Raw genomic sequence first — 65592 nt, 5'->3', positions numbered from 1 at the left:
TCGGGTAATGATGGAAAGATTTAAAGTGTGTTTTGTGGGAGGGTGACCATACAAATTGATTGATACGAGGCTTTGATATTGGGGTGTCATTATCTAGCACATATGCCTTCATAGATACATGTTTGAGCTTAGGACTAAGCCCCCAGAATGGCAAGTCTGAGATCTGGGTAAAAGGAGCAGGCTCTTATTCTCACTGTGTTCCCGGCATCCCCCGCTTTATACAACCTGTTCTCCTCACCACTCATCTAAAACAAGTTTCCTCCACTGTGGCAATATATATTGTCAACACGTTTTTTTTTTTTTTTAATGTCCTCATGGGTAGTTTCTGTGCACAGAAAGGTATTTTCATTTAAAAAATTAGTATCTCATTTATTTAAAACCTGATTATTTCCTAAGCTTTTAAGAAGTCACAGTTTGTTTTTGAATTTTATTTATTTATTTATACAGCAGGTTCTTATTAGTTATCCATTTTATACATATTAGCGTATATATGTCAATCCCAATCTCCCGATTCACCACACAAGAAGTCACAGTTTTTTTAAAACATATAATTCTCTTTATATTTCTAGACAATTTTAACACTCACCTTAAAGATGGATTTTTAAAGGGAGTAGATTCCCTTAAATATTTCCAACTATATTTATACTTTTAACATATTGGATTTACCTTTCACGTACTGTTTAAACAAACAAAACCTTCCTATGTTCTTAGGTGAGTTAAAATCTAATAAATTAAATTTATATAACACCTCAACTTAAAATCAGGAGCTAAATCAGTTGCTCAGTTATATATTTAACTGGGAGTTACAAAGCTAAAATACTAAGAAAAGAGGCCAAATTCCCTTAAACACTTAAATATCAAATATGTACAATTTCTTTAACCCAAAGATATTCATGTATAGGTGTGATTTTCCTAAACTCCTATACTTAATGCTTTCTGAGCTTGAGAGGTGCTTACCCACCAAGGAAAAGAAGATGTCATTCCACACTCTTAGGGAATTATCTTCTCAGATGCTTGAGAGGTTGCAGAACAACCAGAAGTTGCAACCTGACCAGCTTTTCTTACAATCCCAGCCTAGGCTGAGTTCCCATCTGTAATCACTGTGGTGTTTTATGCCATAATTTAAGGAAGGGGCGATGAACAACAGGGCTGAATTATCCATTAAGCTGAGTGGCACAGTGTCTAGGACCTACAATACTTTTAGGTGCCCACAAATATATTCTAATTTTAATATCTTTTAAAATCAGAAGAAAAATATTAGTATAACAGTAATGAATATATATCAAATCAAGCGTGGATTATATTCATCTTTATTCCAATGCAGTAGTAAAATACAAATTTTAATATCTTTTTTCCATAAAGGCAAAAGTGCCCAGAGTCTATGAAGTCATAATGGCACTCTAGTCACTTAGCACACTTCCCTGTGTGTGAGTTCTATCAGGACCTAATTTTTAAATCAATCTGCAGAACTCTGACATCCCACCTAGATGGGCCCCTCATGCCAAATGCATTTTGCATTTCCTTGGCTCTTCAGATATATGTGTCTGAATTCTCAGAATTCTGTGTTCTTTTTAAAATTTTACTACCTTGAAGGGCATACAACCCTTACATATATTAAAACGCTATACAGTTAACAAACTTTTGGGCAATCATTTCATAAAGGAAGCTATTCAAATGGCAAATAAGCACATAAATAACATAATTAGTCATCAGAGAAATGAAAATTGAAACCACAGTGAGATAGGATTATACGCCCTGTATGGGCATATAATGGGTACAATTTTTTAAATTGACAACACTAAATGTTGGTAAGGGCATGGAACAACCAGGACTCCCAAACATTGTTTAAGGGAGTGTGAAATGGTACAGTCTCTTGGGAAAAAAGTTTTGGCAGTTTCATAATGACCCTATGACCCAACAATTTCACTCCTGGCTATGTACCCTAGAGAAATGCAAATATATGTCCACAAAAAGACTAAGATAATGTCCTAAGCAGCTTTACTCATAATAGCCCCAAATAGGCAACAACCTAAAATGCCCATCAATAGAAAAATGGATAAACAAGCTGTGGTATATTCACACAGTAGAAACTGCTTAGGGCTTCCCTGGTGGCGCAGTAATTGAGAGTCCGCCTGCCGATGCAGGGGACGTGGGTTCGTGCCCCGGTCCGGGAGGATCCCACATGCCGCGGAGCGGCTAGGCCCATGAGCCATGGCCGCTGAGCCTGCGCGTCCGGAGCCTGTGCTCCGCAATGGGAGAGGCCACAACACTGAGATGCCCGCATACAGAAAAGAAGAAAAAAAAAGAAACTGCTTAGGAAAAAAAATGAATAAATTCTGATACATGCAACAACCTGAATTAATTTAAAAAACATTATGCTGAGTGAAAGGAGTATTACACAAGAGTATATAATGTATGATTCTAGTGATTCTTTTTTTAGTTCTAGAGCAGGCTAAACTAATATTTGATGAATATAGTCAGAGCAGTGATTGCCTTTGGGGATGGGAGAAGGGATTTACGGGGGAAGAGTTTGAAGGAACTTTCTGGAGTGATGGAGATTTGGGTTCATGCATTGTCAAAACTCATCAAATGTTACACTTAGAATTAGTGCATTTCACCTGTTAAAAAACAAAATTCAACTGAGTAAATTTTAAAGATCTTATTGGCTTTATTCAATGATTCATGAATCAGGCAGCATCCAATCTAGCAGACAGAAAGGAGCTCCGAGGAGCTGTACAAAATGAAAGACTTTTATAGGCAGAAGGGAGTGGGAACAAGGAAGTTATACTAGGCAAAAAAGCAGGTTGGTTACTGCAAGATCACTTTTCTTTAGGGGATGGCAGGGGTCTAGCAGGCTGATTACCTAACTAGTGCTGATCAAGTGATTCCTGATTGACTGGTTGAAGATTCCGTTTCTGGGAGATGCTGAAACTATATCTATCTCGGTTTAGTGACATGGGTTTTAGCCTAAATGACTCCATTTGAGGACTGTTGTTTTTAACATATTGTATGTAAATTTTTCCTAAAAATGAAAAAGCCATAAACAAATATTGAACTATAGGTAATAATATGCATATTGAAGTCTTTAAAGTATACTACCTGCAGCTTACATTGCAATATCAAAAAAATAAGATGACGGACAAAGAATTTAAGTAGACTTTTCTTCAAAGAAAATATACAAGTGCCTAATAAGAACATGAAAAGATGTTCAGCATCATTTTTCAATAGGGAAATGCAAATGAAAACCACGATAAAATATCACTTCACACCTCCTAGGATAAGTATAATGAAAAAAAAAAGACAGACAATAACAAGTATTTGCAAGTATGTGGAAAAATTAGAACCCTCATGTATTGCTGTTGGAAATGTAATGTGGTACAGTCACCATGGAAAAACATTCTTCAAAATATTAAACACAGAGTTATCATACGACTCAGCAATTCCACTCCTAAGGTATATACTTAAGAAAATTGAAAACATATGTCCATACAAAAACTTGTACATGAATGTTCACAGGAGCACTATACATAATAGCTAAAAAATGGAAAAAACATAAATGTCTGTCAACCAATAAATGGATAAATACAGGTGGTATATATCCATACAATGGAATATCATTCAGCCATAAAAAGAACAACATACTGAGTCATGCAACAACAATGAAGAACCTTGGAAACACCGTGCTAAGTGAAAGGAGCCAGTCTCAAAAGGCCACAGATTGTGATTCCTTTTGTATGAAATGTCCAGAATAGGCAAATCCATAGAGACAGGAAGTAGATAGCAACATAGAGTGACTGCTTCATGGGTATAAGATTTCTTTTAGGGGTGATGAAAATGTTTTGGAATTAGATAGTGATGATGGTTGCACAACATTGTGAATATATTAAAAACCACTGAATTGTACACTTTAAAAGGGTGAATTTATAATATGAGAATTATACCTCAGTGAGAAAAATAAAATGGATTAATGGATGGGATAGAGGGATGGTTAGATGGATAGACACGCGATAGAACAAACATAGCAAAATGTTAATAGTAGAATTTAGGTGGTGGCTATGAGTGTTCACTGTATGATTCTTTCAACTTTTCTTTATATTTGCAGCTTTTATAACAAAATGATGAAAAAAACCCCGAATGATCAATTTATTCAACTTTTAAGATGATTTTACCAACATATATCAAGGACATTTTAAAAAATAAAAAAACAGAGTATAAATAGATGATAGGTGATAGATAGATACCACAAACCTTAGACCCAGCAAGTCTGTTCAGCAACTTAATCTAAGGAAATAATCATATCTTAACTGAAAAAAATGTATGTGGAAAGAAGTTTCCCAAAGTGTTGTTTATCATAGCAAAACACTTGGAAATATCCTAAACAAATACTGTGACAGAAATGAATCTCAGAGCACAAACTGAGGTGTGCCTTAAGTATAAAACTTTAAACATAGTACTGACATACATACACTACCAAATGTAAAATGGATGGCTAGTGGGAAGCTGCTGCATAGCACAGGGAGATCAGGTCGATGCTTTGTGATGACCTAGAGGGGTGGGATAGGGAGGGTGGGAGGGAGGCTCAAGAGGGAGGGATATGGGGATATATGCATACATATAGTTGATTCACTTTGTTATACATCAGAAAATAACACAACATTGTAAAGCAATTATACCCCAATAAAGATTTAAAAAAAAGAACATGGGAGAATAGAGTTCCACCTTAAAAAAAACACAAAAAACTTTAAACACATTTTCTATGACAACTTAATTTTTGTTTTGAGCCCATTCCATAGGAAGGGTAGACACAATCTCAGTCAATTAAGAACTTTCCCTCTTCAGGTGTGGAGAAAAGAGAATCCTCCTACACTGTTGGTGGGAATGTAAATTGGTGCAGCAGCTATGGAGAACAGTATGGAGATTCCTCGAAAAACTAAAAATAGAGTTACCATATGATCCAGCAATCCCACTCCTGCGCATATATCCAAACAAAACTATAATTCAAAAAATACATGCGCCCCTATGTTCATAGCAGCACTATTTACAACAGCCAAGATGTGGAAGCAACCTAAATGTCCACTGACAGATGAATGGATAAAGATGTGGTGGGACATCCCAAGTGGTCCAGTGGTTAAGACTCGTGCTTCCAATGCAGGGAGTGCAGGTTTGATCCCTGGTAGGGAACTAATATCCCACATGCCACGAGGCCAAAAAACAAACAAAAAAAAATAATACTCATAGAATAAATGGCATTTTTTAAAAAAGATGTGGTACAGTGGAATATTACTCAGCCATAAAAAGAATGAAATAATGCCATTTGCAGCTACATGGATGGACCTAGAGATCATCATACTAAGCAAAGCAAGTCAGAAAGAGGAAGACAAATACGATATGATATCACTTATCCATGGAATCTAAAATATGACATGAATGAACATATCTATGAAACAGAAACAGACTCACAGACACAGGAAACAGACTTGAGGTTGGTAGGGTGGGGTGGGGTGAGGGGGAGGGAGTTTGGGGTGAGCAGATGCAGACTATTATATAGAGAATGGATAAACAGCAAGGTCCTATTGTATAGCAGAGGGAACTATATTCAAAATCTTGTAATAAACCATAATGGAAAAGAAAAATAAAAAAAGAATTTTCCCTCTTCTGTAGGATTATTCTGAGTTTGGGGATGCTTGCACAGTGCCAAGGTGTGGTATTTGGAGGGAGCAGGCAAGTGATGGATGGGACTGAGGTTCTGGGCATCCGTCCACTCTGGTGTCAGCTGGGACGTCTACTGGCCCATCTGCCTCTTGGTCATCAGCAAGCCCTTTCTGACAATTACAGGTTCATCAGTATTTTGAAATACTTACTATGAAAAGTTAAATTATATCTAAAAATCTATTCACTTTATCACAGGAAATTTCAACATTATCTTTGTCATGAAAGAAAAGGAATTGCTGTAAGATTCTCGTAATAGAATTACAACTAGTAAAAAAAATTTTTTTTTTATTATATACTGTGTGAGTAAAGTTTTTCTCAAGAATTTGAAGAGATCATCATTTAAAGCTTTTGACCAAGATGGTGGTCAGCCATTTCAAGCACAACATTGGATGTTAAAAATTTCTGTTCATGGAATCAAGCTCAAGTCTTTTGTTAAGAAAATGGAAGAGACAGTATTTGGAAGTTGTGTACAAATCAAATATTTAAGAAGCATATGCTCTGTATTTTACTTTTCTTATCATAATTATATAATATACAAAATGGAATGATTTTTCACCAAGTATATATAGACTCCCTCCAAAGCACTAGCTTTCCCTAGAGTGCCCTACAAATGCTGTAGTTTCCTGTGTATGTCAAAACAAGTACGAGGTTGGGCAGCTGCACTACGGTGACATGTTACCTCTGATGCACATCATATAAGCTCCTTAGAGGATTTAGGCATATGCTTTTAGAAATGAAAGCTTTTTTTCTTTCTTCTTTTTTTTTTTTTGCCTTGTCACATCCCTACCATGGGGCAAAGAGCCTGCCTGGTTACTTGTTCTAAAGGAAAGACTAGAAAGAAAAAACAAAACAAAACATATAGAGGGTGGTAAAAGGGTACAAACTTTCAACTATAAGATGAATAAAGTCTGAGGATCTATAGTGGTGATTATAGTTGATAACACTGTAGGGTATACTTGAAATTTGCTTAGAGAGTGGAAATTAAATGTTTTCTCTCTCACACACACAAAATAAATACCTGAGGTGATAGAGGTATTAATTAACTAGAGTGGGAAATCCTTTCACAGTGCAAACATGTATCAAATCACTATGATGTACACTTTACTTCTGGCCACGCTGCGCAGCTTGCGGGATCTTAGTTCCCCAACCAGGGATTGAACCCACACCCTCGGCAGTGAAAGCGCGGAATCCTAACCACTGGACAACCAAGGAATTCCCATGACATACACTTTATTTTTTTAATATTATTTATTTATTTATTGTTTTGGCTGTGTTGGGTCTTTGTTGTTGTGCATGGGCTTTCTCTAGTTGCGGTGAGCCGGAGGTTACTCTTCATTGCGGTGCGCGGGCTTCTCATAGTGGAGGCTTGTTTTTGTTGCAGAGCACAGGCTCTAGGCACGCAGGCCTCAATAGCTGTGGCACTCAGGGACTCAGTAGTTGTGGCTCGCGAGCTCTAGAGCACAGGATCAGTAGTTGTGGCACACGGGCTTAGTTGCTCCGCGGCATGTGGGATCTTCCCAGACCAGGGCTTGAACCCGTGTCCCCTGCATTGGCAGGTGGATTCTTTACCACTGTGCCACCAGGGAAGTCCCCATGTACACGTTAAATGTCTTAAAATTTTGGCAATAGTACTTCAATAAAACTGAAATTTTCAAAAAATTTTTGAACTGGACATATGGTAATATCTATTGTATAAAAAGACTGTTCTTGAAATGTAGTCCACAGTCCATAAAGGGTCTCAGGCACCCATGCAGAGGGTCTGTGAGATCAAAGCACTTTTCATAACAATACTAAAATGTTATTTGCTCTTTTCATTTTCATTCTCTCATGAGAGAACAGTGCAGTTTTCCAGAAGCTACATATGTGATATGCTAACAGATTGACTGCAGAAGTTGATATGAGAATCCAGCATCTTCTATTAAGCCAGACATGAAAGGGATTTGCAGAAATGTAAAACAATGCCACCTTTTTCACTAATTGTTGTTTTAGAAAATATAGTTATTTTTCACAATAATGTTATTTATATTAATTTAAAATGTGTTTATTATAGTTATTTTTAAATGAATAGATATTTTAACTTCTTCAATTTTAATATCTAGTACATCATATATCACAGACATAACTACAAAAAAATTATTTGGGATCCTAATAATTTTTTTTGACATCTTTATTGGAGTATAATTGCGTTACACTGTTGCATTAGTTTCTGCTGCATAACAAAGTGAATCACCTATATGTATACATATATCCCCATATCCCCTCCCTCTTGTGTCTTCCTCCCACCCTCCCTATCCCACCCCTCTATGTGGACACAAAGCACCGAGCTGATCTCTCTGTGCTATGTGGCTGCTTCCCACTAGCTATCTATTTTACATTTGGTAGTGTATATATGTCCATGCCACTCTCTCACTTCGTCCCAGCTTACCCTTCCCCCTCCCCATATCCTCAAGCCCATTCTCTACGTCTGCGTCTTTATTCCTGTCCTAGCCCTAGGTTCTTCAGAAACATTTTTTTCTTTTTCTGTTAGATTCCATATATATGTGTTACCATACGGTATTTGTTTTTCTCCTTCTGACTTATTTCACTCTGTATGACGGACTCCATGCCCATCCACCTCACTACAAATAACTCAATTTTGTTTCTTTTTATGGCTGAGTAATAGTCCATTGTATATATGTGCCACATCTTCTTTATCCATTCATCTGTCAATGGAAACTTAGGTTGCTTCCATGTCCTGGCTGTTGTAAATAGTGCTGCAATGAACATTGTGGTACATGACTCTTTTTGAATTATGGTTTTCTCAGGGTATGAGCCCAGTAGTGGGATTGCTGGGTCATATGGTAGTTCTATTTTTAGTTTTTTAAGGAAACTCCATACTGTTCTCCATAGTGGCTGTATCAATTTACATTCCCACCAACAGTGCAAGACGGTTCCCTTTTCTCCACACCCTCTCCAGCATTTATTGTCTATAGATTTTTTGATGATGGCCATTCTGACCAGTGTGAGGTGATACCTCATTGTAGTTTTGATTTGCATTTCTCTAATGATTAGTGATGTTGAGCATCTTTTCATGTGTTTGCTGGCAATCTGTATATCTTCTTTGGAGAAATGTCTATTTAGGTCTTCTGCCCATTTTTGGATTGGGTTGTTTGTTTTTTGATATTGAGCTGCATGAGCTGCTTGTATATTTTGGAGATTAATCCTTTGTCAGTTGCTTCATTTGCAAATATTTTTTCCCATTCTGATGGTTGTCTTTTGGTCTTGTTTATGGTTTCCTTTGTTGTGCAAAAGCTTTGAAGTTTAATTAGGTCCCATTTGTTTATTTTTGTTTTTATTTCCATTTCTCTAGGAGGTGGGTCAAAAAGGATCTTGCTGTGATTTATGTCATAGAATGTTCTGTCTTTTTTTTTCTCTAAGAGTTTTATAATGTCTGGCCTTATATTTAGGTCTTTTATCTATTTTGAGTTTATTTTTGTGTACAGTGTTAAGGAGTGTTCTAAATTCATTCTTTTACATGTAGCTGTTCAGTTTTCCCAGCACCACTTACTGAAGAGGCTGTCTTTTCTCCATTATATATTCTTGCCTCCTTTGTCATAGATTAGTTGACCATAGGTGCGTGGGTTTATCCCTGGGCTTTCTATTCTGTTCTATTGATCTCTATTTCTGTTTTTGTGCCCATACCATACTGTTTTGATTACTGTAGACTTGTAGTATAGTCTGAAGTCAGGGAGCCTGATTCCTCCAGCTCTGTTTTTTGTTCTCAAGATTGCTTTGGCTATTCGGGATCTTTTGTGTTTCCATACAAATTATGAAATATTTTGTTCTAGTTCTGTGAAAAATGCCATTGGTAGTTTGATAGAGATTGCACCAAATCTGTAGATTGCTTTGGGTAATATAGTCCTTTTCACAATGTTTATTCTTCCAATCCAAGAACATAGTATATCTCTCCATCTGTTTTTATCATCTTTAATTTCTTTCATCAGTGTCTTACAGTTTTCTGCATGCAGGACTTTTGTCTCCTAAGGTAGGTTTATTTCTAGGTATTTTATTCTTTTTGTTGCAGTGGTAAATGGGAGTGTTTCCTTAATTTCTCTTTCAGATTTTTCATCATTAGTGTAGAAGAATGCAAGAGATTTCTGTGCATTAAGTTTGTATCCCGCTACTTTACCAAATTCATTGATCAGCTCTAGTAGTTTTCTGGTAGAATCTTTAGGATTATCTTTGTATAGTATCATGTCATCTGCAAACAGTGACAGTTTTACTTCTTTTCTTACTTGGAATTGCTCTATGTGTAAGGTTAGGTTGTTTATTTGAGATGTTTCTTGTTTCTTTTTTTCTTTCTTTTTTTTTTTTTTTGCGGTACATGGGCCTCTCACTGTTGTGGCCTCTCCCGTTGCAGAGCACAGGCTCCTGATACGCAGGTTCAGCGGCCATGGCTCACGGGCCCAGCCGCTCCGCGGTGTGTGGGAACCTCCTGGACCAGGGCACGAACCCGTGTCCCCTGCATTGGCAGGTGGACTCTCAACCACTGCACCACCAGGGAAGCCCTGTTTCTTGTTTCTTGAGGTAGGATTGTATTGCTATAAACTTTCTTCTTAGAACTGCTTTTGCTGCATCCCATAGGTTTTGGGTGGTCGTGTTTTCATTGTCATTTGTTTCTAGGTATTTTTTGGTTTTCTCTTTGATTTCTTCAGTGATCTCTTGGTTGTTTAGTAGCGTATTGTTTAGCCTCCATGTGTTTGTATTTATTACAGTTTTTTTCCTGTAATTGATATCTAGTCTCATAGCGTTGTGGTCAGAAAAGATACTTGATACAATTTCAGTTTTCTTATATTTACCAAGGCTTGATTTGTGACCCAAGATATGATCTATCCTGGAAAATGTTCCATGAGTACTTAAGAAGAAAGTGTATTCTGTTGTTTTTGGGTGGAATGTCCTATAAATATCAATTAAGTCCATCTTGTTTAATGTATCATTTAAAGCTTGTGTTTCCTTATTTATTTTCATTTTAGATGATCTGTCCATTGGTGAAAGTGGGGTGTTAAAAGTCCCCTACTATGATTGTGTTACTGTTGATTTCCCCTTTTATGGCTGTTAGCATTTGCCTTATGTATTGAGGTGCTCCTAATTTGGGTGCATATATATTTATAATTGTTATATCTTCTTCTTGGATTGATCCCTTGATCATTATGTAGTGTCCTTCTTTGTCTCTTGTAATAGTCTTTATTTTAAAGTCTATTTTATCTGATATGAGTATAGCTACTCCAGCTTTCTTTAGATTTCCATTTGCATGGAATATCTTTTTTCATCCCCCCACTTTCAATCTGTATGTGTCCCTAGGTCTGAAGTGGATCTCTTTAGACAGCATATATATGGGTCTTGTTTTTGTATCTATTCAGCCAGTCTATGTCTTTTGGTTGGAGCATTTAATCCATTTACATTTAAGGTAATTATCAATATGTATGTTCCTATTACCATTTTCTTAATCATTAGGGTTTGTTATTATAGGTCTTTTCCTTTTCTTGTGTTTTCTGTCTAGAGAATTTCCTTTAGCATTTGTTGTAAAACTGGTTTGGTGGTGCTGAATTCTCTTAGCTTTTGCTTGTCTGTAAAAGTTTTAATTTCTCTGTTGAATCTGAATGAGATCCTTGCTGGGTAGAGTAATCTTGATTTTAGGTTTTTCCCTTTCATCACTTTAAATATATCCTGCCACTCCCTTCTGGCTTGCAGAGTTTCTGCTGAAAGGTCAGCTGTTTACCTTATGTGGATTCCGTTGTATATTATTTGTTGCTTTTCCCTTGCTGCTTTTAATATTTTTTCTTTGAATTTAATTTTTGATAGTTTGATTAATATATGTCTTGGTGTGTTTCTCCTTGGATTTATCCTGTATGAGACTCTCTGCACTTCCTGGACTTGACTGACTATTTCTTTTTCCACGTTAGGGAATTTTTCAACTATAATCTCTTCAAATATTTTCTCAGTTCCTTTCTTTTTCTCTTCTTCTGGGACCCCTATAATTTGAATGTTGGCGCATTTAATGTTGTCCCAGAGGTCTCTGAGACTGTCCTCAATTCTTTTCATTCTGTTTTCTTTATTCTGCTCTGCAGTAGTTATTTCCACCATTTTGTCTTCCAGGTCACTTATCCGTTCTTCTGCCTCAGTTATTCTACTATTGATTCCCTCTAGAGAATTTTTTTTTTTTTTTGGTGGTTTGCGGGCCTCTCACTGTTGTGGCCTCTCCCATTGCAGAGCACAGGCTCCGGATGTGCAGGCTCAGCAGCCATGGCTCACGGGTCTAGCTGCTCCGCGGCATGTGGGATCCTCCCAGACTGGGGCACGAACCCATGTTCCCTGCATCGGCAGGCAGACTCTCAACCACTGCGCCACAAGGGAAGCCCCCCTCCAGAGAATTTTTAATTTCATTTATTTCGTTCTTCATCATTGTTTGCTCTTTAATTCTTCTAGGTCCTTGTTAAACATTTCTTGCATTTTCTCCATTCTATTTCCAAGATTTTGGATCATGTTTACTATCATTACTCTGGATGCTTTTTCAGGTAGACTGCGTATTTCCTCTTCATTTGTTTGGTCTGGTGGGTTTTTACCTTGCTCCTTCATCTGCTGTGTATTTCTCTGTCTTCTTACTTTTCTTAACTTACTGTGTTTGGGGTCTCCTTTTCACAGGCTGCAGGTTCATAGTTTCCTTTTTTTTTTTTGGTGTCTGCCCCCAGTGCACAAGTTTGGTTCATGTGTTGTGTAGGCTTCCTGGTGGAGGGGACTGGTGCCTGTGTTCTGGTGGATGAGGCTGGATCTTGTCTTTCTGGTGGGCAGGAACGCATCTGGTGGTGTGTTTTGGGGTGTCTGTGAACTTATTATGATTTTAGACAGCCTCTGCTAGTGGGTGGGTTTGTGTTCCTGTCTTGGTAGTTGTTCGGCATGGGGAGTCCACCACTGGTGCTTGCTGGTCGTTGAGTGAGCTGGGTGTTAGCATTGAGATGGAGGTCTCTGGGAGAGCTCTTACTGATTGATATTATGAGGGGCTGGGAGATCTCTGGTGGACCAATGTGCTGAACTTGGCTCTCCCACCTCAGAGGCTCAGGCCTGCCACTGGGCCAGAGCACAAAGACCAGTCTCCCAGCTTGGAAGTGGTGTTACTAGGGTTTGAACTGCTGCCTCTTCTAAGTCCAGCTCTTAGGCTCTGACAATACCCAGAAGAGCATGAGTCAGGAAATACAAACACTTATGTTCACTCTATCACCTTAAGAGCTGGGACAATTACTCCATATCTCCAGCCTCTGGTTTCCTTAGATCTTTTTTTTGTTTGTTTGTTTGTTTTCCTTTGTGCTTCATCTAGTTTCACTTGCTCATAGGGTGCTGCATGCAGAGGCCTCCACCTGGTACTTCAGACCAGAGTTCCGAGTGTGAAACTTTGCTCCCAGATGCTGCATTTTGGGCACTAGATACTGAATAGCCTCAGTCAGATTTTCAATTTTGCCCAAAGAGAATTTGTTGAGACCAACATTTGTGGCTAGTTTCCTAAGTCTCAACAGATAGACACACACAAAAACACTCCTGATTAGCTGCCTTCTGAGGATAAAGTGCTGAGCCATGGTCACCCTGAGTAATCTTCAGACAAAGCAATCCATGAAGGGAAGGGCTTTTAAAAAAACAGCTTCTTGTAAAAGTCAGTGGCAAAACATTTTGAAGACTATCACAGAAGTCCAAAGAATGTGCCTGGGAGTCTTAGCAAACTTGGTAGCCCTTCATTGTTCTACGGGAGATACAGCAATGCCCACGTAGGAGGGAGAGGGAGGCAGACGTGGCAGGGAGGCCCCAATAATTTATAATTGTGTAAAGGGTTCCTACGAGCAAAAACTTTGAGTACCACTTCCAAAGTTTCATTCTGCCACACATCTAGTATGGCAGAAAACTCTGCAACCACTGAAATGGAGCATGGAAACATATCTATTGAATGAAAAGATATCTTCTTTATTGTTAAATGGGTATGGTGTGATCCCATATTTAATTAAAATAAATGTGTGTGTGTGTGTGTGTGTGTGTGTGTGTGTATACCCATAGGGAAAAATGTATGGAAGGATACATGTCTATTAATGCTAATTATTTCTAGGTTATAAGATTATGAAGATATTTATTTTCTTTATTCCTTTTCTTTATATACTAATTTGAAACATTTTACTGTGGTAAAAAACACATAACATACAATTCACCATTTCAACCTCTTCAAGTGTACAGTCCAGTAGTGCTAAGTATATTCACATTGCTGTGAACCAGACCTCTAGATATTTTACACCTTGCAAATCTGAAACTCTATACTCAATAAACAAAAACTCCCTGTTCCCCCCAGCCCCCAGACACTGGCAACCACCATTCTACTTCCTGTTCCTATGAATCTGACTAATTTAGGAACCTCATAAAAGTGGAATTATAGAATATTTGGTTTTTGTGTGCGTGATTGGCTTATTTTACATAGCATAATATCACTTAGGTTCATCTATGTTATAGCATGTGACAGGATTTCCTTCCTTTTTAAGACAATAACATTTTATTGTATGTATATACCACATTTGTTTACATATTTATTCACTAATAGACATTTGAGTTGCTTCTAAACATACTAATTTTTTAAAGAACATGAATTCACTTTATAAATAGAAATAAAATAAGGCTATATCCATTTTGGAAAAAGACAACACATTCTCCCTCAAAAAGCACAGGTAACAAAGAGAAGGAAAGGGAGGTATAAAGGTCTTTAACTTAGCTGATCAGCCTATTGTGCAAGACTCCTGGGAATTTAGTCAACTATGAAGGAAAAGAAAAGATTGTCCATAATCTTGTCAATGAAAAATTAAGCAGTCGATCTAAGCAAGAAATGGAATATTTTATTTGAGCCAAATTTGAGGATTATAACTCAGGAAAAACATCTCAGAAAGCTCTGAGAACTTTAGAAGTCAAGGCAGAGTTACATTAATTTTTTGAGACCAAGGGCTGTACATCAAATGACATATTATTGACAGTTCACACAGTCCAGATCTAAGTGTCATCGTGACCCCTTACATGATCAAGAAGGAATGTTGTCTTTTAAGGTGTTGTCTTATTGGTGCTGGGAGGATGTTGCTCTTTTATGGTTGAGCAGGTATTTCTGCCTACGGGAGAGGTTTGCTCACTGCATAATGCAGATACACAGTGCACAGTGCGGGGAGAGAAGAGGGCAAAGGGCAGAGAACATTTTTTATATTTAAATTTTTCTTGTCTTGCCAAAAAATATGAACTTTACTTCACAATCTCAATATTCATGAAGAAGAAATAAGGGCTTAGACAGCTTCTTGACACATAAAATATAGAAATCTACCTAGAAGCTTAGGATTTCCCAGGCGGTCCAGTGGTTAAGACTTCGCCTTCCAGTGCAGGGGGTGTGGGTTTGATCCCTGGTCGAGGAACTAAGATCCCACATGCCTCGCTGCCAAAAAGCCAAAACATAAAAACAATATTGTAACAAATTCAATAAAGACTTTAAAAATAGTCCACATCAAAAAAAGAAAATCTTAAAAAAAAAAGAAATCTACCTAGAACCTGCAATTTACTCTAATTTGACCTTTCACTCTGAATACAGGAGTCTACCTTTCCCACTATCTCCCCCACACTCTCTCCTCTCCAATTTAATACAAGAAATCTCATCTAGACCGTCTCTGACTTTCTCACAGGCTGCACGTGTATGATCAAGGGGTCTGAGAGTTTACTGTACCATAAGGGGGATGCTGTCCCCAGAGAGCTAAAACCATTGTAAAATCCTTCATTGCACCTCACCTTTTAGACAACCTGATGGTGTATTTCTAGCATTCTTTTTTTAAATGCCCATACAAACCTTTTCAAAGCTTTTTATTATGGACAATTTCAAATATATACAAAAGATAAAGAACAAAATGCCCCTCTATTTCATTTCTCTGTTGCTGCATAACCCCAAATTTTATGATAGAAATCAAGAACCATTTTACCATGTTCATGGATTCTAAAGGTCAGGAATTTGGACAGCACAGAGCAGAGATGGCTTATTTCTGCTTCACAATGTCTGGTGCCTCAAGTGAAAAGAACAGAATGGTTGGTGTGATTTGAATCACCAAGGATGGAATCATCTGGAGGTTTCTTCACTCACAGATCCGTCCAGGTGCTGGGGTGACTTCGAGGCTGAATTTAGGTGAGGTTGTCGACTGGAGCATCTGTACATGGCCTCTCCATTTGACTTGGGCTCCTCATAATATGGCAACTGGGTTTCCAGATGGAACATCCTGAGAGGGAGTGTCTGGAGAGCAAGTGTACCAAGGGAATCAGGTGGGAGCCATGTGGCTTTTATGACCTAGCCTTTGAAGTCACCTTGTGTCATTCCTCTTATGCCATATTGATCAAAGTCATTATAAGCCTGCCTAATTTTCAAAGGGAAGAAACATAGATCCCCACCTTTCTATGGGAGGTTGGATAGGTCAAATTACAGAAGGATATGTGGTTTGGGAAATACTGTTTCCATATTTAGAAAATAAAATCACATACCCATCACCCAGCATCAATAATCATTCACTCACAGTCAATCTTTTTTTTTTTATTATTCTTTGTCCTTGATTTTATCTTATTTTTTAAAATATTTATTTATTTATTTTGCCTGTGCCGGGTCTTAATTGTGGCACGCAAGTTCATAGTTGCAACATGCGAACTCTTAGTTGTGGCATGCATGCGGGATCTAGATCCCTGACCCTGGGTCCCCTGCATTGGGAGTGCAGAGTCTTACCCACTGAACCACCAGGGAAGTCCCATCACTCTTGTTTCATCCATACCCAAACCCACTTCCCTCCTCCTGCTGAGTTTATTTTGAAGCAAATCCCAAACATCATATCACTGTACCCATAAACACCTTCAGTGTATATCTCTAAAACATAAAGATTCTTGAAAAACAGCCACAATGCCATTATCCCACCTTAAAAAAATTAACAATAACTTGTCTTGTATCATTAAATATTCAGTCTGTGTTTCCCTAGTTGCCTCATAAATTTTTTAAAACAAAGTTTGTTTGTTTGAGTTGGGATTGGAATCAGGTTATTTCTAGCATTTTTTGAATAGAGTCTTTAATATAAATTTTTCCTTCAGAACTGAATGCACATTTGGCCTGAGTATGTCTGAAGAGCTTCAGATTGAGGATAAAAATTTGTATCTAGGTGCAGCCCCTGTGGGACACAGTGTGGGGATTCCTCAGAAAACTAGAAATAGAATTACCATATGATCCAGCAATCCCACTCCTGGGCATATATCCAGACAAAACTATAATTCAAAAAGATACATGCACCCCTATGTTCATAGCAGCACTATTCACAATAGCCAAAACATGGAAACAACTTAAATGTCCATCAACAGATGCATGGATAAAGAAGATGTGGTACATATACACAATGGAACACTACTCAGCCATAAAAAAGAACAAAGTAATACCATTTGTAGCAACATGGATACAACTAGAGATTATCATACTAAGTGAAGTAAGTCAGAAAGAGAAAGACAAATACCATATAATATCACTCATATGTGGAATCTAAAATATGACAGAAATGAACCTATATATGAAACAGAAACAGAATTGTGGACATAGGGAACAGACTGGTACTTGCCAAAGGGGAGGGGGTTGGGGGAGGGATGGAGTAGGAGGGTGGGGTTAGCAGATGTAAGCTTTTATATACAGAATGGATAAATAACAAGGTCCTACTGTATAGCACAGAGAACTATATCCAATATCCTATGATAAACCATAATGGAAAAGAATATATTAAAAAAAAGAAACACTATAAAAATATATGCATTACTGAATCACTTTGTTGTACATCAGTAATTAACACAACATTGTAAATCAACTATACTTCAATTTAAAAAATGCAAAAAAAAAAAAAGATTTTTCTCTATCAGCACACCTAACGATTTCCCACCTGGTTGCAAATGAAGTAAGTTAATGAGATGCATGCTTCTCAGCAATAGTATTTTCCATTTTCTATTCTTTTTATGAAATAATGACAAAATCTAATGCAATATTCAAATAATTGCACAATCATGCCCGAACCAACTATTCAATGGAAGTTGTAGAAGCCATTGCCCGCCCAGCTCATGGAGCATTCCAACATGCACTTTGGCCACAATCTGGACGCAAACAGTAGCCATTACAATGCCTAAGTCACCAGCACTAAATCAGTTCCATCACAAGGACAGTTTCCTACACAGGCCACCTTCCTTATTAACTGTTTATCTGGAGTCAACAAAGCAGGAAATACTTTCACCCCACTTCATAGCACTTATTTCTTGAGAGGGCCCCAAACTACCTGAAGCCTGGACCCAAGTCAAGAACATAGTAGAGAGTCTGTCTTACATATAGTATGGGGGTAGGACACCTCCTCCCTATCTCCCAACCATTTACTTATTTCCAATGCATTTGCTGGAAATTTCCTTCTTTGCCCATATTTGTATTGTTTATACTGTTTATAGAACCTGGAGATAATAATAAATAATGTCCACTTCACTCACTTCATTGTGCTTTTTTTGGCATAACTATAATTAACAGGGTCTTCCAGGGCCTTCACCATCCCAGAGACAGGTGACCAAAATTGGGCTGTCAGCTTTCCTCTGGGGATCTTTGAATAATCCTTCAGCCTACACCACAGTAACCTACCTGGTTACTGTGTGTGACCATTGGGACTTATAAATCCTTATTCTAGGGACACTTCCTGCTTTCTCTGACACCCCTAGGCTCACTTCCTGGCCCCAAGTACCTACTTCCCTACAGACACAGAGTGAAATACATATTTATAAGGTATACATAGACATAAACTTAATAGAAAAAAACTGGGAACCCAGTCTAGAGCTATAGAGAAATGCACATCCATGTTCTATGAACAGACATACACACAAGAGAGGAAACAGAACATCTATAGTTTACTTTTTAAAATATAAATCTGGGACTTCCCTGGTGGTGCAGTGGTTGGGAATCCACCTGCCAATGCAGGGGACATGGGTTCAAGCCCTGGTCCGGGAAGATCCCACATGCTATGGAGCAACTAAGCCTGTGCACCACAACTACTGAGCCTGCGCTCTAGAGCCCGCGAGCCACAACTACTGAACCCGTGCGCCTAGAGCCCGTGCTCCACAACAAGAGAAACTACCGCAATGATAAGCCCGCACACCACAACGAAGAGTGGCCCCCACTCGCCGCAACTAGAGAAAGCCCACACGCAGCAACGAAGACCCAACGTGGCCAAAAAAATTTTTTAATAAAAAAATAAAATGAAATATAAATCTGATCATATCACATCCCCTCTCTGCCTGCTGAAAGCTTGAAGCCCTTCCAGAGCTTCAACCCCATCACTGCAAGGATATTGCAAGACCCTGCAATGCCAGTCCCCTCGCTCTCTCTGTCCAGCTTCCCTAGACTTCTCTTAACCTCTTCCTTCCTGGCTCCCTCATCCTTGCACATGCCATCCCCTTGGCCTTGAATGCTTCCCAGCCCCCAACTTTGCCAAGTTGTTTACTCATCTTTCAGCTCTCGACTTGTTTTATCTCCATTGGAACTCTCCCACCCACACAAATTCAAATCTTCCAACATACCCATGTAAACCACCATGATCATCTTTGAAACATCTGTCACACTTGCAATTTCACTTCTGTGTGATTTTTATGTTTTAATACCATCTGCCTCCCCAGGGAGACTGAGAGCTGCAGAGTGCAGGGACCCCTCCTGCTTGCTACTTCCTGCTGCCCAGCCCACTGCTTGACACATGATAGGCACCCAATACATTTTTGAATGATTAGATGAATAAACAAATATGTGAAAGCACCTTGAAGAGTAACATATGCTCAGTGCATGTTAACTTCCTTCTTTCCAGTCTCTAGCATATATTTGTTTTTAGTTTCCCCTTGTTTTAGAGTATAGTTTGATCGTCGAAAAATTAAAAGTAAAACTTTAGTAAGTCTTAACCCAATAACTGAAAACAACATATTATCTGTGTACTATTTACACAGTCTGAAGGGAGTCACAAATGCCTGAGAGATTGCCATCACTAAGGGATTTCTACATTAGGAAAATCTTAATTTTCTAGACAGACAAGTGAAAAGATTATTATTTTCTGAAGACGCCCTGCAGTCAGCTGTTGTCTTACAAGTGTTTGTAGTCGTTGACCTGGTAAACTTTCTGTGAGTCCCTTTTAGGCTTTTAGTTCGATGCCACTACTGAAAGTCAATCCAAGGCCACATGGAAATGATGCTACATCATAACTATTAAATGATTCGCATGCACTGGTCATAGTTCATTTAAAGGTTTTTACTTCTAAATCATTATCGTCACATAATTTGTGAGTCACTAAATCTGGGAGATAATAGTGGAAAACCTCTGGACCTAGAATCAGAAAGCTGGGTCCAAATCTACTTTACAAGATTATTATGAAGATTAAATGAGTAATAATAATAACTCATCTGTTGAACACGTACTTCATACTGCATATGGAGCTAGATGTGTTACATATATTAGGTTAAATGAGTCTTAAAAGAAGCACTGTGAAATATGTATTATTACACCCAGTTTCCAAATGAGGAAGCTGAGGCTCTGGGAAGTTGAAAAACTGGCCCAAGCTTCCACACCCTTCCAAGCTGCAGGCCTCAGATGCATGTAAAAGGGCTCTAGCTAGGATGTGTGTAAGCTGGACTTGCCATAAAAATATAAGGTATCTAATTATAAAGTCTCTCTGAAATGACAAGTTCTTTTAATATTACCACATAGTCTCCCTTCTATGTGCCTGTATATTCTTATCTGGCGCAGTGAATCAAACCAGCTTAGATCCAGGAGCTGGGAACTCATCTGATCTCAGCCATCATTTATGCAAGTTGCTTTTCTTCACTTCCTCATTTATGTTTTCTCAGTTTCCATATTAGTAACTCACATGGGGACCGCACTGACCCACATCTCACCATGTCACAAGGATTTACTATTTAGAAAACTTGCCATATCAGTTTTCAAAATCGCCCAAATATTCCAAAGAAATTGGTGTGATTTGCCCCATGACAACAGGGGCATGGGTGGAGTGGGGTAGGTTGTATGAACAAAGGCAGAAAAGGAGCCCAGGCATCTGCTTTTCCATCTTCATGTCTGTGGCCATATGATCCCCTGGTAGCTTGGTGTTTATATATGAATTTTTTTCTTATGTGTAATTGTAGGCTAGAAACCTGATTCAGATTGCACAGTTGCTAAGTAATGGATACATACACACAAAATCTCCAAACTGTAACCTTCTCAATTAACTATACATTTAACTTTTAATGGGAATTCTCTGGAATTCTGCAGTGGTTAGGACTCAGCACTTTCACTGCCGGGACCCGGGTTCGGTCTCTAGTCAGGGACTTTGGGGGACTTTGGGGGACCTAAGATCACACGAGCCACGCAGCACGGGGGAAAATCTTTTAAATTGCTTAAGAATAGACAGATCTATGAAAATTAGACATAAATCTCAAAACAATCCATTTTTATTTATTACTTTATTGGTGGTACAATCTAAGCAGAAAAATCTAAGGGTTTTGGTGTCATTTGCTTACTCAATATTGACTGGATGCCTACTAAGTGCCAAGCACGGTGCTGTGAGCTTCGGGACAAGACAAACCCCATCTCTGCTTTCACAGAGTTTATAATCCAGGAGGTGAGGCCAACGTGGAACAATACAATACTAACAAATGTGGTAAGTTCTAGCAAGTTCAGGATGCTGTAAGAGTGTGTCATGGGGAGAATTCAGCTGTCTGGAGATTCAGGCAAAGTGTCTTTGAGGAAGTTACGTTTCAGCTGAGACAGACTGCCATCTGCTCCGGGTTGTGTAAATGCATTCCCATCCCAATTCTGACCCTTGGACATGTTAATGTCTCAGAGCTTGGGTCCTCACCTGTAAAATGAGGATAATGCCCACTTGTCAGCGCTGTGGGAGTGAAAGAGAATACAAGGTAAAGCACCTCCTGCGGTATCAGGCATGTAGTAAGCCCGAAGTGCATGGCGCTTGGTGTAATTACATACCAATGTAGGCATCAAAGGGAAACTGAAGAAAAGTTTGGCCAACAGCTAAAGGTAAATGTATGGAGGGGAAACTTGGCAAAGTCCCCAGATTCAAGGGACAGTCGTTACCCCACACTTGTATGGAGGCTGTATGTCCCGAGTTTCAGATATTGGGACACCTAATACTTTAAGGCTCTGCTAAATACTGTTTTCATGAGAAATTGATAAGAAATATTTGGAGTTAATCTCTTTCTAGGTGTATGTTAGCCAATGCTCAGATTTTTTTCCTGGCAAAAGATGCCTGGGAAACAGCAGTCCCGCCAGAGGACACATAGTTAATCAGATTTTGGCAAGCTCAAGGAACAGGCAAGTGTTCAGAAGCCAGATGAGAAGGGAAGCGATAAATGCTCACTGGAGGCTTTAGTTGAGGTCAGAAGACCAGGCGCCACAGGCGAGGACCTGGAAGAGGGCACCACTGGCGTTCTCACCAGCGCTCACCGGACATTGTGCTTCAGGAAGGCGATCCGGGATGCCCAGCGCTCCTCCCCGGGAGCTCCCTCCCCAGGCCTCCCGGGCGCTTGGATCCTAGCCACGTCCTCACCCTTTAAATAGGTGTGGGTGGTTTCTTAAGTGGACGTGACCACCGCCGAGGGGAAAGCGCGAAAGGAGGTGGGAGCGAGCGGGGAGGCGGGGCGGGTGGAGAGGGAGCAGTGGGAGGGGTGAGGAGTGAGAGGGCGGCGGAAAGGAGAGAAGGACGCTGTGGCCGGGCAGGAGGAAGTGCGCCGGGTCTCGACGGTCGCTGCGCACCCCTGGCGGGTGGGGCCGCCAGGTGAGCCCGAGATGCTGCTGAGCTGGAAGCCCGGGCTGCCGCTGCGGCTGCTGCTGCTCCTGGGGCCGCTGTGTCCCTGCTCCCCGGGCGCCCTGGCGGAACTCGCGCCAGCTGAGGACGTCGTGGTGCTGGTTTTCTCCACCGAGCGGCCAGTGCATCTGGTGAGTCCCGCGTTCCTGTCCTTCACCATCGACGCCAATCTGGCCACGGACCCGCGGTTCCTCACCTTCCTGGGGTAAGTGCGGGCCTGCGGGCCCTTGTCCTCTCTCCTGCCCTGCTGACATCACGCCCGCCCTGCCGGCCGCTCTCTTCTCTATACTCCGGGACCTTCTCATCTCTGTCTCTCTCTCTCTCTTTTTCTCCCCAGCCCACACCCTGCAGGTCCCCCAAACCCTTGTTTTCTGCCTTCATTCATTCAGCAAGTGTTGCCTGAGTGCCAACTAAAGGCCAGGTATTAGGGGAAACTGAGGAAAGAAACTTCCCATCTGCCCCAGAAACTCGCCGGAAGGAGGGGGCCCGGCAAGTGCACCTGGAGGGCTTTGAGCATTTGAATTTGCTGCACCTTGTAGGACAAGTAACACTGTGCGCCAGGCTTCAGTCTCTTAAACTCTGTTAGTAAGGTTAAAGGAAAAAAACAACTTTTTCCTTGGGGGAGGGGTGGGGGAAGGAAAAGGCCACAAAGGAGAATAAGCTTACTTATTCTATAATAAGACTTTTAAAAAGCAGTTTTACGTTCACAGCAAAATTGAGCACAAGGTACACAGATTTCCCATACTACGCTCTTTAAAAATTTTTTTAATATCACATCAGTGAGACCTGGAAGACTATTTCAGTGACTTACAGAGCCTTAATAAAAAGCTCTCTCTCCAAGAGATGTGCAAGATGTGGCGCTGCTTTACTAGCTGTAATTTTTTTTCTCACTTGAGAAAGACTGAGCCTAGTGCAGGTTCACTGGCCCCTGCCCATGAGTGCAGGCTGATTCCAAGACAGGGCGCCACAGGGACAGACCCAGGTCATCTAGGCCACTCATCTAGGTCATGAGAGCCTCCAGAGATGACCATACCTCAACCAGCACAAACAACTCGAATCCTGCCATTGCCAAACACCTACAGGCTGGGCTTTCTGTGCCCACACCTTCAGCTGCTATTGCTAATTTCAGTCACTTCCTTTGCAAATAAAAGCAGATAGTCTAAGGTTGCGAGATTGGCAGTGAGACCAGCCTTGGTTCCCAGCTCTGTCCAAACCGGTGGCTTGGTTTTTACAGGTTGCTTGGCAGCTCCAAGCCTCGATTTCTTCAACTGTAGAATGGAACTTCTAAAACCTTCCTGTAGAATTGCTATGAGCATTGGATGAGATAATAAATAAGCACTTAGTGTTTGACAGTGCTCAAAATTTGTTAATTGCTTCTTCCTGGAAATTGGTGAGTATTTGCTAACAATTCATCAGTTCTCTGTGCATTTCTTTCAATGGTAGTTAACCTCTATCTTTCCCCATGTGGCAAGAAAGGAAGAATTTCCTGGTGGAAAGGAGTTCCCACTTTTTCCCCTTTCCCTTATGGAAAGTGAGCTGATATCAGGCAGAAGCTGGCTGAGAGACAGAAGGATTATTCTGGTGAAACACTGAACTAGAGGGCTCCATATCTGAGGACCCCAGGCCTAGCTTGGGATGGGGGTGGGGGGTGGTGGTGATAGGGGAAGAGAGGGTGTGAGGTGCCTTACTGCAAACAGAAAGATTAAGTAAATGACCATTTATTGAATGTGAGAAGTACTTCACGTACTTCTTGAAATGTGAGAACTTAAGCCCTTTTCTGCTGCTGCAGCCAGCATATACCCTACCCCTCCCCAAGGAGGAGAGTTTGGGTATCCCTTCCTGGAGACACAAGTCCAAAATAAAAAACCTACAGTATGACTTTTGGGGTCCAGGCCTGATCACCCTGCAGGCAAGCTAACCAACTTGATAGCAATGCTCCCCATCCCCAAACACACACAGAACTTCCATTCTTCTGAAACACATCTCTTAATTTCCCATAGCACTCTTTCTTCCCCCCTGGTCTCCACCTTTTTGTTAAAGGCTGGAGGATAATGAAACCAAAAAAGCATGGCATGCAATCAATAAGACTGTTTGTTTACAAAATACAATGTATTCCTGTTCATATGGGCTTCTCTCCAGGGCTGGCTCCTGACCCCTCCAGGTCCCTTCCCTGAGCAGAAGCTGTTTTCCATGCCTACTCCCCAGAGGCATCCACACAGTTCTCATCTGAGACCTTAAGGACTGCAGCTCAAAGAGGAATGAGCTCCCTCCCCTTCTCACCTGAGACGGAGCTTCTGAATTAGGGTTTGAGGGTCCATCTCCCCAGGATGGCTGTCACAGTGCCCAAAGTGACCTGGCCATCTCAGAAGACAGAATATTTAGCTTCCATCTCAAAAGACAACACAGGGCTTATCATCTATCACAGGAGCGGAGAGTCAGATGGGCATTGTTGTATTTCAGTTCCTCAAGAGTGAAGCTGCTTGGGTGAAGATGGCAAGAGCTGAGCAGATGAAAGCTGAAGTACTAAGAAGGGAAGGATTATAAAAATAGCTGGCACTAATTGAACCGCTGTCATAGGCCAGGCCCTGTTCTAAGCATCTCCTAGGCACTAATTCATTTAGTCCTTGCTACAAAACTGTGAGGTCAGTACTGTCATCATCCCCATTTTTAAAATGAAGAGATTGAGGCCTAGGGAGATTCAACAACTTGCCCATGGTCAGCCAACTATGACATGAAGGAACAGAATTTGAAGCCAGATGCTAATTGTAGACACACGAGTACACAAAAAGAAAATAAAGTAGTTCATATTTTTTAAAGGCAGCAGAGGAGGAATGGTAGAAAAAGATTGTCTGGAAATAAATTGAGACACTGATGTAATGAAAAGAAGCACTGTCTTGAGAACAGGAGAATCATGGCCCATATCGCTACGGTACTTCAAAAGAGGCCTAAGCAAATTCAGTCAGATGGCACGGTTCTGGTTTCCCATGGTGGCAAACAGATGTGTTTTGGGTTTGTTTTTTTTTTCCCCCACATTTGCAGTTAAAGAACATGGAGTACACAGAACTTAAATGCCAATGGTAGAACAATCTGGAATCAGAAAGGAGCATCTTTTCAGTTTGCCCTCTTCCTGGAGGTAACTCATCAACCCAGTCAAAAACTTCCTAAACCCAACTACATGCAGAGCTCCCAAGGGGCCCTGGCCCTCAAAGATGGGAGGACAGAGACCAGCAGGGCTAAACAGAAATAGAATGTGGGCCTCATGAGTAGGCCACATAATGTAATTTAAAGTTTTCTAGTAGCCATATTAAAAAAGGGAAAACAGAAACAGGTAAAATTAATTTTAATAATATATTTTACTAAACACCAAATATCCAAATTACTATCATTCAACATGTAATCAACACAAAATATTAATCAGATATTTTACATTCTTTTTCAAACCAAGTCTTCAAAGTCTGGTGTATGTTTTATATTCCCAGCACATCTCAGTTCAGACTAGGCACATTTCAAGCTGCATGTGGTTACTGCCTTGGCAGTGCAGCCACATTTCAATACAAGCACTGTTCACTAATCCAAGGTAAAAATTAGAGCGCCGAGTCAGTGGTAGAAATCACAGAGCAAAAACGGTGATGCTACACAGCGATTGCAGTGATAATGCAGCTGTGCTTGCATTTCATAAGGATTTGCCTATTTTATTTCAGCAAAGTTCATCCCTTCTTGCCAATTTGATAAATATTTATTATTAGTAACTTTCAATAATCAGATTCCTGCATCTTCATGGACAAAGTTGCTTTCCATATTAGAAAAGCACTTATTATCAATGTCAAATGCATGTTTTGATAAGCAATGTTGGAAATAACCTCAGGCCCTCTTTGTGCCTGTTGCTGAGAGAAAGAACCACAGCCAGAGAAACAGAAAACTGAGAACAATCAACAAGCCATAGGCTCATAGTTTCTGACCCCTGAGACTCTGCGCTTCCCCCTGGTTGAGCAGCGCTCACTGTTTCCTTCCTCCACAAAGTCTTTCATTGTGCAGCCTAGAGCCCTTTGCAATGGTAACCCTGCTCCATTTTCCCTGGAGAATATTCTGGCCTCCTCTTTGCCCTAGCTAAAACTTGGCTCTTCTTTTGAAGACCCAAGTGGAGAAGTAGATGCAACTACTTCTCTGAAGTAGCCCTTTGGAGTAGAAGCTGTGCATTCTCCCACACTGCAGCCCTCCCCCATTCCCCAGTGTAGCTTCTAGATAATTGCCCACTGGTTTGAACTCCAGATTGCTGTGGTTCAAATCCCCATTGGCTTGTTACCTTGGGCAAATTACCTAGCCTGCTTTTGTTCAGGTTCCTTGTCTGTAAAATGAGGGTAATAATGACACCTACCTCTTTGGGTTGTTTGGGCATTAAGTGAAATAATCTATGCAAAGTGTGTAAAACACTCAGTTTGGATAACTTGATGCCTGCTAGAGATGACTGTCCTGATCCAGGGTGAGGTTTGCTATCTCCACGTCTGGCTCTCCTCCTACGCTCCTTGCGACCGAACTCTGCTCCCCTCTTATTCACTCCTCATTATTGACTGAAGATCCACATCGATCTCACAGTCTCCTCTGCACTCCCACGTCCCACCATCATCCTAGATGAATTCAAGTCCACTTGAATACTGTCTCTCAGTTTCCTCACACCCACGTTTTCTAATAATCTTCACTCAGTGTTTTACTGGAGCCAGTTTCCACCAGCTGGTGAAATGTGTGCATTTCTTCCCAACTCCATATTCAGTGACATCAACACCATTATCTTGAAATCAGCCTTGATGGGAATATTTACACCATGGAAATTGGCAAATGCAAAAAACAGGGCACTTTTCTGGGGGCGGCGGGCAGCTTCCTAGAACACACCATTTCACTCCATTTCAACCACCTGATGCCATGGCCATGCCTTGACTCTTTCCATCACTAAGAACCTTTCAACATCTGAAATCTTAAAATCTCCAATTCTTGGACTGTACTCCTTACCCTCTTAGCTTTTTTTTACTTTGTGGATCCCACCACAACTATTTTTTAAGTACCTCCACTGAACAGCCTCTTCCTTTTACTTCTTCCATATCTGATTTGGGCTTCTTGATTTATCACATGAATCATTTTTATGATAATATTCCCCAAACTCCTGCCCCATTTTTCTTCTTGCTAAAACCCAAACCTAGCTTAGTCTAACTATATTTTCCCTCTTTGGAATCTATAAGGTGGCCATAAAGTCTGGAAATGGAAAATATTATCTAATCATGTACTGTCATACATATTAATAAGCCACTTATAGGTATTTGCCTCTGCTTCCAGTCTTAGTGGCCACCCTGCATAGCAGGGCTGTTACGCTCTTGGGGGCAGAGGGGAATCTCCCAGTGACATGGATTGATGTCGTGCTGTAAATTCCTGGCCTCCAGACTTACTTGGCCTTTAATGCTACTCCTTAACACTCCTTTTCTGGCCTCTCTTGTTCTCCACTTCCTTCAAAACTCTGATCCCACTTCCACTTCATCACTCTTAGTCTATGACCACATTTCTCTTTCCCAAAGAAAATGAAGTCGCTAGATAGGAACTTCCTTTTCTTCCTGCAGTCGATCCTGCAGACAGCATGGCTACCTCTAGCTTTTTTCCTTTCTCTCTTCTCAGCCCAGTTCTTCTAGGTCTGCTGTGGATCCTGTCCCCTCCCCAAGGACTTTGCTCTAGCAATCATCTAGAGAGATTCTTCTCTCTCCAGTATCTTTAACCTCTCCCTTTTTGTTGGATCCTTCCTTCTTCTCAGCATAGAAACATCCTCAAGTCTTTCCCATCTCAAATACCTCCCAGCACGTGTGTCTCTGCATTCACCACCCTCTTTCTCCTCTCCTTTGCAGCCTTTCTTACTAACCATGCCTTCCTTAGTCCATCCTCATGATGTCCCCATCATCGTGTCATAAAATCAATCTCTCCCACATCATCAGTGACCTTTTATTGTGAAATCCAATGACTACCTTTCAATCCTTATCTTATTTGTCTCTATTATGGGTTGAATGTCTGGGTGTCCCCTCCAAATTCATATGCTGAAGTCCTAACCCCTGGTACCTCAGTCTGTGACCTTATTTGGAAATAGTGTCATTACAGACATAACTAGTTAAGAATTGGTCAGAATGGAATGGAGTGGGCCCCAATCCTATATGACTGATGAGCTTATAAAAAGGGGAAATTTGGAGACAGACATACACAGAGAACACCCTGTGCAGATTGGAGTTACACTGCTACAAGGAACTACCCGAAGTTGGGAAAAAGGCCTGGAGCAGGTCTTCCCCCAGCACCTGCAGAGGGAGTATGGCCTTGCCAACACCTTGATTTCAGACTTCTAGCCTCCAGAACTATAAGACAATAAATTTCCACTGTTTAAGCCACTCAGTTTGTGGTACTTTGTTACTACAGCCCTAGCAAACCAATACAGTTTCCCAGAAGCATTTGACAAGGTTGACAATGGAAACACTCATCCCTGTGTCACTTCCATTTCTGGGGATTTCCCCAATCTCTCTAACAGTTCTTCTCCACCTCTTCTTCTAGCTTATCTTCAGTGTTGATGTTCCTCAGACTTCTGACCTAGGCCTTCTTTTTTACTTCACATAATCTGAGTGGTTTCACCCACTTCCGTGGCTTGAATTACTGTTCATGCAGTGGTGTGCCAGAAAATGTTTCACGACTGGCTCTCTGGGAGGAGAGGAGACTGATTTATGTTTTTTTCTGATTTCAGTAGTATAAATATCCCCACCATGGCTGACTTCAAACTGCCAACAGTTTAACAGCTGGTTCTCAGAACGAAACAGTTGGCTCTCACAAGCTGGTACGAGTCAGTGCAGGGTGGCTCCAACTCATCTCTGCTTTTGTGTCAGAGATAAGCAACTTATTTTTACACTTAAGGTAAAATAAAAATACCTGCAGACGTTTCTTTCCCCTAACAAACTGTTCCAGAAATGGAATATCTGCAGCTGCTTTTACGTGTTCTTTTGTTATTTCCACGTCGTTGTGGTGGCAGTGCTGATGCCAGTGGATTTCCCCCCCTTTCTTTTCACTGTATATGATAGAAATACTGTACCTTTGATCAATTTTGTTTTTATGAAAAGTTTGCAGCTGTTTTAAATCTGGTTTTTGTCAGAGGGCATCAAAATTGTATCTCAAAACAAGAAAATATTCCATTACAAAGGAGACAAAAAAGTCCTTCATACCAATACTTTGAAACATGTGATTTCCTTTACTTGGCAGGAGCCGTAGCACTGGGTTTTAATTTTGTTCAGAAAACAGTCTTTGTCTGGACCCACTTGCCCTTTCATCAGGCTGGACTTAACTGTTCATTCACTTGATGAATATTTATTAAGCACCAGCTGTGGGCCAGGTACTTATCTAGGTGCTGAGGAGATTCTGATGAGCCATACAGAGTCCCTGCTTTCACAGAGCTTAGCTCAGGGGTGGGGATAGATAGTAAACCAAATCAACAAAAAAGGAAGCTAATTTCAGAGAGTGGTGAACGCTGTGAAGAACATAAAGGCAGGGTAATGTGGTCGAGAGTGACCCGAGGTGGTACAGTCATGCCTTCTGGGAATCAGGCTCTGATCCTCAGGCATCTGAGCAAGGTCGTGCACAGACACACATCTTGTGATACCACAGCTCCTTCCTGCTGCTCACTTACCCTTCCTTTCCCAGACAGCGCCAGTCTCTCCTGTCTCAATTACTTACAGATACCAGTTACACAAATCTAAATGAGCTTCCTCTATCATCAAACACAATCAAAATCAAAATTGAGGACCAGAATCGGTGCCTGGACAAAAGCAGTGGAACAGGGCCATCCCAGAGTGACTCTGGGAAAGTTCCTTGTATCAGTTTTAGGGCCACATCTCTGCACCTGTGGGCTAGGGATTCACTAGTCACTGACTTCTAGACTGAGGACTCTCCATTCTACACCTCGCCTTTATGTGTCTTCTGAGCTCCAGGCACACGTGGCCAAGGGCCTAATGGCAATGTTTTTTGGCTTTTACTGGCATCTCAAATTCTACAGCACTGTGCCCTGCCCCCATCTTCCTCCCTATCTCCAGTCTATCACCTATTCTTCATCTCAGCAAATGATATTACCATCTTCCAGATGCTTCCCAGGGGTGATCTTGGACTCTTCTCCAACATCCAGTTAAACACCAAATCTAGTATTTGTGTCTCCACATGTATCTTGAATTTATCCCTCTCTTCATCCCCACTGTTTTTACCTTACCTCAGCCCATCACTTTTTGTCTACATTAATGTGACCACAGTCTTGGTCCTTCTATTCGGTTATTTACACTGAAGCCTGAGATTCTTTTCTACAATAAAAGTCTGGTGCGGGCACTCCACTGCTTTAAATCCTTCCATGGCTCCCCACTGCCTTGATATAAAATTGGAACTCCTGGACATGGTGGCTTACAAGCCCTCCATGATATGGTCCTGCTTGCCTCTCTAGTCTATCTTCTCCCAGCACCTTACTGTCCCCAATCTCTAGGCTCTCGCCACACCTGTCAGCTCTTCGGTGGTGCCATATTCCCTTCTTCTACCTCTGTTGTTTGCACAGACTTTTCTCTACACCTGGAACACTTTCTTCAATCTCACCTCACTATCTTCGATCTGGATAAAATTTTTTCCTTTTGAACATCTAACAGTGAAGACGCTTGCCCCTGGAAAACCTCTAACCACCTCCTACCTCTAGGACAAAGTCTGGGTTAAGATCCCCTTTGTATGTTCTGATAGCATTGTTTTGGAATTGCCTATTTACTTGTTTATATATATATATATATATATATATATATAATCACTGGACTATAAATTATATGAGAACAGCAGCTGCCTGTGGCTTTTTTGCCATTGTAGCCCCAGCAACTAACATAATGCCTGACACAGAGTGCGCCTACAATGAATACTTATTGAATAAATTAATGGATGACTATGTCTCCTTTAAGTAACTCTTGTTTTTTTCACCTATTCTTAAAATGACAGAAACACACACACACACAGAGTCACCTTGTACGAATTAAAATATTATGTGCTTATTGGGCTTCCCTGGTGGCGCAATGGTTGAGAGTCTGCCTGCTGATGCAGGGGATGCGGGTTCGTGCCCCGGTCCAGGAAGATCCCACATGCCCCGGAGCGGCTGGGCCCTTGAGCCATGGCCGCTGAGCCTGTGCGTCTGGAGCCTGTGCTCCGCAACAGGAGAGGCCACAACAGTGAGAGGCCCGCGTACCACAAAAAAAAAAAAATTATGTGTTTATAGAAAATGTGAAAAATACATAAAAGCAATAAGAAAGAGTCTACCATCCATTTCACCACATAATTATGACTCCTGTTATCTCCTTCTATATATATATTATTTTCATTGTTGAAATCATACTATGTCTACAGGTTGTTCCTTTAATAGTAAAAGTTGTGGTTATTTAAAGTGCAGAGTTCCCTGGCATTAAGTGTATTCACATTGTTGTGCAGCCATCACCACCAGCCATCTTAGAACTTTTTCATGTTCCCAAACTGAAACTCTGTACCCATTAAACAATAATGTGCTATTCCCCCTTCCTACAGTTTATTTATTTATTCTTTTGGCCATGCTTGAAGCATATGGGATCTTAGTGCCCCAACCAGGGATTGAACCCGTGCCCCCTGCATTGGAATCTTAACCACTGAATCACCAGGGAAGTCCCTACAGTTTAGTTTTATTTGGGTTCATAGCATAGTGGAAATGGCTTTCTTCTGAATCCTTCCTCAGTTCAAGCGAACATTCCCATTTATCTTCAAGAGGTTCTGAGGATTTCCTGGCAGATGCCATCCTTCCCAGAGTTCTTTGGTGCTGTCAGGTAGTTCAGTCAATTCCATGTTGATAACATCCCTGAAGTCTCACTTTGTGCTACGTCTCCTCATGCCAGGACCCACAATAGGTTCAGGGGCCCTCGAAAATGTTTTAATATATAATGTTAACATATTTGTCTTTCCATGAATATCATCACAAAATATAATTAAAAAAATTTTTTTATAGTGGAAGAGGTTCATGAAGGCAAAAGTGCCTAGGTAGTACTGTAAATGCTTTCATGTTACAAACAAAAAAAATGGTGAGGAGGAATCACTGAAGTTTTTAACGCAAGACACTTATCCTTTGGTCAATTTCCACCTTTTAATTTCTCTTTCCTAAGCAAAAATAAAGAAATCTTACAGAAATTTTACATAGCACTATATATAGTTAAAGCAGGAGCATGCATTGAAATTTTAAATTTTAGGTCCTGTCTTCAGTTCCTAAGATGTCAACAAATACTGTCAATTAGATAGTCCTCCTGGCATGATTTTCCAATTTGAAATAAACCCAAATGTAAACTAATTAACTGGGCCATTTTGAGAATGCACAGCATTGGTTCCATGTGTTTTAAGAGCTTTCCAGAGAGCACTGAAGCCAGGATCACATATGTGAGGCTTCAGAAATACATGGCAAGTGTCCCCGTTACCTGGGTCTTCTGTTTTTTTTAGTTTTGTTCACTTAAATATTCATGACATCTTCATCTCTCTGAGAGAAGGAATTATAAATCATTCTAATTCCATTCTATAGCATTCTGTACCATTCTGAGTGCATAATAGGCACCTATCAGGAGCATTTTGGGCTTGATGACATACGCATTTAGAATTGCTTGAATTGGAAGTGTCCTAGGTGGGTAGGAATTAGAATCTTACATCGTTCTAAGTCATTTGACTTAAATTTAAAAGGAAGGTTTTCCTTGGGGTGGAGGTGGGGCTTGGTTAAGGAGATGAAGAGGACTCCCAATCATTTATGAACTTCTCTGGGAACATAAATTTTTGAAGACAATCTATTTTTCAAAGAAACAGAGTCATCTTTCCACTCTCTCACCTCTTTTCCTCCATGAATCACAAAAGGTTATGAATTTTTTGAAAGTACTGAACATTATCCTGCTTGTCAAGTTGAAATATAAGCTCTTGCCCGAGTCAGAGCTCCAAGTTTTCTCAGGTGCCTAGAAGAGCAGTCTTGCAATTAGGAAGATTCCAATTGAGACGATGTCCCTGTTAGAGCGATATTTCTCCCTCCAGGGCCTGTACAGCTATTAGGAAATGGGTCCACCAAGAGAGAAGGGAGTAAATCTGTTTGACTGCATTGTCTTGGAAAAAATAATTTTAATTTCTTGCTTGTCTTTATAACAGTTCTTCAAAGCTTCGTACCTTGGCCAGAGGTTTGTCTCCCGCATACCTGAGATTTGGTGGCACGAAGACGGACTTTCTCATTTTTGATCCCAAGAAGGAACCAACCTTTGAAGAGAGAAGTTACTGGCAATCTCAAGTCAACCAGGGTGAAACTTTAAAGATTAACCATATATCTGAGTTAACTTGATAACTTGAGTCACTCGTGGGCATTCTCAGAGGAGAGCTATTGCTCACATCTAACAATTAATAAGAGATGAAGGGCTCCCAGTGGACCCGTGGAGGCACCTATACAAAAAGAGGAAGTGGTGGGCAGGTTTCCTCCTCCTGATGTTTTCATGAATGTGAGACATTGGGGCAGGGGGGATGGTGTGCTGGACACAACATTGGGGCAGGGGAGAGTTAATTGTGGTGTAAACAGAACAATGATTGTAGCTAAAAGGACAGAGCTGCCTAGAGGGGCCTGTGGGTAGAAATGCACCAAAACAAAAAGAGTATTTCCTGCTCAAGACACAGCACTGATCAAGACCCATTTATTCCAAAAAATGTGGATGAAAGGTGTAATAAGGGGACATGGAGATATGCTCTGCTTCTAAGAATGGATTTCAAGACTTGACTTGTTGGGCAGTGGTTCTCAAACTTTATTGACTAGACATAATCACCTGGGGTGAGTTTGAATATTTGGATTCTTGGGCTCCAAACTTAGGTTACAAGTTTAGCAGGCTCCTCAGGTGATTCTGATATTGGGAGTCTGTGGGCTTCATCTGAGAAACACCCTGGGGCGCCACGAGGATTTGCCCTGTGTCTTTCATAAGTGCTATACAGACATCAAATGGAAGCTAAATCATTATCTTAACAGTTATTAAAGAACCATGTACATCATTGAATTACAATAGTGAATTATGATATATAAAAATGAACAATATTTTATTATTTTATATATTACATATTTCCTTCTGTTTATTTTCTGCAGTTAGGAAGTGTTTAGAACCATTAATAACAGTGCCAATTGATAGAATAGTGATTAGAAAAAAAGAAAAACGCAGGAGAGTTTTCTTAGTGTAACACGTTGGAATATGTTTAGACCTGGCCCTTTCTCACCAGTCATATGCATTCAAAAGGTCCCATAAATTTAGATAGGAAACTGTCCTTTGCTCATCAATTTTCTTCATCCTGTAGGGAGGGGGGATCACTGGGGTTATCCAAGTGCTTCAGAAACATCCTTTGTGAGCACAGGGGTAGATGAGGCACCCGCTGTCAGAGAGCCAGAATGTGCAGCTTCCCAGAAAGGAAGTCAGTGGGGGGTCAGCCAGTCCTGACAGCCGCCCCCAGCAGCCCTGCTGTCTTGTGATAAGGAAGCACAGTCTGCCTGATAGGATAGTGGTGGATTTTCCAAGTACACATGTTGTGGTCTCAGGAGCTTTGATGATACCAAATTTGAAGGAATAAAAGTCAACATTTCCTGTCCTACCATTTGGCAAGAGGAAATCACCATAAAGCAGATATAGTCCATGTAAAACAAATTTCTATGTATGTTGAAAGTGAACCTTAAGAGAACTGAACTATGTTTTTTTCCGGTGGGTTCTCTAGTAATTTCAGGTTTCTGAGGAGCCTTCTGAATTGTTAAATAACTTGAAGTTATGTCCAATGTATCTATGTCCAGTATATGTCCAGTGTTTCTTCAGAAACCTGCCCTTTGGCTGTTTTTTTGTGGTAATTGATTAGCCAGCAAATTTGACATGTATAGCAGAATATATCCTTCTCTGATGTTACACTTAACAACCAGAAACTCAATTATCCTGCTTTAGTCACATAAATAGCTAACTAAATAAGTGTATGGGATTTCAACCGTGTCACTGTGAAAATAGATTCTCTAAATTTTTTACTCCATTTGCAGATATTTGCGAATCTGGATCCGTCCCTTCTGATGTGGAGAGGAGGTTGAAGTTGGAATGGCCCTTCCAGGAGCAATTGCTACTCAGAGAACAGTATCAGAAAAAGTTCAGGAACAGTACCTACTCAAGTAAGAAATGAAAGGTATCCTGCAAGTGTCCCAGCCCCCAAAATATTTGGATGGCTTGAACTTGGGCTTGAATCTAATAAGCCCTATAGCAGTTACGTAAAGCTGCATAATCCTCAAATGTTAGCAAGAGTTAATGGGCAATCTTCAACCCCAAACTTCTGTTTTTTACTTTTCTTCTCCTGACTTTGCCTACTAGCCACAGAGTGAAATATAGAATCATTCATTCACAAGCTAATAATGACCTTTACTGCTCTGAAGAACTAGGAAGTCAAGGAAGACATGGATATACTCCTTGTGTAAAAGTAAAATATAAAAGTGTGAAGAGTAAAACGTGAAACCATTCACACCTCATTGTGCATTCTGTTTCCCCTCCAAGAAGCAGCCACTGCCCTGCCAGTGATGTGTTGTGTATCACTGGCAGGGCAGCTTTCTCATTTTCTTTCCTCTGTGGGTTTGAAAACACAGGACTAGCTCAACTAACCAGGAATTTATTTCCATTCATGGAAACACTTTTCCAGTGTTTAAATGGGATGATGTCATGCAGGGCTTTACCACAAACAACTGAAACAAGCAATCCTTATCTAACTATGAAATATATTTTTATCCAAAAGTTGATGTTTTATACCCAACTAAGGAATGATGTTGCCCCAGATCTCAGTTAAGAAAGTAACCTGCTTAGATACGCTACAACTGTCTTCTTTTGGCTTTTGAAAAATAAATGATCTTGAAGTTAGTTTGGGTTAGTCAACATTTCTAAGAGTACATTATTGACAGTAAATTATTTCTTTGTAAGATTTTACTATACACTACCTAGATTCCAGTGTGTACAATGGATTTTTTATTTTTATATTTTTTATTTATAAGGTAAGGGAAAAAGTAACACATAAGAAATCAGAAAATAGGTTATATGCTAATAGAAAATGTGGTCCTCTAAATTAATTTTTGCATTTTAAAGCAGAGGGCAGAGGGGAGCTATGCTAATGGTTTAATAACATGATCTATGGTTGAACAGAATTTGGCAGGACAGAGCCTTCTCAGATCCCATTAAAGGGATAACAGAAGTCCAAGAGACCCACAGCAGGAAGGCCTTATTTGTAATTAATCATCTGAAATAAGCCTGCTAGGAGAAGACCCTATGGTATTAGGTAATCTATAGCTTTATACTTTTTTTCTTGGTCATCTTAAACATATGCCAATTTACCTTAATTTTTTAAATTAATTATTTATTTTTGGCTGTGTTGGATCTTTGTTGCTGTGCGTGGGCTTTCCCCAGTTGCGGTGAGCTGGGCTACTCTTCGTTGCAGTGGCAGGCTTCTCTTTGTGGTGGCTTCTTTTGTTGTGGAGCACGGGCTCTAGGCACGTGGGCTTCAGTAGTTGTGGCTCATGGGCTTAGTTGCTCTGTGGCATGTGGTATCTTCCCAGACCAGGGCTTGAACCCGTGTCTCCTGCATTGGCAGGTGGATTCTTAACCACTGCACCACCAGGGAAGTCCTAAATTTTTCTTTAAAAATGTTTGCTACCTCACATGATCTTTTTGGAACCAAGATGGTAGGTTTTCAACACCTTTTTCCTGCCTTTGGGATCAGCGCCTTCATAGCTTCTGCACCAGGGGAAAGCCCTTCTTTTACTAACTATGTAGCTGGGTCAGTATAATTCCAGCCGCCCTACTGGCAATGCTAAAATGTATAACAAATACAGATAGATAATTTGTATTTGGAAATATTTGACTTCTGATTTGAAATTTTCTATTTTAATCTGCATGTATTAGAAACATATAGATAGAAATCTATGGGACTTCCCTGGTGGTCCAGTGTTTAAGACTTCGCCTTCCAGTGCAGCGGGTATGGGTTTGATCCCTGGTTGGAGAGCTAAGATCCCACATGCCTCATGGCCAAAAAACCAAAACGTAAAACAGAAGCAATATTGTAACAAATTCAATAAAGACTTTAAAAGTGGTCCACATTAAAAAAGTCTTAAAAAAAATAAATCTACTGCGTTTGGTCTGGGCACCAGCTCATTATAGGGTTATCTAAGAAGCCAATAGGTGTCTCTACACATGGCTCTGCATCCGTGGCTAAGGTTGGTAATGCCTGAGTAACATCGTATGATGCGACATCATATGATGGAAGAGATAGCAAAAGTCTATTGTGTTAATTGCTTAATGGCCTGCACCTTTAAAACAGGTGTCCTAGAAGATATAGGTGAATTTTCTAATTATAGGACCCATTGGATGGTATGTTTCACTTAAGTAGAAAATGACAAAAACATTTGTCATGAGAATATAGATTCACACTGTAAACCTGTCTGGGCAGGAAAAGGAAGCAATGTTACAGGTATAATGTTGAGTGTGACTACAGAAAGGAGGACTCCCTTATTAAAATAATAATATTTAATAAGCTAATCCTTTTTTCTCCTTCTTCTCCACCTTTCTTCCTCATCATCCCACTCCCACACTGGATGCTGGACACATTTATGTAAACAAAAATGGTATAATAGTCAGTGCCAATGTATAATGTGTCATTTAGATTGTCTTCATTCCAGGGGTCTTTCCACCCTTTCATACGGTAAGAGATAAGAGATTGGATAATGACTGGGAATTGGATAATTATCTGTGAGTTTTCTTATTTTGAGGAGGGAATAGGCTGGGTGGGTTTTATTTTTAAGAGTGGATTTTAACTCAGTAATATACAGCCCTTATTCTAGGAGATGTTACTGTTACAGAGTGCATATAATAGAATTTCAAGCTACTTAAATTCAAAGTGTTTTTGGAAAAATGTGGAAATAGAGGAAGAGTAAGGAATGAGCTGAATAAATACTCAAAAATGAAAACATTCTATGTTTCTTGAAAATGCCATAATCCTTGTAGAAGGTCTAGGCAATAATAGTGCTTTATATCTGTAAGAGTTTTTTATGGCTTACAAAGGGTTTTCACATGTGCTATTTCAACTTGGTTTTGTGAGGTAGATGGATGATGGTACTAGTTCCAGGATTGTAGATCTGTAGCCAGGGCTCATGCAGGTAAAGGGATCACTCCTGATCATTCAGTCTATAAGTGGGATAGTGGGGCTGGGAGCTCAGATCTATGATTCCTGATTTAGGACACTTTCTACAACATGATTAGCAGTATATGTCTAAAAGATAACTGTGACTAGGACAGTCACAGGGCCTTTATTACAGGCTCTATTACTGTGGCACTGTCACCAAATAGCTATGTGATATTGGGCAAAGCACTTTATTTCTTTGGGTGTCAGTTTCCTCATAGAAAAATGAGGGTGGAGGTTTGGGGAGGACTCCATAATCCCAAAGTCCCATGCTGTCCTCCACTGTGGCCCTAAGATCCCAGGAACAGGCTAGGACTCAGAGAGCTTTTCAGACCCCAATGTCTGTAACACCTTAATGATAGGCAGCAGGTTTGTGGAAGTGGGTGACACAGCAAATATCAAAAACACCTAAAATAGCTTGCTAGTGTTGTTACTGCCCCTCAGCCGTTATGTGCAGTATTAAACCTAGGGTTTCACTGCTCTGGTAATCAAGTAGTTCAGGCTGAAGACTTAGAAACAGAGCCACTTTGAAGGAGAAAGGGTGTAAGTTTGCCAGATAGATAGAGATTTTTTTTTTTAAACTAGGGAAGTGAATTTCTGTTTAATAGATAACTCTAAATATACATTAAGATCACCAGATCTATGCAGGTAATAACTGATTTAAACACTCAAAAATACTTTCTGCCACTCTCAAAAAGAGATTATAGGCTAGCTAATGGTTAAAAAGCTGAGTTCAAAAGTTCCAAAGCTTTAATAACTCCTTAGTGACTCAATTTTTTTCATAGCACATCTAGCCCAAAAGAAATACCTGAGAGTTTCAATTAAGCTGTTAGGTCCGAACAACCTAATAGTAACAGTTCTCATCATGTCCAACAGATGTTGATGCATTCCCTTGCAAATTTAAAAGATCCTGCAGTGCCCCTGTGAGTAAGGTTGCCTGGTCAAATTTTAATTTCAAATAAACAATAATTTCTTTGCTGTATTTCTCAAATAATACACATGACATACACTAAAAATTATTCATTATTTATCTGAAGTTCAAATTTAGCTAGATGTCCTGTATTTTTATTTGCTAAACCGTACCAGTGAATTCACTCCCCAGAGTGCCTTGGCGCCGAGTTTGGAAACCACAGCCCTAGGCCAATTTTTTAATGTAAAATTCCATTTATTTTGAATTAATGAATTATATACATGAATTTTTCAAAAACTTTAAAAAAATGTAATCAAAGTTACCAAGTTATTTTGTGACTGAGTTTATGAGTGGAGATATTTAGATTATGAAGTGTGGGGTTTGTGTTGACTAATGAAAATCTGGCCTGTGCATGTTGAGCCCTGAGCCGTACACTGCAGTTTCCCCAGTTCACCTGAGGTCACTTGAACAAAACCCAAGTGCCAGACCAAAGCCTCTGGTACCTTCCATAGGACTTGATTCAACAGCTGAAGCAAATAAAGTAATATATATATATTTTTTTAATTTGCCAGTCCAATTTTGTTGACACATTCATAATTATAAGCACTCATTGGAATTCCTTCCATTTAACAACAGAAATAGCAATTCATTATGAGGAACAAATCTGGAGGCCTTCATCACTTCGGCACTCTGGTGCTGACCTAACCACGAAATGGTAACATTTTTCTTTTAGGAAGCTCAGTGGATATGCTGTATACTTTTGCCAGTTGCTCAGGACTGGACCTGATCTTTGGTCTAAATGCATTACTACGAACTGCAGATTTGCACTGGAACAGTTCCAATGCTCAGTTACTCCTGGACTACTGCTCTTCCAAGAGTTATAACATTTCTTGGGAACTAGGCAATGGTAAGTGCTCCCCTGCCCCTGCCCGGGGAACATTTCAATAATAAGGAGATTCCCCCACTTTGGCATTATTTGTTCCTATCTATGACCTTCTTTTTAATAATAGCAAACATGCTTTTTTGCCTTGGAATATTTGTGTAAGTGCTCAGTGGTGTGAGTTTGGAATTACTTGTGGCAGAAAACTCCTTATATATCCCAGAACCTATCGTTAATCCCAGTTTATGTTACATTTGAGCACTTCCACAGCTCCCTGATTCCCTTGAGATCTTCAGGGTCACCTAGACCTCTTATGCTTGGCAGGTTGGACTCAAGCAGTTTGCTTTTACCTTTCCATTCCTTCCTCTGTTCTCAACTTGTCAATCTCAGCAACCCCAACCCAACACTCATAATGGGTTCAAGCTAGAAGTTCTGGTACAGAGTCTTACCTGGGTCAAGCTCTTGATTGTCTCCTTTGTCATTCTTTTATTGTAAGGAACTTATAAACTGTAACTAAAGTGCTAGTGATTAGCCACATTCATTCAAACATATTTACAATGCTTTGTTCACACATCAGCCGATGGAACTGAAGATAAAATGGGAAGTGAGATGTAGTAATATGATGAGCACATACTATATTCCAGGCACTGTTCTGAGCATTTAATAAGTATTAGCTTATTTTATCTTTATAATTGCCCCGAGGTGAACACAATTATGACATTCATTTCATAGATGACAAAAGAGGCACAAAAATTTTAGCTCAATAGCTGTGTGATGCTGGGCAATTATCAGTGAGAGGAATCTTACAGGAGTTAGGATTTGAACCCAGGCAGTCTGGCTCTAGTAGGAGGTCCCTGCTCTCTTGAGACTTCTGTTCTAGAGGTAGGGAGGCAGACCAACCAGAAAGCAAGCAAAGAAGTGATACATGTCTATAGTGGTATGTATTATAATAAAGTCTAGCAGCAGATTTTGGGATTGGGTTACTGAGGATAACTGGCAAGTTGAAGCACTGAAAACAGAATAAAAGGAAGGGTCAAGGCAACCATATCTTAGTTAGATGCTGAACAACTTTACTGCAGCAACTATGTGAATAATAGGTCATCTGAACCCATCCTTACCCATCTCTGTACATCTCACCTTCCCTACTTTTCTACCCTACCCATCCCCAGCTCCTGCTCTTCAGAGTAAGATAAAAGAGTGTCATCATGTGCCCCTCTTCCCCGGGCCCCATTTTGCAAAGGGAAGGTCTGGTTTCCGGGGTGAAGGAGAAGAGTAAGGCAATTTGGGAAGTAGATTGGACACTTTCCATGCCTCCCTCCCCTCCCTTCAGCTTTGCTACTTCCAGACTCACATGCACATATAACTTGCACTTATAATTCTCAGTAAGACTTTTTTTTTAATAAATTTATTTATTTACTTTTGGCTGTGTTAGGTCTTTGTTGCTCTGCACGGGCTTTCTCTAGTTGCAGCGAGCAGGGGCTACTCTTCTTTGCAGTGTGCGGGCTTCTCATTGTGGTGGCTTCATTTGTTGCAGAGTACAGGCTCTAGGCGTGCAGGCTTCAGTAGTTGTGGCTCGTGGGCTCTAGAGCGCAGGCTCAGTAGTTGTGGCGCACGGGCTTAGTTGCTCCGCGGCATGTGGGATCTTCCTGGACCAGGGCTCGAACCCGTGTCCCTGCATTGGCAGGTGTATTCTTAACCACTGCGCCACTAGGGAAGCCACTAGGGAAGCCCCTCAGGAAGACTTTTAATTACATTGTAGAAATAGGTTTTTAAATGTCTTCTCCCACACAATCTTTTTTTTTAAGTAAATTAGGTTATTAAATACTGAATACAGACTATTTCCTAAATATCCACTAGTTTAATATCCCAATTATTAATTTCCAACTGTTTTATTACCCCCAATACTTCATTTATATAACTTATATTTTTATTTTCCTGGAATATCTTCTTTATAACTGGAGATTTTACTTTCCTTGACTTTGGATTCTAAGTTTTTGTAATATGAAAAATGCTCTGTTGCTTTTATATGCTGCTTTTATGTTTGCTTTTAAATAAAAAATTTTCTAGGTAAGCAATCATTTTGTGAATTGCTGTCTTTCAGAACCTAACAGTTTCCGGAAGAAGGCTGGTATTTTCATCGATGGATTGCAGTTAGGAGAAGATTTTATGGAGTTGCATAAACTTCTAGGAAAATCTGCTTTCAAAAATGCAAAACTCTATGGTCCTGATGTTGGCCAGCCTCGAGGAAAGACTGTTAAGATGCTGAAGAGGTAAGAGCTAGAGGAAGCAGAACCACTTTTCTTAAATATAATATTTTTCTTTGGTGGAGAATCCTCAATAAACCACCTGTTATTAAACAATTTGTTGCCTGACTAGAAGGTTTACCAAAAGAGGAAACATTGACTGGCTCAGAATACCAAAGATTTGGGGGCAAATGGCACCTGTGATAAAATTTGTATCAGAATTAGGAAGTTTGTGTTGCTTTATCCTAAAGTAGTAACCAGCCTATTTCTAGGGAAGACAAGTGCATTTATTGTTCATATAAAGATTAAGTGATAACATAATAGATTTTTTTTTCTAGTTTCCTGAAGGCTGGGGGAGAAGTGATTGATTCAGTTACATGGCATCAGTAAGTATGTCTCCTACTGTTTATACTGAGAAAGTAAAGCTAGCTTTACTTATTACCTAGTTTTCAAAAAATTGTTTTCATTTAATTGCTAATTGACTTTATAGTTCCCAATAAAAAATGGTCTCAAGCAGCATTGTACTAGGATCTTAACATTAATAAAACAGAAATTTAAACTTGTTTTAAGTAACGTGGTAGTTTCTACAAGATCAAGGCACACTATTGTTTAAGTCATGGAATAGATGTAGCTAATAGTAGCTAAAACTAATATGCTTGCCAAAGAATGGGTAACCCACAAATACCTGCATTTGTGACTATGTTTTCTCAAGACAGAATAAGTGGTCCCCTTCCATCTTGTTCTCTCCTTAGTAGAACTTCTGCTTTTTTTTTTTTTTTTTTTAATAGCACAGGGGTGGGAAGAAGTAGAAAGGAGGGCAAGGGCGGCCAATTAACTTAAAAGCAGAAAGTAAAGTTTGTTACTTTTTCCTGAATATTTTCTGAATAATTTAGCTACTACTTGAATGGGCGAATTGCTACCAAAGAAGATTTTCTAAACCCTGATGTACTGGACACTTTTATTTCATCTGTGCAAAAAATTTTCCAGGTAATAGTCTTCTTATTCTTTTTAATGTAAAACCAGAGTCCTTATTTTGTAGTCTAGCTAGTCCTAAATTCTACAGGTATATAAATTTACATGTTTTTCCAATTTTAGAGAGCAGGCACTAGGTCTTATTCACCTTCAGTTCCCCTTAGTATCAGGTCTCACCCATGTATGTTGATTGGAAATTAAAAATACTTCCAATGGCCTTTTGGTAGAGTGAACTCTCAGAGTCCATAAGAAAAGAAGGGGATTATTTACATTCCTTCCACACCTAGTATTCCAATAAAAGGTAATTTCCCATGAAATTATTTTGTAACTATACTGAACGGATGGATCTGGGAATGCAAGGTTTTGAATATTGAATAATCTTCAGCACCATATTTGGTCAGCTTGTTTGCAATTACTGTGGAGACTTTTCTGTTCCATACATAGGCTGTTGAGGAGGCCAGACCCCACAAGAAGGTTTGGTTAGGAGAGACCAGCTCTGCATATGGGGGTGGAGCGCCCTTGCTGTCCAACACCTTTGCTGCTGGCTTTATGTGAGTGAATTTGCACTTGTCTCAGGGACCAGATAGCATTCTCCTGTTCTTCTGTTCAGTTGAAATAACTCGTCAGACAAAAATCTGGTCAAAGACAGTTTCCGTGGCTGAGCTCCAAAGTTTGTGCCAGATTTTGCAAGAAAATGATTTACTAAAGTTGGTTGGACATCTTTAACATGTGCCCAAATTAATGACTGTATGAATGAACTGCTTTAGAAGTTTTGTTCCTTAATTATGGCCCATAAATATGTCAAGCATTCCTTTCTCTAAAGAAATACATTGTAAAAGAGTGCATCAAGAGCCTTGACTCTGAGAAGGATTCTGAGTACATGTAGCTCTATTCATAGATTCCCAAGAAGTTTCGAGCCTGAAAGTATGAGGTCACACCCGAGGGGCTACCAATGAATTTAAAGATTTACTAAATCACCCCCTTATCCAAGCACCACAAACTTGATTGCTTTAAAACCAACTGGTTTACTTACATTTCATAACTCAGTTAACACTCTTAGTCTATAGTTCTACATGCTCATATTGAGCTTTATTCTCTTTCCTCTCCTCATTCTTTTAAGCCCCGACTAGAGCACACATCCCTTATGCTTGTGGAGGCATGAGGAGGAGAGGAAAGAAAGGAGATGTGTGTTTTGCCACTGACTGAACACGGGGGGGGAGGAAGTGTCCATAAAAGCTTAGGGGTGATTCTACTTATTTCGCATTTTAGTGCTGCTGGCCACCAGCAATCCTTTCTTCAGACCTCACATGGAAATGCGGGTGGGGAGGCGGTGGGTGGAAGTGGGAAGGGCGGGTTTGGATCCCACAGGACGGAGAATAAGTCTATAAGTGTGGGCATTTGTCAACTCTGCTTTGTAGATGTTGTCCTACCCTGATAGGGACTCCTATAGCATATTAATAGTCTTCTAGGATTTGTTATCATGCAGAAGTGTGAGAACATGTGAAGTGAAGGATAGTCTCTACTTCATCTGAATGCCTTATTGATAATACTACTTTTCTGGCTTCCTGTCAATTCCTCCCACACGGAGGAATAAATCAGAATAGTGTATAGTTAAAACCGAGTTATTTTGTTTTCCAAATCTGAAGAAAGCTTGGCCTCACTCTGTTCCAGGTGGCTGGATAAATTGGGCCTGTCGGCCAGAATGGGCATAGAAGTGGTGATGAGGCAAGTGTTCTTTGGAGCTGGAAACTACCATTTAGTGGATGAAAATTTTGAACCTTTGCCTGTAAGTGACCATTATTTTCCTATTATCGTGAGTAGGTTAGAGTATACTAAGGGCCCCCTGTATTAAACATTTATAAATAGTCAATTCTCTCAATAAATTCAATGCTCTCAATAAGAAGCCAAACCATAGACAGATGAATTAGAAGAAACCTTAGAGATCACTCATTCTAACCTTTTTGTGTCTCAAGAAATTGAGACCCAGAAATAATGTTTTTAATGTGGGTTATTTGGGGCATGTTGTGGGATTTTTTTAAAAAGGAGTAATTTGAAATTTTTTGACTTCAATTTTATAAGATAAACTTGAATCAAATGTTTTGCCAAGTAAATCAAAGTTAAAATTGCCTGTAGTATCCAAAGTTTCAAAATTTTTTGTCATGAAATCATAATTTATTTAACTTAAAATAAGCTAGTACCATGTATTTGTTTAAAAATATCACCATACGATTGGCTATTTTGTTAATAATCTTCAAGATATTTATGAGTAAAGTCTCATTTCCACCCTACCTCCAACTACATCTGGTACTAAATCAGGAAATATAGCCTTTCTATCTAAAAAGCCACCTGGAAGATATATATATCTAAAAGTTGGGATAGCATAGGTATAGCCTGAGAAGTATGACCTTGATTTTTATAGTCTAAAATAGCATTTGAGAATATCTATTTTCTAAGAATAATTCCTAAGGGAATTGCTTGAAATTGTAGGAAAGCTAAGAAAGTCTGCAAAAAGCACATGCCAAAATATAAGCTAGGCTTTTGTGGTTTGTAGATAGATTTCCCCCCAAAATTGCTTTTAGTCTATAGTGGTCCAAATTCATGGAGCACACTGTTCGTAACCTAAAAAAATTTTTTAGCAAAATGTCTTTGCACAAAATGGAATCTATCTTCCCCAAGTATATTATGAGTAATTTATAAAATGAGTTAAACCAAACGTGATCATTTCATTAGACAAATATCCAAAATCTACTACTGGCCCCTTCTTAAATGGACATTGAACAAGGAAGAGAAATAAACAGTTTCTTCACAATTTACTTTGAGTCCAATGCCTAGAAATTAGCCAGCTTATCCTGTCACTCTTTGTAAGTAGTACCAGCTATTTATGATGTTATCTAAAGCTTCTCAGCCAAACATAAACTTTTGGCTTAAGAATTCTTTGTATATGTGCTAAATATACTTCTTCCTCAAGGTGCACAAGTCAGCTAGAAAAACTTGCAAGAGTAAATGGTACCTTTGACATCTGCAGAATCCCAGGGAATTCGCAAAACAGTCCTGGAAGGTGGCAAGGAAGGTATCTTAGATCCATTTTTCAAATGAGGAAGTTCAAATTGAGATGAACTTGTGTGATTTGCTAGAGGTCACACAGCTGTCTCATTGTTACTCTAAAGAATCCTGTACAAATCCTGGCTCTGAGCCTGCTTCCTTTCTACCCCAAGTCATGGAACCATGCTACGTCTCCTTTGAAAACATTTAATTGATTCTCTTCTTGTCTCCAGTAAGAATTTTGAAGTTGAGCAGAGAAACAAAAGCTGTTTGCCTGTTGAGTCTACCTTACCCAAGCTCAAGAAGGAAGGGTTGGGGTATATATATATTGAGTGGATTTAAAAAAAAAACAAAACTTTTTATTATGAAAATTTTCAAAGTAGAGAGAAAAGTATATGAAGCCCTAATGTGTTTAATCCATAATTGTACCCACTCTTTACCTCCCACCTACTGGATTACTTCTAAGCAAATCTCAGGTATACCACTTTATCCATAAGTATTTCAGTATGTATCTCCTTTGTAAAAATATAACAAAATATAATTATCATACTTTAAAATATGAACAATAATTTCTCAGTATCATTAAATATTTAATCAGTGTTTCACATTTTCCTTATTGTCACAAATGGTTTTTTTTTGGTTTTTTTGTTTCTTATTAGTCATCCATTTTATACACATCAGTGTATACCTGTCAATCCCAATCTCCCAATTCATCACACCACCACCCCACCCCCCAGTCACAAAAGTTTTTAATTGTTGGTTTATTCACATCAGAACCCAAACAAGGTCCATATATTGTATTTATTATATCTCTTAAGTCTGTTAATCTTTAAGTTCTCTCTCCCTCTCTTTTTTTTGTCCCTTGGAATTTATTAAGAAACCAGGTAATGTTATATAGTGTTTCCCACATTATGGATTTTGCTAAATTTATTTCTGTGGTATCATTTAGCATGTTCCTCTGTCCCCTGTATTTCCTGTAAACTGGTAGTTAGACCCAGAGGCTTGATTTTTGTGGGGTTTTTTGTTTTGCAAGAATTCTTCATAGGTGATAGTGTGTGCTTCCATCAAGAGACACATAATGTCTGATTGTCTCTTTTCTTGACCTTGATAGCTAGTGATGGTCACTGCCTAATGCACTGCCTTACTGGGCAGGGGTTGGGGGTTTATAAGGTTTCAGAGGAAATTGTTTTAGTCTCTTAAACAGAAGTTTTATTTTTAAAACTTGGCTGTGTGTGTGTGTGTGTGTGTGTGTGTGTATGTGAGTGTGTGTGTCTATATCTAAAAGTTTTGCTTTGAGCTTTGAATTCTTGGATGATTGACAACAAAGAATATTTAGACTGTCTCTGAGCAATGAGTTACATCCTTGAGATTTATCTCCTAGCAATCTGAATTGTGGAAGTGTAGTCGTCCAGTGATAAAAAGCAGCAAACAAGATATTGCCCTCAGATTCGTGGTGGTAATGCAGACCAAAAGATGAATCCTTTTAAAATAGCTCTAGGATAACAGTCACACTCTTTGTAGGATAACTATTCTCTTGACACTGTTTTTGTTAAAGAGTAAGTAAAGATTTATTTTTGTCCCTCTCCTCCCCAATCACTACAACTAGGATTATTGGCTCTCTCTTCTGTTCAAGAAACTGGTGGGCACCAATGTGTTAATGGCAAGTGTGAAAGGTCCAGACAGAAACAAACTTCGAGTATACCTTCATTGCACAAACATCAACCAGTAAGTGTGTAAGATGCCCTTTACCAATCAACAAGTTTTAATTAGTAAGCACACAACTTCCTACTCTAACACACTGTTGTCTTCTATCTATACAGTGGGTCTAAGGTGTGTCATTGTTCTTCATTTCTTTTCATTCTCATAGTGATATGGTGCCAGAGTCTAGCTAAAAAAATGAAAAAAAAAAAAAAGGCTAAACATAGGCATTTGCAGTCCAGCAAAGATTTGTACAATGATTTAATTATCACAATCCATAATGAAACTATATCCTGAATTTAAATAAATAATGATACAAATGAAGCACATAAAACCAATTTTGTATGAATGATTAATCAATTGAATGGCTATGAATGAATAAAATATGAATATGAACTCATATGAATGAATAATTACATGAATATACTTATCCCTTTGTATCATATCTGATTAATAAAGAAGAATAATTAAAATGACACCAATGACAACAATAACACTCATGTTTTCAAAAGTTTCAACCCAGTTTCTGGAGTTGAGAGGCCATAGAGACTTTTGTAGTCCAGTACTCTGGCCTTAGGTAGGAAAAATGTTCCTAAGTCTGAGATTTTTCTCTTTTTAGTTTCAGTCTGTCTTTCCTAATAGAATAATATTAAAATGCTAATTCTAGCTACAAAGGCTACATACTGTTTCCAGTTTCAGTGAGTGGAAACTCTGTTTCTGGGTAGTGAGCCCCATTAGGAATAAGTGGGGGAATGGTTTAGGTGGAAAAATTCTGAAAAGTGTCAGTAGATTTAATTTTCTTATTTGTTTCAGTCTTTTCATAAGGTTAGGAAAAGCCTGGGTTTATATGGTTTATATTAGGAATTCACATGAACCCTGAAAATTTCCATTTTACCATTTAACTTCCCTATGTTTGAATGCATATGGGCTGACTGGCTTCCTCACAACGCAGCCTAGCAAAGCAGCAAAGATCTCAAAGTGCTAAAGCCCAGAAAATGGCAGTGTGAACAGCAATATTTTTATCATGTTTTCAAAATAGGACCACATTAGTAGCCTAATATTATCATAAATGGAAGGATACAAAGAGGGCCCATCATCACTATAGATACTAATACTTAGTGTTGTCCATGACTATATTTTTAATCAACTATTCAATTGCTTAAATTAGATAAATATTTTTATTGAGTTAATCCATTTGCTTTTAGCCCAAGGTATAAAGAAGGAGATATAACTCTGTATGCCTTAAACCTCCATAATGTCACCAAGCGCTTGCAGTTACCACATCACTTATTTGACAAGCAAGTGGACAAATACCTCATAAAACCTTCAGGACCCAATGGCTTATTTTCCAAGTGAGTAATTTTCTTGGTTCATTTCAAACTTTCACCAAAAGTGAATTTTATTGGTGTTTGTCAGAATACCATGTGTTGATAGGGAGCAAAAAAAAAAAAAAAAAGTCAACTATTTCAAGTTCTAACAATTCTTAATATTCAGGAAGTTACATATGAATACATGCTAATACAAGTGTGATTCATTCAGAGAGTCCCAAGCGGAAGAATGGGACCACAAACTAGCAGTTATCTCAGGGAAATGTTTTCATTTCAGAGCAACTTGATATATCAAGATCCACTCAATGCATTTAGATTATTTGCTCCAAAAAGACATAATTCTTGGTAACACAGTCACTAAAACAAAAATACCTATATGTAATTGCTATATAAAGGCATAGGAGTTGTTGTAAAATATTATATGGTGCGAGCTGGGTGTGAATCTCTTATGGTATCAGAGTAGTGTTTTTATTGGTTAGAGTAAGAAAAAAGTGGTCAGAAATGTGCCTTTTAGGTGAATTATTTAAAGTTGGTTCTACTACATTTTAGTTATAAAAGCCTGTCATTAACTATGTCTTACAAAAGCCTGTAATCCAACAGAATACCCAAGAATGACCGTAAGCCTTTAAGAGTTAGGCACACAAACATTGTAAGATTTCTGTCTAATATGTATTGGAAGGAGACTTCCCCCATGGTCCAGTGGTTAAGACTCCATGCTCCCAAATCAGGGGGTACGGGTTCAATCCCTAGTCAGGGAACTAAAAATCCCACAAGCTGTGCGGTGCAGCCAAAAAAATTAATTAATTAAAATAAAAATTCATTGTGTGTTGGAAGGGGCTCTTTCCATCATGGCTATTCTCACATTAAAGCATAAAAAATTGAGATTACAAAATTCTTACTACCTCCTCGCATCTTTGCAAATGCTCTATGAGTGATGTTTTCAGTGACAGCCTCAGAACCTGAAAAAGTACCATAAGCATGCTTTCTCCAAAGTCCTATCCCCCATAGACAAGCATTATTAACACTGGGTACCATTACTTTTTTTCCCTATCCTTTATTTTACTATAACTGTAATCATACAACCTCTAATAGGAAAAAGTGAAGGGGAACCCACAAGTTTCCCAAAGTATCTTTCCATATATAGCCTTTGTAGTCTTCTAAATGGGCTGCATGTTTTTTTTTTTTTTTTTTTTGCGTTACGCGGGCCTCTCGCTGTTGTGGCCTCTCCTGTTGCGGAGCACAGGCTCCAGACGCGCAGGCTTAGCAGCCATGGCTCACGGGCCTAGCTGCTCCGCGGCATGTGGGATCTTCCCGGACCGGGGCACGAACCCATGTCCCCTGCATTGGCAGGCGGACTCTCAACCACTGCGCCACCAGGGAAGCCCCGCTGCATGTTTTATAAAATGCCATGGTTTACTTATTTTCCTACTGTTTAAACCTTTTTTTTTCCCTATTGTAAATAATGTATATTTGGATAACAGATACTTTTCTCTATTTGGGTTTTGACCCTTTTTGAAGTGGCTATTTTTTGCATATTTCTGTCTGAGGCTGATAAGAGAAAAGCTTTTCTGAAGTCGTTGAATAATAGTTGCAGAATTAGAAGTGTTTTAAGAGATCATTTTAGATGGGTATCTAAGGCCATTCAGCTCTGTTTGATTCCTCCTCTGTTGGATCTTGCAGCCTCTGCTGGCGACTGCTCTCTGTGGCAAGGATAAAGTGAGCCTCTAAACCTTTCATCTGCTGCTCTTAGTTCTATTCTCTAGAACGGAGGATGGAAACTATACCTCATGCCTGTGGACAAGTGGGTTTAGAGGATTTTTTTTTTCTCTTTTTCTGCTAGGGGAGGTTGGCATACATTCTGTGTTAATTTTTATTTTTAATTAGTTGTCAATGTTGTAAAAATTGACAACTACTAAAGTATCTGGATTTCTAGCTTTTCTTTGAAAATAGGTGCTCTGGCAGCTCTGGGATGTTTTCCCAATTCGATGGAGTTGAACTGGGGTTGTTTACTTTAGACAGGTCGTTCATCTTTCTGTGCTCCTTAGTCCCTACGTGACCCTGCTGTGTCTTAAACCTGTCCTACTGCACTGGCACACGTAACTTCCTTGGCCCTTGAGGACATTTGAGTTTGCTACTGTTAATCTGGAACAATGCTGAATACCTCCTTTTCTCCAGAATAACTCCCAAATATTTGAAGGACAATTGGACTGTCTTCTCTCCAGGCTAAATATGCCCAATTTCTTCAATGATTCTTCTCTTTGCTATATTTACCAGACCCTGTTGCATTCTTATCACACGTTTCATGCTTTATACTTGGAAAATTGGTGAAACTGTGCATAATGTTTTATTACCCTAAGTTCTCTTTGATGAGTATATATTACTTATATTTTTCCCTCTTTAAAATGTTGCAAAAGCATCACAGATAAGTTTGATGAGTGCACAGTCTGCACACTTGCTCACGCTAATGACCTCAGAGGGTTAAATAATAATCACCTTTAAAAAATTATTTTTTACTTGAATAACTTGTATAGTTCCCATAGAAGGCCCTGCATAGTAAGTTTTTAATAAATATTTGAAGTGAATATATGTTAACATAAAAACAGTATTTAATAGTTATCTCAGATAAATTTTGCCCAGCATCGCCAATTTTGCCAAATCTGTTGCTTGATAATTCCTTCTAGCTCTATTTATCTGAAACGTGACAAGCATGTCTTCTATTTCTTGTCATCATGTTACTGACTTAAAAATATAAAACAAGATACTACCCTCAAAAAAAGCCCTACCCTCATTGCCCAGCCTGATGAGGAAATATTCTGCGTGCTTTAAGCTTACACTCAGTATATTGATAGGATCCTTTAGCTATATTTATAGGTGATTAAACAGTATAGCCAGATGGAATATCTTGCCCATGTTTCATCATCTTAACCCAGAGCAGTATTAATTTACAATGATCAGACTTACCTTTAAACTCTGTGGCCTCTCCTAAAGCATTTCTGAGACTTTTTTGTGTACCCTTGTAATGGTCTTCAATTTCATGCAGAAGAGGTCTTACTACCACCATCTAGAGGTGTTTTCAAGGCCTATTTTTGTCTGTGGTTTCCTAATGGTGGTCATGGCGTTTCCTCCCACACCCCATCCAGGAACTGCTGTGATATAGGTGCTAAGATAAAGCTTGGGTGCATGTGGGCTGAGTGTAACAGCTATGCAGGCTTATTAGCCTCCAGCACAGCCATGGTTATCTTATCACATCTTTAGGCACAGAGCCCAGAGCTGGGCATTTAACCAAGGTTAAATGGAAACCAGTTTTTCTGCTGACTGATACTTAGGATAGAGTGTGAGAGATCTTTAAAAATGAAAACTTTAGGGGCTTCCCTGGTGGCGCAGTGGTTGAGAGTCCGCCTGCTGATGCAGGGGACACGGGTTCGTGACCCGGTCCGGGAAGATCCCACATGCCGCGGAGCGGCTGGGCCCGTGAGCCATGGCAGCTGAGCCTGCGCGTCCGGAGCCTGTGCTCCGCAACGGGAGAGGCCACAAGAGTGAGAGGCCCGTGTACCACAAAAAAAAAAAAAAAAAGAAAAGAAAACTTTATAATAATGTTAAATTGGAAACAATCAAATGTCTAACATTAGACAATTAAGTAAATAAACTAATATGCTCATACAACTGAATCTTGTGCAGCCATTAAAATGATGTAGTGGATGAATGTTTAATGGTGTGAACAAATGTTAGGATGTGTTACAGGAAAAAGAATCAACTTTTAAGAGACTATATACTGTATGCTCATTTTTGTCTAAATGAAAACATGTATGTACATACATACATAGAAAAGAGATGAATAAATATACATCAAAATCTTAAAAATGGTTATGATGAGTTAACAGGTTGCTTTTGTTATATTTATCTGAATAATAATGATGATGATAGATAATACTTTTACAGTGCTTACTATATACAAGGTACTGTTACATGTATTATATACATGACATAGATAAACTCTGACAGTAATCTAAATTTTCAACAATAAAAAACTTTTTTCATATATAAAAATTTCATAATGTAAAAAGCATTTAAGAAAAAGATAATAGAGATAAAAGCATCATTTGGAATTATGGAAGTAACTATCAGCAGAACTAAAAGCAGACTAAAGCTTTTCTTCATAAGCTCTTGTTTATATGAGATTTATTGCTGTAAGCATGTACTAATTTGACTTAAATAATAATAAATATGCATAAGAAATAATACTTGTCCTTAATTTTTTTTCCATTTTTTGACTCAGTTTTGATTTTAAATTCCAACAGTGAGATGCAAAGAAAACATAATTTTTTTGGAATCTGTGGTTTAGCTAAACAAAATCATTTTTGCTTCACCACAGCAATATACATTCTACCAAAATAGCTTAACAATTTAAGAAAATGAATGCATACCTCCTGGGAAAAGGGGAGTAAGAGGGTTTATGGACATAGTTACAAATGGGAAATTGACTGTCATTTTGTATGTTAAATTCATGAAATTCACACTCCATTCTATATATTTGCTTTATATAAAAATGTTTTCAGTTTCTTACCATCCAAAAAAATGCTGCAGATCCAGAAGTATGTCATCTTCGTTCTTTTTATAACTCCATCATCTTGCCTAGTATGGGTTACATGTGTTCCATTTTCTGTAAAGGGCCAGATAGTAAATATTTGGGGCTTTGCAGGCCATATGGTTTCTGTCACAACTGCTCAACTCTACCAGTGCAGCTTAAAGACCATCTAGGTCAAATATTTAATTGACATAGTGTTCAAATACAAATTATATAATATAAACTGCCACAGAAAAATTTTTTGGTCTTAAAAAGATCTCATGACTTTTATAGAGTAGGTGGAAGACACACAACTTGGCTAACTTGGACGTATCTTTCCCCTTTGCAGATCTGTCCAGCTCAATGGTCAAACTCTGAAGATGGTGGATGACCAAACCCTGCCAGCTTTGACAGAAAAGCCTCTCCGCCCAGGAAGTTCACTGGGCCTGCCAGCTCTCTCATACGGATTTTTTGTGATAAGAAATGCCAAAGTTGCTGCTTGCATCTGAAAATGAAAGACATATACTAGCCCAGAGACTGAATTTTTCAAGTGCATTGATAAGAGGATCGCAAATCTCAGGCTGTAGGAAGGCAAGCAGATGAACTGGTGACTGCTTTAGGGCCACTAGGACACTCTCAGCGCTAGATTAGCACAGTATTTTGTTCTAAGTAGACCACTGTTAATAGTAATACCTAGTTCCAGACACTATGTTTGTACTCTGCATGTACTATTTTTATTTAAGATTATTAAAAATGTATATAAATACTCCCAATACAGCCAGGGGGCAAGTAAGTGAAGGATATATTATTAGTTTTAAGAAAGTGTTTAGTTGTTTTATTTTTAAAAAAAACAGTTATTAGAAGATTGTCAGATTCTTTCCTCCATATGCTTTCCTCCCATAGGGCTGCTGTCAGAAAAAGTTTACTACCACAACCTTCAAATCATCTATAAAAGAGAGACAATCTCTTTGCAGCTTAACAGAGAGCTAAATTCAGCTGCTGCTTCACTTCCCTCTGTTCTGTTTGTCTCTGTCAGCAATACTGTGTGAGAGGACAGATGGTTAGATGTGATAGCACAAAAAAAAAATGATTAATGGCAATTTGGAGGGAAGGGATTATGTAAACTTCAAATGAAATAAAAACTGACTGTAAGTGAAATTGATTTACCAAGAGGAGAAAATTTAATTCAATACATTGTAAGCATCTGTTAATGTTTACCTTTAATCTACCTTAAATTCTTGTTTTAGTTGGCTGCAAGTAACAGAAAACCCTGATTCCAATGGCTTAAACCACCACACATTTATAATCCCACATAACAAGAAGTTCAAGTAGGGTGAGCTCCACTGCTCAGTATGTCATCAAGGAATCGGTTTCATTCCATCTCTCTTCTCTGTCACCTTTAGTATTGGCTTCATTCTCAAGCTGGTTTCACTATGGCTGTAGCTATTCCATGGGCCCATTCAGACCTGGCAGCAGCCAGAGAAAGAAGATGAGCAATTTTTTCTGTCTCCTTCATAGACTTTTGAAGGACCCTTTCTCAGAGGTTCTCTCAGCAAAACTCTCCTCATGCCTCCTCGTGTCATGGTCGCATGGCCATTCTCCCCAGTCACTGCCACCATCAATGAGATTCCTCCAATTGTCTCCTAATAATCTTTTGGAATGGAGAGGGTGTTGGGAAGTCTATAACACTGACCACTACTGTTCTGTGCTTTTATCAGTAACAGAATATATTATTTGCTCCTGTGTCTTAATTCTTAGAAATATAATTCTCCTTATATTTATGCCCGCTATGAATATTGTCATCAATTAAGTACATTTATAAGGAACTAAAGCTGAAACTTAAAGTTTGGATGCTTTAATATCCTTAAATTTTATATGTAAGTAATTTTTATATTTTCACATTTGAAATAAAGTAACTTTTATAACCTCAATATTGCATGATTATTCTTCCTGTTTTTAATTTATTTACTTATTTTTGGCTGTGTTGGGTCTTCGTTGCTGCGCATCGGCTTTCTCTAGTTGTGGCGAGCAGGGGCCACTCTTCGTTGCGGCACGCGGGCCTCTCACTGCGGCGGCTTCTGTTGCTGTGGAGCACGGGCTCTAGGCGCGCAGGCTTCAGTAGTTGTGGCTCGCGGGCTCTAGAGCACAGGCTCAGTTGTAGCACGGGCTTAGTTGCTCCGCAGCATGTGGGGTCTTCCCGGACCAGGGATCAAGACCGTGTCCCCTGCATTGGTAGGAGGATTCTTAACCACTGCACCACCAGGGAAGTCCTTGATTATTCTTTCAATAAAGCTTAAGCCTACAGATCCCTTGTTTCCTTCACCACTTTATTTACACCTCTTACCTTTATTTGTCCTTTCAGCCTCCCCCATACCGACTTGACCTTGAAGAAAAGAGATCATCAGGCACAAACACGATTTCCTCCCTCATCATGTAGATTCAATCATGATCAGTGTTCGGTCCTATCTATTTTTCTTTTCCCTAACCCCTCCTTCACTTAATAAATTCAAGGCCCATTTTTTCACTTGTATTATTGTAATAATTTTCTGTTCTTCCTGACTTTGCTTAAAATTCTTAAACTTTGCTTAAAAATTAAAATGGCTCTCCATTTCCTATAGCATATAAGGTCCTCCATAACCTGGCACCTGCTGTTTTCTTCAGCCTCAATTCTTGCTACTTTCCCCATGAATTCTGCTCTCCACCCACACATCGGTTGAGCAGTCCAGACACACAGCCTCTTTTACCTTTTGCTCCTGTAACTTCGGTACTGCTCTTTCTGCTCTCCACCTGGACTCTTCTACTTCTCCTCTCTATGCGGCAAACTTTTATGTTTATTAAGACCCAGCTCAAACAGCAGTTTCAATGCCTCCCCTATCATTCAAGTAGCTTTAGTCATATTCTTTGCTCCTATAGCAGTTTGGACATTTACTGTGGCACTTATGATACATCTAAATTGTGTCCATATATCTTTCTAACTTGACTCTAAGCTTATAAGAAAGAAGTTCAATATCTTAATCATCTTTGTATTCCCTATGCTTAGCACATTGGCACACAGTAGCCATTCAGATGTTTCCTTAATGACAGAGAAGAACGTTCAAATTTGAAACTAGCTTAGGTAGTTTGATTTTGAGTATACAGAAAAACTGAGTGATGTTTCAAACCTCAAAAAGTATTGCCTGATAACTTCAAAAAAATTTTTTTAAATTATCACTAGAAAGTTTTTACTGTGGTGGGTGGTTATATGAAGAACAGGGGCATAGTTATGTGAAGAAAGGAATGCTCTCAGTTGTATATTAATGAATATTAAATGCATTATTAATAAATAGGGTTTTTTTTAACTTTTTTAGAGGAAGCTTCTTGCCTGTCACATTAGTGAGACTTTTTGAGCCCATATGATTTCATTAATTTATTTAATCAATCAAATATATTTATTTTCTGCAACTTATTATATTGGCTCAAAATTACATCTGTCTTTTAGTTTGGCCCTTGTGATTCACCTCATCTACACGATAATGGGAATTACCAACTCCTGCTGTGAAACTTGTATGTTCAGGGCTTGTCAATTCTGTAATTGCACCCATTTTCTTTTTTAAAACTTCTGATGTGTCTCATCAACCTATTGAAACACCTCATGGTTGATAAGTCTTTTAATTATCCTTCTAACCAGAATTTTGATGACCAACCAAACTAACATAAATACCAATCTATTTTATCTGATAATGCAATACAAAATCAAAGCAGTAGTATTCAAAATTAAATGGTAGTAGAATAAATAATTAGTTTCAACTGTAGAAGAAAATATTACCAATGATGTGCAGACCAACTTACGTACTGTGTGCCTTAGAAAAATATAGTGTGAACATTCCCATACTCACTCCATCCCTGGGTCAGAGATTTGTGGGTTTTTTCAAGGATAAGGTACTCCTGTCTTCTCCTTTTGCAATTTTATACCATTCTCAATTCTACAGACTTATGGGTTAGAAAGCCCTAGAGCAAGTTAGATACTTAAATATTTAACAGTATTTTAAAAAAATCTTCCCTATCACTGTCATTAAACGCTGTTTCTTTTTTTATATAAACTTATTTATTTATTATTTATTTTTGACTGAATTGGGTCTTTGTTGCGTGTGGGCTTTCTCTAGTTGCAGTGAGCAGGGGCTGCTCTTCGTTGGGGTGTGCAGGCTTCTCATAGCAGTGGCTCCTCTTGTTGTGGAGCACGGGCTCTAGGCATGCAGGCTTCAGTAGTGTGGAGCGTGGGCTCAGTAGTCGTGGCACACAGGCTTAGCTGCTCCGCAGCATGTGGGATCTTCCCGGACCAGGGCTCAAACCCATGTCCCCTGCATTGGCAGGCAGATTCTTAACCACTGCACCACCAGGGAAGTCCAAACACTGTAAGTTTTTATAACACCTTTGATTTAAGTTAAATTTGTTCCTTACTTTTATATATTTGATGATAGTCACTAGTTTTTAAATTGGTTCTTAGGTTACTTTATTAAATGCAACTTAACATATTTATTTCAATTCCCATAGACCTTTGAAAGGACAATAATAAGGCTAGTTTTCTGATTCTGCAGCACTCCAAAATTAATAAGGCAAATTTGCATATTTAACATATTCTTCCTAACCACATTTAAAAAAAATTCTTATATATCTAATAAATCACACACAAATTTAGTAGATCAAGTTCCCTAAGCATTTCAACATCTTAAAAAACAAACAACAGTGATAGCAAACCTATATAAATACAATTTGTAGAGCTTCCCTGGTGGTGGGCAGACCTGTTCGGGGAAGATGCCAAATGCCGCGGAGCAACTAAGCCCGTGCGCCACAACCACTGAGCCTGCACTCTAGAGCCCACGAGCCACAACTGCTGAGTCCGTGCACCACAACTACTGAAGTCCACGTGCCCTAAAGCCCGTGCTCCGCAACAAGAGAATCCGGCACAATGAGAAGCCCGAGTACCACAATGAAGAGTAGCCCCCACTCACTGCAACTAGAGCAAGCCGGCGTGCAGCGACGAAGACCCAACGCAGACAAAAATAAATAAATAAAATAAATTTATTTTTTAAAAAATACAATTTGTACAAAAATGTCATTTTCTCATGCCAAAACTACAAATTTACTCCTCTGGCCAGAGTTAATAGAATTACCAATTCAGGTCCGCTACACCAAGTACGGTAACAATTAGCTTTTGATTAGAGGGTCTATAGACAGGATATAGAACCACTAGTGTGTTGGGTTCAACCCCTTCCTATGCTTAAGTATCAGATGTTGGGGGTCATCTAAAGCAAAGGCTGAGACAAGGACTTGGGGTCCAGTAGTTTATTTGGGAGGTGATCTCAGGAAGCAGGTGTGAGACATCAGGGAGAGTGAGATGGAGGAGAAGGAAAAGCCAGTACTTAGGTTTGTTGCTGAATTTGCTGCAATAGGCAATGAGAACTCAGTTCCACCAGTACCACTGAGAAACATGGATGCCTTTCATAATTTTTCTCTTATTATTCTCATATTTCTTAGCAGCTATCATTTTATAATAATTTTCATAAAGAACACCAACTTCACATAAAATAATTTTAAGGCCTGAAGCATTATTGTTATTGATTCTACTATTTAAGCTCCAAAGGTACTTTTACAAATTTATTTTTATTATTTATTTTATTAAAATTTTTTTTACTGGAGTATAATTGCTTTACAATGTGGTGTTAGTTTCTGCTGTACAATGAAGTGAATCAGCTATATGTATACATATATCCCCTCCTTCTTGGACCTCCCTGCCACCCCTCCCATCCCACCCATCTAGGTCTTCACATAGCACTGAGCTGAGCTGCCTGTGCTTTATAGCAGGTTCCCACTAGCTATCTATTTTAAACATGGTAGTGTATATATGTCAATCCTAACGTCCCAATTCGTCCCACCCCTCCTTCCCCACCATGTTCACATGTCCTTTCTATACATCTGCATCTCTATTCCTGCCCTGCAAATAGGTTCATCTGTACCATTTTTCTACATTCCACATATATGCATTAATATACAATATTTATTTTTCTCTTTCTGACTTACTTAACTCTGTATGACAGTCTCTAGATCCATCCACATCTCTACATAAGTCCCAATTTCATTCCTTTTTATGGCTGAATAATATTCCATTGTATATATGTACCACATCTTTATCCATTCATCTGTTGATGGACATTTAGTTTGTTTCTGTGTCCTGGCTATTGTAAATAGTGCTGCAATGAACATTGGCGTACATGTGTCCTTTTGAATTATGGTTTTCTCAGGGTATATGCCCAGTAGTGGAATTGCTGGGTCATATGGTAGTTCTATTTTAAGTTTTTTAAGGAGGCCTCCATACTGTTCTCCCTAGTTACTGTATCAATTTACATTCCCAACAACAGTGCCAGAGGGTTCTCTTTTCTCCACACCCTCTCCAGCATTTGTTGTTTGTAAATTTTGTGATGATGGCCATTCTGACCGATGTGAGGTGATACCTCATTATAGGTTTGAGTTGCATTTCTCTAATAATTAGTGATGTTGAGCAGCTTTTCATGTGCCTCTTGGCCATCTGTATGTCTTCTTTGGAGAAATGTCTATTTGGGTCTTCTGCCCAATTTTTGACTGGGTTGTTTGTTTTTTAGATATTGAGCTCCATGAGTTGTTTGTATATTTTGGAGATTAATCCTTTGTCCATTGCTTCGTTTGCAAATATTTTTCTCCCATTCTGAGGGTCGTCTTTTCATTTTGTTTACAGTTTCCTTTGCTGTGCAAAAGCTTTAAGTTTAATTAGGTCCGATTTATTTTTATTTTCATTACTCTAGGAGGTGGGTCAAAAAAGATCTTGCTATGGTTTATGTCAAAGAGTGTTTTTCCTATGTTTTCCTCTAAGAGTTTTATAGTGTCTGATCTTACATTTAGGTCTTTAATCCATTCTGAGTTTATTTTTGTGTATGGTGTTAGAGAGTGTTCTAGTTTCATTCTTTTACATGTAGCTGTCCAGTTTTCCCAGCACCACTTGTTGAAGAGGCTGTCTTTTCTCCATTGTATATCCTTGCCTCCTTTGTCATAGATTAGTTGACCATAGGTGCATGGGTTTACCTCTGGGCTTTCTATCCTGTACCGTTGATCTATATTACTGTTTTTGTGCCGGTATCATACTGTTTTGATTACTGTAGCTTTGTAGTATAGTTTGAAGTTGGGGAGCCTGATTCCTCCAGCTCCGTTTTTCTTTCTCAAGATTGCTTTGGCTATTCGGGGTCTTTTGTGTTTCATTTTTAAAATTTAACATCCATTTTTGGAGTCAAATTATACTTTTTTTTAAAATGATACTTAAAAAGAAATCTAAAACAGCTCTAGGACTCAGCTCAAAAATCAGATGAAATATAGTAGAGAAGTAAAAATTGTTCTAAAGGTCAACTATTATGATGAATATAGAATTACTTAAAAAATATAAATCCGTAAAAATGAATGGTGCATACAGAGTGAAATGTCTGGTTGATTAATCATTTGAACAAATATTTGTGGAATAAAGAAATTTATTCACCATCCACTAGGTGTTATTTTCCTGTATTCAGCGGGTTTCTCCAGAGAGTTATGATTTATTTTAAAGAATTTGCTCATGGGATTACGGAGGCTGGCAAGTCCACAATCTGCAAGGTAGGCCAGCAGGCTGGTGACCCAGGAAAGAGCCATTGCAGTTCAAGTCTGAAGGTTATTTGTTGGCAGAATTCCTTATCACTTGGGGGAGGTCAGTCTTTTGTTTTATTAGGCATTCAAATGGTTGGACAAGTCTCACCCACATTATGGAGGGCAATTTGCTTTACTCAAAGTCCACCTTTTTAAATGTTATTCTCATCCAAAAACATCCTTATGAAAACATCCAGAATAATATTTGACCAAATATCTGAGCACCATAACTCAGCCAAGTTGACACATAAAATTTACCATCCTGGTTCCTATGGGTAATAAGTTTAAAAAAAATAAAGAGTCCCTTCCCCCAGGTACTCACAATCCAGATTGAGGGATGAGAGTGCTGCAGATATTTTAGAGATAATCCAGTCTCTGCTTTTTTCTAAAGAGTTTACAGCAGTTGAGTACCTTGCCCAAGAGGCACTATACTGCATGCCTAGCAAGTACCTCAGCAATAAAGTCTAGAGGGGACCCTGAAAGTTGGGGTTCCACTCCACGTGACTGCTCTATTGTCCTATAAATTAAAACAGTGACATTTGAGTACTTCCCTCAGTCTCCTGTACATTTTAATTGGCCCACGTTTTTTTGGGAACCCATCACCTCAGGGCAGGGCCAGCATCATAGACATGATGTATGCAGTCCCTCAAAATCCTCCACTCAGAACAACCTCGCACTTGGTTTAATGTCCTGCTATTGCCATTTTGAAAGTCTTAATAATTTTTGAACAAGGCACTCTGCATTTTCATTTTGCACTGGGCCCCACAAGTTATGTAACTAGTCTATTCTCTGGGTACTGGGTAAAGAAAGAGTCACTGAACCTTCAAATCAGAAGTTCATATCCATCCAATCTTCCCAGCATCTATATTCTCTGGTAGCTTTACTTCTGACCCCACTCTCTACCAATTTTTTAAACACTTAACTTCGTGCCTCTTTTTTTTTTAATTTTTTAATTTTACTTTATTGATTTTTTCATATGGCAGTTTCTTATTAGTCACCAATTTTATACACATCACTGTATACATGTCAATCCCAATCTCCCAATTCATCCCACGCCCCCTACCCCCCACAGCTTTCCCCCCTTGATTTCCATACATTTGTTGTCTACATCTGTATATCAACTTCTGCCCTGCACACCAGTTCATCTGTACCATTTTTCTACATTCCACATACATGAGTTAATATACGATATTTGTTTTTCTCTTTCTGACTTAGTTCACTCTGTATGACAGTCTCTAGATCCATCCACGTCTCTACAAATGACCCAATTTCGTTCCTTTTTGTGGCTGAGTAATATTCCATCATATATATATGTACCACATCTTCCTTATCTATTCGTCTGTCGATGGGCATTTAGGTTGCTTCCATGACCTGGCTATTGTAAATAGTGCTGCAATGAACATTGGGGTGCATGTGTCTTTGAGAATTATGGTTTTCTCTGGGTATATGCCCAGTAATGGGATTGCTGGATCATATGATAATTCTATTTTTAGTATTTTAATGAACCTCCATATTGTTCTCCATAGTGGCTGTTTCAATTTACTTTCCTACCAACAATGCAAGAGGGTTCCCTTTTCTCCACACCCTCTGCAGCATTTGTTGTTTGTAGATTTTCTGATGATGCCCATTCTAACTGCTGTGAGGTGATACCTCATTGTAGTTTTGATTTGCATTTCTCTAATAATTAGTGATGTTGAGCAGCTTTTCATGTGCTTCTTGGCCATCTGTATGTCTTCTTTGGAGAAATGTCTATTTAGGTCTTCTGCCCATTTTTGGATTGGGTTGTTTGTTTCTTTAATATTGAGCTGTATGAGCTGTTTATATATTTTGGAGATTAATCCTTTGTCCATTGATTCATTTGCAAATATGTTCTCCCATTCTGAGGGTTGTCTTTTCGTACTTTTTATGGTTTCCATTGCTGTGCAAAAGCTTTTAAGTTTCATTAGGTCCCATTTGGTTATTTTTGGTTTTATTTCCATTAGTCTAGGAGGTGGATCAAAAAAGATCTTGCTGTCAGTTATGTCAAGCAGTGCTCTTCCTGTTTGACATAACTTTACCTCCTTTACCTCTAAGAGTTTTACAGTGTCCAGTCTTAAATTTAGATCTCAAATCCATTTTGAGTTTATTTTTGTGTATGGTGTTAGGAAGCATTCTAATTTCATTCTTTTACATGTAACTGTCCAGTTTTCCCAGCACCACTTATTGAAGAGACTGTCTTTTTTCCATTGTATATCCTTGCCTCCTTTGTCATAGATTAGTTGACCATAGGTGCGTGGGTATATCTCTGGGCTTTCTATCTTATTCCATTCATCTATGTTTCTGTTTTTGTGCTAGTACCATATTGTCTTGATTACTGTAGCTTTGTAGTACAGTCCGAAGTCAGGGAGTCTGATTCCTCCTGCTCCATTATTTTCCCTCAAGACTGCTTTGGCTATTCGGGGTATTTTGTATCTCCATACAAATTTTAAGATTTTTTGTTGTAGTTCCGTAAAAAATGCCATTGGAAATTTGATAGGAATTGCATTGAATCTGTAGAGTGTTTTGGGTAATACAGTCATTTTCACAATATTGATTCTTCCAATCCAAGCACATGGTATATCTCTCCGTCTGTTGGTATCGTTTTTAATTTCTTTCATCAGTGTCTTACAGTTTTCTGCATACAGGTCTTTTGTCTCCCTAGGTAGGTTTATTCCTAGGTATTTTATTCTTTTTGTTGCAATGGTAAATGGGAGTGTTTCCTTAATTTCTCTTCCAGATTTTTCATCATTAGTGTATAGGAATGCAAGAGATTTCTGTGTATTAATTTTCTATCCTGAAATTTTACAAAATTCATGGATTAGCTCTAGTAGTTTTCTGGTGGCATTTTTAGTATTCTTATGTATAGTATCATGTCGTCTGCAAACATTGACAGTTTTAGTTCTTCTTTTCCAATGTGTAGTCCTTTTATTTTTTTCTTCTCTGATTGCCGTGGCTAGGACTTCCAAAACTGTATTGAATAATAGTGGTGAGAGTGGACATTCTTGTCTTGTTCCTGATCTTACAGGAAATGCTTTCAGTTTTTCACCATTGAGAATGATGTTTGCTGTGGGTTTCTTGAATATGGTCTTTATTATGTTGAGGTAGGTTCCCTCTATGCCCACTTTCTGGAGAGTTTTTATCATAAATCAGTGTTGAAATACGTCAAAAGTTTTTTCTGCATCTATGGAGATGATCAGATGGTTTTTATTCTTCAGTTTCTTAATATGGTGTATCACATTGGTTGATTTGCCTATATTGAAGAATGCTTGCATTACTGGGATAAATCCCACTTGATCGTGGTGTATGATCCTTTTAATGTGTTGCTGGATTCTGTTTGCTAGTATTTTG

The 65592-nt window shown here is 39.1% G+C and overlaps 1 protein-coding gene across 3 annotated transcripts; it reads left to right on the top strand.

Annotated features, from left to right (window-relative positions):
• Positions 1-22519: 22519 nt before the first annotated feature.
• Positions 22520-56477, top strand: HPSE (heparanase). 3 transcript variants are annotated; one of them, XM_027087558.1, is made up of 12 exons: positions 22522-22842; positions 33849-33994; positions 35743-35868; positions 40553-40726; positions 42801-42969; positions 43281-43328; positions 43836-43929; positions 44359-44465; positions 45586-45700; positions 48563-48681; positions 49860-50006; positions 54896-56477. In XM_027087558.1, the coding sequence occupies exons 1-12, from the start codon at positions 22619-22621 to the stop codon at positions 55053-55055; spliced, it is 1629 nt and encodes a 542-aa protein (XP_026943359.1). In that variant the 5' UTR covers positions 22522-22618; the 3' UTR covers positions 55056-56477. The 3 variants fall into 3 exon arrangements, with proteins under 3 accessions (XP_026943361.1, XP_026943360.1, XP_026943359.1); XM_027087559.1 differs by lacking the exon at positions 40553-40726 and having other exon boundaries at positions 22521-22842; XM_027087560.1 differs by lacking the exons at positions 44359-44465; positions 45586-45700 and having other exon boundaries at positions 22520-22842.
• The last annotated feature ends 9115 nt before the right edge of the window (positions 56478-65592 follow it).

The sequence above is a fragment of the Aethalodelphis obliquidens genome, unplaced genomic scaffold (genome assembly GCF_003676395.1).
Source record: "Aethalodelphis obliquidens isolate GAN/ISIS:26980383/991018 unplaced genomic scaffold, ASM367639v1 scaffold59, whole genome shotgun sequence".
NCBI lineage: Eukaryota > Metazoa > Chordata > Mammalia > Artiodactyla > Delphinidae > Aethalodelphis > Aethalodelphis obliquidens.
Note: the sequence above shows the minus strand (reverse complement) of the source record. Positions and strands in the feature narration are given on the sequence as shown.

What these genes read in the sequence shown, in the direction of transcription:
- HPSE (XM_027087558.1), top strand. Translation starts at nt 22,619, where the DNA reads ATGCTGCTGAGCTGGAAGCCCGGGCTGCCGCTGCGGCTGCTGCTGCTC. An exon ending in GATTCAGTTACATGGCATCA is followed by an intron (nt 43,329 to 43,835) that starts GTAAGTATGTCT and finishes TGAATAATTTAG; the next exon opens with CTACTACTTGAATGGGCGAA. An exon ending in ACCTTTGCTGCTGGCTTTAT is followed by an intron (nt 44,466 to 45,585) that starts GTGAGTGAATTT and finishes ACTCTGTTCCAG; the next exon opens with GTGGCTGGATAAATTGGGCC.